Source organism: Silurus meridionalis, chromosome 6, assembly GCF_014805685.1.
Source record: "Silurus meridionalis isolate SWU-2019-XX chromosome 6, ASM1480568v1, whole genome shotgun sequence".
Classification (NCBI taxonomy): Eukaryota; Metazoa; Chordata; class Actinopteri; order Siluriformes; family Siluridae; genus Silurus; species Silurus meridionalis.
The window spans coordinates 32,729,193-32,801,281 of record NC_060889.1 but is presented as its reverse complement, the minus strand read 5'-3'; the positions used below and the strand labels follow the sequence as shown (position 1 = coordinate 32,801,281).

At 42.6% G+C, this 72,089-nt stretch overlaps 2 protein-coding genes and 1 long non-coding RNA gene across 4 annotated transcripts in view; all 3 read left to right on the top strand.

Annotated features, from left to right (window-relative positions):
- The window catches only part of LOC124387159, a 13,586-nt gene extending 6,162 nt beyond the window's left edge, over window positions 1–7,424 (top strand). For both annotated transcript variants that reach the window (XM_046851318.1, XM_046851319.1), the window contains 2 exons: window positions 2,249–2,346; window positions 7,185–7,424. In XM_046851318.1, coding sequence (XP_046707274.1) covers window positions 2,249–2,328 — 80 coding nt within the window. In that variant the 3' untranslated portion in view covers window positions 2,329–2,346; window positions 7,185–7,424. The remainder of the gene's footprint in view (window positions 1–2,248; window positions 2,347–7,184) is intronic.
- Window positions 7,425–26,387: 18,963 nt separating this feature from the next.
- Window positions 26,388–63,689, top strand: LOC124387572. The gene is made up of 6 exons (XM_046851980.1): window positions 26,388–26,677; window positions 31,834–31,951; window positions 33,040–33,139; window positions 60,384–60,677; window positions 60,782–61,069; window positions 62,639–63,689. The coding sequence occupies exons 1-6, from the start codon at window positions 26,388–26,390 to the stop codon at window positions 62,716–62,718; spliced, it is 1,170 nt and encodes a 389-aa protein (XP_046707936.1). The 3' UTR covers window positions 62,719–63,689.
- LOC124387173 lies at window positions 55,535–56,821 on the top strand. The gene is made up of 3 exons (XR_006926107.1): window positions 55,535–55,754; window positions 56,557–56,656; window positions 56,766–56,821. It is a non-coding gene; the product is annotated as an uncharacterized LOC124387173 (long non-coding RNA).
- Window positions 63,690–72,089: the final 8,400 nt, after the last annotated feature.

Genomic DNA, 72,089 nt, shown 5'->3' with positions numbered 1-72,089 from the left:
GTCCAGGTCTATCTGTAGCTCCCTTTTTAACATCTTATCAATTCACCAGCCAAGATAGCTGCCACGACCTCCATATGTGGAATTGTCACCTGCTTCAATGGTGCAACTCTGGCTTTGGCCATCAAAAAGGCTACATGGACAATATGTTGTCAGGAGATGAGAAACACAGCGGATCATGAATGGAACTTACTATTGACAAGATGTTTCTTCTGGTGTGGGGTCTATCCTTAAAAGAGATGTTAAGCTTAAACATATTACTCTCTACATACCATAGCAGTCCTAGTGCTCTCTCTATGGGGAGTTTATCCCTTTCCAAATTCAGCTCATTTATCTACCTTAATCCACCCTTGTGGCAAACACCAGTATGGTCCTTCACCATGTTCACTGCTTCTTGCTCTGTTTCAAAAGACTTTAAGCAGTCATCATCATAAAAGTTAGCTTCAATAGTGTTTAACACTTCTGGACTAAAACAGTTCTGATTTTCAGTGACAGTTTGTTTAGAGCAAAGTTTGCACAGTTTAGAGAGGATACTGCTTCAAAAAGATAAACAGTCATGCAGTACTCAACCTGAGGCTTAGACACTTTAGGCCACCACAAGAACCTTAAAAAGTCAACATGAGACTTGGAAACTCTGGCCTTATGGAACATTGACTTTATGTCTGCCATCAAAGCCTTAAGTGCCACATGCAGCGGATGTGACACTTTGTCAAGGATACTGAGAAGTTTCCTCAGCATTATCCTCTCAGACACCTAAACCAGAGACTCCAGCTCCGTTCTTATGACAGAGTCTGCTTTCCTAATAAGCTTGTTGAGTCTGTTGGCCTCGGCTGCCTTCACCCTGCTACCCTGGCACACCACAGCGTAGAAGATGGTGCTGGCTACCACCGAGTGGTAAAACATCTGCAGCATGGTTTTGCAGACATTAACGGACCTGAGGCTCCTTTTATACAGTGCTCAGTGTTTTTGGTCCATTCCAGCTTGTTGTCTATGTGGACACGCAGTGTTGCCTGTCTCCTCAAGGTGGTGTAAACTCTGTTTAGCAGGAAGATGATAATGTCCTCTACTCCAGTACGCAACTGATAAGTGAACTGCAAAGGGTTCAGAGATGGTTCAAATGTTGTTCTTAGTTGCTTCAGCACTATTGACTTTATGACATGTGATGTTGGAGCCACTGACCCGTAGTCACCATGTTTCCTTGGATGTTTGTTTTTGGGAACAGGAAACAGGAATGACCAGGCAGTACAGTCAATATGCTTAGGCTCAGGTTGAATATGTGCTAAAACACTGCATGAAGCTTGATTCCAGTGTGACATGGTTAAAAACCCCAGAAATAGCTATGAAGTGGTGCAGTGTCTGAAATCTCAATGTTGTGTTGATGATGTCAGCAGTCCACGCCGCCTCATCAGCAGGGGGAATGTAAACACTGATGATAATGGCTTGGGAAAACTTTCTAAACAAAAAATATGGATGGACACTTTCCGCTAACAGTTGGATGTCAGAGCTGCACAATCTTTCCTTCACTGTAATGTGTCCAGGATTGTACCATTTATTGTTTATGTAAATTAAGACTCCCCCTCCCTTCGTTTTACTGCTAACAGTGAAATTCTTATCCGCCTGTCCTAACTGAAAGCCAGCTAAACTTACAGTCTGTTATGAAATCATACAGCCATGTTTCCATGAAACACATAACAAAGGCTTCGCAAAAAACACTGTCGCTGTGATGTTAACTTGTCCATCTTGTTAGACAGGGATCTTACGTTTCCCATGATGATAGAATGAAGATATGATCTGTATCTCCTCTTTCTTATTCGTCGTTTTTTTCCCACTCTGCAGCACAGGTATTTCCTCCTTAACTCTCTGGGATTTCCGGTGTTTGACTAAGTGTGTTGCTGTGTTCGAGGTTTATCAGCTGTTTCCTGGTGTAAACAATCCAACATGATAAAAGTGCACCAAAAGTGACAAAAGCAAAAACGAATGTGCAGAAGAGCTGCATTTTTGCACCATGCTGTTCTGTTTATGGAAAACTATGTAAAAGATTGCAATTAATAAAAAGTATAAACTATGAACTTTATTAATAAAGTCTTCCATTTCAGCTTTATTTTTATTTCATCTTCTATTTTAGATCTTTTACTATTTTAGCTGAATTTATTTCACTTTAATGAAATTTTTAATCCTACAGTGTAACCTGGAACTAACATGGACATTACTCTGTGTGTGTGTGTGTGTGTGTGTGTGTGTGTGTGTACAGATCTCGACTCAGGTGCTAAGAGGGCTTCCACAATGTGGATGATTGTCCTGCTGCTGCTGCTAGTGGTTGGTGCAGTGTAAACAAATTTAAGGAACCCTGTAAGTATCAGAACCATGCAGCACTGTGACATCAGAGATCACATGACTGTACTGTAATCAATCGATCAATCATCTTTATTTATAAAGCATCTAAACATCTATTCATTTCAATTCAATTCATTTTTATTTGTATAGCGCTTTTAACAATGAACATTGTCTCAAAGCAGCTTTACACAGATAATGTGGTGATTAAATGTAAATATGTTCTTTGTAAGTATGTTTGTCCCTGATGAGCAACTGTGGCAAGGAAAAACTCCCCGGGATGGCATAAGGAAGAAACCTTGAGAGGAACCAGACTCAAGAGGGAACCCATCCTCATCTGGGTTGCACCGAATGTCCATTTGAAGCAGATATACAATGTTGCGGGGTACAGTGATGATGATCAGAAGCAAACTGACTCCCGAGTCAGTGCAGCAGACCGCCAAAACCAACTACAGTCCAATCCGTCCTCAAAAGCACCCGTTCTACTCTGGAATTATATGGAACCACCCAAGGTGTTGATGAGATACTGTCCCAAGCTGCACAGAAGTGTGAAGATCCACGGAGGGGAGAGGGGCAGGAACAGTGGTCACTGGAGCCTCAGGAGCATGTTTAACTCGACCGAGAGAGAGAGAGAGAGAGAGAGAGAGAGAGAGAGAGAGAGGGTGACGGGAAGAGAAGGATATGGATTATTAAGTGTAACTATTGGTGTATGAAAGTTAATGTCACTGTGCAGTTTGGACTCCGGCAAGACTCGCTATGGCAGCATAACTAAAAGGGAGAACCAGAAGGTAACACAGACATGAGGGATCTCTGGGATAAGAGACGACCCACCACACCACCATCAACAAACCTGAGTGAACGTGTGAATGTGAGGGGACGACAGCATACAAATATACCAGTTCACCAAACACTCCATATCCATGATCCCTCCAGATCTGTGCCTTTACCTAAGAGAAATCTACTGATAAAAGGCTTGACTAAATAAATAAGTTTTCAACCTCGACTTGAACACTGAGACTGTGTCTGAGTCCCGAACACTGATTGGAAGGCTGTTCCATAACTGTGGGGTTTATAAGAGAAAGATCTGCCCCCTGCTGTAGTCTTCATTATTTGAGGAACCAACAGATAGCCAGCACCTTTTGATCTAAGTAGGCGTGGAGGATCATACTGGTACAGAAGTTCACTCAGATACAGCGGTGTGAAACCGTTAAGTGCTTTATACGTCAGTAGTAGTATTTTATAATCAATGCGAGATTTGATTGGGAGCCAGTGTAGACTGATTAAAACAGGGGTGATGTGGTCATATTTCCTAGATCTAGTGAGGACCCTTGCTGCTGCATTCTGGACTAACTGAAGCTTATTTATGCACTTACTCCAACACCCAGACAGTAAAGCGTTACAGTAGTCTAATCTAGATGTTAAAAAAGCATGAACTAGTTTTTCTGCATCCTGTAACGACATCATATTTCTAATTTTAGCAATATTTCTAAGGTGAAAGAAGGCGATTCTGGTGATATTATTCACGTGAGACTCAAAGGAAAGACTCGGGTCAATAATCACACCAAGGTCTTTGACAGCCGTACATGCTGAAACAGAAACACCATCCAGAGATGCTACGTAATCGGAAAGTTTATTTCTAGCTGCATGTGGTTATAGTAAAAGTACTTCCGTCTTATCTGAGTTGAGCAGAAGAAAGTTATTAAGCATCCACTGTCTAATGTCCTTTACACACTTCTCAACATTGTTAAGCTGATCTCTCTCATCTGGCTTTGCTGAAATATACAGCTGTGTGTCATCAGCATAGCAATGGAAGCGAATCCCATGTTTATGAATGATTTCACCAAGAGGCAGCATATATAAAGAGAAAAGCAGTGGGCCTAAGACAGATCCTTGAGGAACACCAAACTTTACCTCATAGAGTGTGGAGAACTCACCATTTACATCAACAAACTGATAGCGATCAGTCAAATAAGACCTGAGCCAAGAGAGAGCTGTTCCTTTATTCCTACAACGTTCTCAAGTCTAGCAAGCAGTATAGTGTGATCAATGGTGTCAAAAGCTGCACTAAGGTCGAGCAAAACAAGTAAGGAGACAAAACCCTGATCAGAGGCCAATAACAGGTCATTTACCACCTTAACTAGCGCCGTCTCTGTGCTATGATGAGGCCGAAATCCTGACTGATACATTTCAAAATGTTATTCATAAGCAGATGTGAGCATAACTGCTGTGCTACAACCTTTTCTAAAATTTTGGATATAAAGGGGAGATTTGATATCGGTCTGTAGTTGGACAACTGACATGGGTCAAGGTCAGGTTTCTTAATAAGGGGGTGGATAACTGCCAGTTTGAAGGATTTAGGTACATAACCAGTGCTAATGGAAGAGTTAATTATTTTTAAAACAGGTTTGATTACCTCTGGAGCTATCTGTTTAAAGAAACTTGTAGGCAAGGGATCGAGAATGCAGGTTGATGATTTTGATGAGGAGATTAATGAAATTAAGTCATTCTCATGAATAGGAGTGAAGCTTTGTAGTTGATTGTCTGCTATAATGACACTGCTGTCTACAGGGTTACTTGTAAAATAATTTGGATTTATATTAACCGCCTGGATTTCTTGCCTGATGTTTTCAATTTTATTATTAAAAAGTTCATGAAATCATTACTACCTATTGATGGTGTGCATGTTAGTGCAGTGCTTTTATTCCTGTTAATTTTGCTACCGTGCTGAATAAAAATCTAGGATTATGCTTGTTATTTTCTATGAGGGTGGAGAAATATGCTGATCAGCAGCACTAAGAGATTTTCTATAATTTAGAGGCTCTCCTTCCATGCTATTTGAAATACTGTTAATTTTGTTTGACGCAATTTACGTTCTAGTTTTCGAGTGGTCTGTTTTAAGGTGCGTGTATGATCATTATACCACTGTGCTAATTTTTTCTCCCTGATCATTTTGGTCTTAAGGGGAGCTACATCATCTAGAGTGTAACGTAACGTTGTTTCTAGATGTTCAGTGGCAGAGTCGAGCTCTGCGGGGTCTGACGGAGATCTATCTAATATCGTAATTTCGGAAGATTATTAATAAACGCGCTGCTGTAGCTGACGTGAAAGTACGCTTAACACGGTAACGTGGTGAGGTAGAAATGCAATGACTTAGGCAGATTTTAAACGAGATTAGATAATGGTCTGAAATAGCTTCAGACTGTGGAATTATGACTAAGTTTTTTATTTTTAATCCAAATGTTAACAACAAGTCGAGAGTGTGTCCACCACTATGAGTGGGTCCTGTAACATTCTGATTAATTCCGACTGAATCTAGAATGGACACAACTGCTGCTCTTAAGGAGTCTTCCTGATTATCAAAATGAATATTAAAGTCTCCAACAATTAATGCTTTGTCTAAAGAAGTAGCTACATTTGTAATGAAATCTGCAAATTCTATCAGAAAATCAGAGTCGGGCCCCTGGGGGTCTATAAATAATAATTAGTGGAATTAACTGGACCTGCTTTCGGACACTGAATATTTTATGTTGGTGTAAAGAACTTCAAATGTTTTACATTTTTGTTCAGTCTTTTGTGTGACGTTTAGATTATTATTATAAATAGCTGCTACTCCACCTCCTCTGCCATATACTACAAGAAATGAGAGCAGCACCTTCCCGGGTGGGATGGATACCGTCCCGCCCTAACAGGCCAGCCTTGCCCTCAAAAATGCTCCAATTACCAGCATCTACGAGGTAGAAGCTAGGTGCTGAACAAAGTGCAAGAGGCAATGTCCAAAATAGTAATAAAACTTGAACAAACATATACAATATCATAAAAGAAGTAAATTGTAAGAACTTAAAACAGTAGAAAATAAAATAAGCATTAAAACACAACAAATAAAATAAACATAAAGAAGCAGGAGACTGCACACCCTCTACTACACAACACAGGCTTCGGTGAATAAGTGGGTCTTTAGTTTAGCTTTAAAGTAGAGAATTCCCTTTCAGAGGTGAGATCAGGAGGGAGGGAATTCCAAAGTTAGGAGTCGCTACTGAGAGCGTGATCACCCCACGAGTTATATCTTGTTCTAGGTGCTTTGAGCAGTACGTGGTTAGAGGACCTGAGAGTTCGGTCCTGGGTGCGCAGATGGAGAAATTGATTTAAACATTAAAAAACAAATAATAGGATTTTATACTCCTGTACTGTACTGGAAGCCAGTGGAGAGAGGAAAGGACCAGGTTGATGTGTACACGCTGCAGTGTTCTGAACCAGCTGTAGATAGAGACAGGACTGAGTAATGCCTAAATAAAGAGCATTGCAGTAATCTAATCTAGAACTAATAATATCTTTTATTGAAACGAAAGGCTTCACCTTTGATAGTAAACGGAGTTGAAAGGAGTTTGTTTACAGCAGAGGTTTTTTGCTGCGCAACATTCAAATTGCTGTTAAATATGATGCCTAGGTTGCAAAACTCGTTTTTAAATGCTGGTGCGAGACCCCTAAGGGTAAAATTAGGCTGCTCCTGCGTACTAAATAGTATACACTCACACATATTTCCACATGTTCTTCAGTGATGTCTCTGAGATGCTCTACTACTGATCACTGAGAGAGAAAACCATCAGATTAGTCCTGCTCCTACATGTTCATGTGAACACTCAGTATTCCATACCGTACTCTTTACACCTCAATTCCTGAGACGAGGAGTGATATGACACACACACACATACACACACACACACACACACACACACACACACACACACACACACACACACACACACTTTATTCATCCCAATGGAGGAAATGTACAAAATCTGTTTGGTGGCTAATAAAGTACAATCTTACTGACTGTGGACGTCTGTATTCTCTCACAGGCATCAGCAGATTTATATAGAGAAACATCTGAGAAGTTAAAAGAGGTGAAAGGTGAGCAGGAGAAGAACAAATCATCATCTGAAATATTCCACAGCATCGACTGGAAGAGACTGATAGACCTTAAACAGTATGAGCTGGGAGTGATCAGTGTGCATAATGTAATTGCTGTATATGTGTGTCATGGCAGATTTTGGTGCTGATTTGAGACATAAATAAAACAAATTAATTGATTAACAAAATGTTTTTGCGATGGAGTTTATATATATATATATATATATATATATATATCCGAGTAAAGAAAGGACTTTGTGAATAAACGTGTGTTGTTTTAATTTAGCCTTTTTATATTTATTGATTTAGATTTTTAATATAAATATATTTGGGTGAAACAGAAATGCATGATGCATTAATCACACATTAATACGATTTGTGCCATTAAAATGAATTTATGTTAACGCATTATTAATGGGTTAATTTTGACAACCATAATTAATATATTAATACAAAAATAATATAAAATGTTGTTCTCTAATGAATGTATGCAGACTGAAGATCCACCATGTAGAACACAAGCAAAGAAGCAAGCAAGAAAAGATGATGATGATCAGGAATGTGTCTGTTCTCATCACTGACTCCCTCTGTCTCATCCACGTTAACCCCAGACTTCTTACTGCCTTCTGCCTGCTCACTGTGAGCTTCAAAATCTAGTCTACATCTGTGGTGTGAGAGAGACAGGAGATGATCCACCAGTGGATTCAAAAAGCAGCACAATGATAAGAAACAGGTTGATGTGTGAAAAACGGCACAGTGAGAATAAAAAATATTGATGATGTCACCAAACAGATTAAAACTAAAGTAACAAGTCTGATTTGAAAATGTAAAGAATAGAAAGTACAGAATGTTATGAGTAAAAGTAAAAAGTTGTCAAAAAAATAGTGAAGTAAAAAACTGCTACCAGAAAAATCTACTTAAATACAGAAACAAAGTATTTGTACTTCATTAATTCCCACCTCTGCACCACTCCACTCTCATTTCTTGGATCTTTAGGGGATAGTAGCTCTTCTCCTGCTCACTCTCTAAAATAACTTTTTCCATTTTTATTATTATTATTATTATTATTATTATTATTATTATTATTATTATATCAAAATGTAATCAACATTGTGATTGTTTGGGGTAAAGGTTCTCCAGCGTCCATTTCATCCATTTCAGAATAAAGCTGTAACATAACAAAATGTGGAAGAAGTTAAGAGCACTATAAATGGTTAAAATGACAATAAAGCCTACTTCACTTGACCTGACATGAATCCCTGTTTTGCCATTTCTCCATTACTGAATTTAACAATCATCCACTCGTTCTGGGAAGAGCTAAGAAATCCACATAAATGTTATATCTTTTCCTTCTACATGTAAAAATGATAATGGGCATATTTTTGTATGCCTCAGCATTATATTTCGAAGCTATAACAGTGACCTCTCCCTCAAACTGTATGAGAATCTTGAAGAGCTTTTAACACTATTGCACCATGGTGAGCTGTTGCTTCTCTCTGCTGAGTGCACTTTATCTTACTGCATTGCAGAAGTTTCTCAGTGTGCCTGGATTGCTATTCCATGAGTTCCAGTTATCCAGTGTACCAGGTGATGCATGTATTCTTCACAATGGCTGCTATTTCAGGTTTCAGGCTATTCATAGAGCTGTTTCTCAAATGAGCTTCATATGTGCCACCTTGGCGGTTTGTTTAAATACACCTCTGCACATCGTGATTTATTTTCTGCAGCGTGAGAGCGTTAAGTGTTTTATACGTCAGTAGTAGTATTTTATAATCAGTGTGAGATGTAATCGGGAGCAGTGTAGATGATTAAAACAGGGCTGATGTGCTCATATTTTCTAGATCTAGTGAGGACTCTTACTGCTGCATTCTGAACTAACTGAAGCTTATTTCTGCACTTACTCCAACACCCAGACAGTAAAGCGTTACAGTAGTCTAATCTAGATGTTACAAAAACATCTACTAGTTTTTCTGCATCCTGTAACGACATCATATTTCTAATTTTAGCAATATTTCTAAGGTGAAAGAAGGAGATCCTGGTGATATTATTCATGTGAGACTCAAGGGAAAGACTCGGGTCAATTATTTTGACTGCTTTAAAATCAATAATAAAGTCACCATTAATTAATGCTTTGTGTAAAGAAGTAGCTAAATTTGTGATGAAATCTGCAAATTCTATCTGTCAGAATTCTATTCTGTCACACCGCTCAACAGCGCCGCCATAGCCACCTTCATCACCTTTACTTAAAAATCAATAAAACAAATCTTTAAATTCTGCAGAAAGTGGGCTTCCCAGTCCTCTCAGAACATGAGCAGACAGAAGATGCTCTGGTTACAGCTTCATACTTTGTAGAAAAATTTTACATACTGATTGACTTATTCAAGTATTCTTCACCGTAAAACAAACCTATATGGTTTTTGTGTCACTTTGCTGCACATTTGGATCCCACTTTATGTAGAGTTTGGACATTGAACCTCTTTGAATGTTAAAAGTCTCTGGTATGGAGGAGTTGAATCTTTGATGATCTTAGATGATGAGATATTTTATGAGTTGCTCTCAAGCTCCTGGTACTTGGTCCGACCAAGATGGCAGCGTGCACAAAGTGAGGCTCAGGTACTCTCCAGATTTGCAATTCAGTAGTAATTTCTCCACTACCTGCAAGTTTATTCAAGTCAAGTCAAGTCAAGTTTATTTGTATAGCGCTTTTCACAACAGACATTGTCTCAAAGCAGCTTTACAGAAATCAACAGTGATGGTGAATGGTGTGTGTTTATCTCTGATGAGCAGCCGTGGAGACTGTGGCAAGGAAAAACTCCCTTAGATGTTATGAGGAAGAAACCTTGAGAGGAACCAGACTCAAAAGGGGAACCCATCCTCATTTGGGTGACATCAAGAGTTTGATCATAAATCTTTCAACAATACAGAACACTGGAGAGTGAGAACTAACATGAGTACTGGAGTATAAGATTATAAGTAAATGTTCTTTTTACAGTCTTTGGTATAAAATTAGGAGCTACTGAACTCAACATTTGTTTGACTATTATACCAAGGTGCAGGTGCTTGTTCTCTAACCTTTTTTAACCGGATGGTGGCAACAGTGTCTAATGTGCTAGTGAGGATAAGGTCTATGTTGTTAACCATTTCATCAAGATTATTAGCAGTTATGGGTTTAGTGTGAAATTGAGATAAATCAGGCAGGTTATTTATGAATCTGTCCTTAGTGGTTGGAACAATAGTCCTACCAGGTCGATAGCGTGGTGCAACACGGCTAATCTGCTCTACCGGTAGTGTGTACAGTATGAGGTAATGGTCTGTGATGTCATCACTCTGAGGTAAAATATCTATATCAGTGACGTCTGCTCCGTGGGATATTATTAAGTCTAGTGTGTGGTTAAAGCGGTGAGTTGGTCTGGTGACGTTTTGTTTAACCCCAAAAGAGTTTAATAAGTCAACAAATGATAATCCTAGAGCATCGTTTACATCATCTACATGAATATTAAAATCTCCTACAAGCAGCACTTTATCAAAATTGATCAAGAGGTCTGATAGAAAACAAGCAAACTCTTGAAGAAAATCAGCGTAGGGTCCTGGGGGTCTGTACACGGTGACCAGAGCGAGTTTTCTATGTATGTCTGAAAGTACAAATTTAAGAACGAGCACTTCAAATGATTTAAAACTGAATCCTAATCTCTGACTAACATTAAGAGGGGCACTATAAATGGTAGCTACCCCCCGACCAGGCTCATGCTTATAAACATATCCTGACGGTGTCGACTCGTTTAGACCCATATAATCACCTGGTTTAATCCAGGTCTCAGTGAGACAGAGTGCATCGTGATTATTATCTGTGATCATCTCATTTATAATCAGCGCTTTGGGTGCAAGTGATCTAATGTTTAAAAGACCAAACTTTAGAACTTTGTTGTGTTTGTTTATCTGGCATTTTTCAGTTTGAACTGTAATGAGATTATTTCTGGATCTTGTGTATTTAATCCTTGGTTTTACTACACAGGGATTAAATACGGTTTCTATAAACTGGGCTGTGTGTGAACTTGTAACTATTTGGTCTGTTGTATGCGTGTTCTTATAGTTAAAGATTTCCTGATGTCTTACCTGTTTATTCATTTAGGGGGATGTGAGGCAGCATTAGGGGCTAGGCTAAGGCTAAACCCGCATCTACCCTATCTTCCAAGCATCTTCCTTGCTACCGTACGGTCTCTTGTGAAGAAAATGGATAAATATGGATGAATATGAATAGATAACAGCACACATGTGGATTAAGGAATGTAATGTCATGTTTTTTACAGAATCATGGTTTAATGACAAGGTCTGTGCATTTATGTTAACAAATCATGGTGCACAGACTCTATTGTTACTAGAAGTCATTGCTCTGTTCATTTAGAGTATTTGATGATTAAGTGCAAGTGATGATTAACTGCAGTGTACATTCCACCAGACACTAACGCTAAACTAGCTTTGGAGGAACTGCACGCAGCTATCAGCAAACAACAGTCTGCACATCCCGAAGGAGCTATCATCGTTGCTGGAGACTTCAACCACACAAACCTAAGATCTGTTTTACCAAAGTTCCACCACTAAATCCCTGCTCTACCAGAGGGGACAACAGAAACATACCTGGGGTATACATTTCCATTCCCCTCCCCATCTGGGTCAGTCTGATCACCTCTCTTTGCTCCTGCTACCCAAATACACACCAGTGATCAAACGGGTGAAACCAGCTGTGAAGACAGTAAAAGTATGACCAGAGGGATCATTTCTTCTCTACAGCAACAGTTTCAGGATACTGACTGGAGCATGTTTGCCTCACAGGCAACACTGGACTCTCAGTGGACCATATAAACACGTGCATCAAAAATGCTACCTTCAAAAACCAATGAAATGCTTTCCTAATCAAAAGCCATGGATGGACTCAATCACTTTTTTTGCTCGTTTCGATCAAGGCATAGGACATGCTCACATCTACTGAGGAACAACATTTATCAAATGTATCAGTCAGGATTTCAGCCTCATCATAGCACAGAGACGGTGCTAGTTAAGGTGGTAAGTGACTGTTATTGGCCTCTGATCAGGGTTTTGTCTCTTTACTTGTTTTGCTCGACCTCAGTACAGCTTTTTTACACCATTGATCATCATCTCCTGCTTGCTGGACTGGAGAACGTTGTTGGAATAAAGGGAACAGCTCTCTCCTGGCTCAGGTCCCGTACCATCTACGGACGTACCAGTGCCTATTGGATCCCACTACATGTGTGGAATTTTGACATTGGACCTCCTGGAGTGTTTAAATGCTCTGGTGTTGGATCTGTGATGATCTCAGATGTTGAGCTATTTTATGAGTTGCTCAGTAGCTTCTAGTTTTATAACCATAAAGACTGTATAATACTCTAGAAAGAACATTACTTATAATCTTATACTCCAGTGCTCATGTTAGTTCTCACTCTCCAGTGTTGTGTATTGTTGAAAGATTTATGATCAAACTCTTGATGTCACCCAAATGAGTATGGGTTCCCCTTTTGAGTCTGGTTCCTCTCAAGGTTTCTTCCTCATAACATCTAAGTAAGTTTTTCCTTGCCACAGTCGCCACGGCTGCTCATCAGGGATAAACACACACCATTCACCTTAACTGTTGATTTCTGTAAAGCTGCTTTGAGACAATGTCTGCTGTGAAAAGCGCAATAGAAATAAACTTGACTTGACTTGGCTCAGGTCTTATCTGACTGATTGCTATCAGTTTGTTGATGTAAATGGTGAGTTCTCCACACTCTATGAGGTAAAGTTTCATGTTCCACAAGGATCTGTCTTAGGCCCACTGCTTTTCTCTTTAATAATAATAATAATAATAATTTAATAATTTAACCTTTATTCGTCCCACAGTGGGGAAATTTCTAGTTTTTTCACATATCCCAACTCATCTGGAAGCTGGGGTCAGAGAGCAGGGTCAGCCATGGTACGGCGCCCCTGGAGCTGATGGGGTTAAGTGCCTTGCTCAAGGGCTCAACAGTGGTAGCTTGGCTGTGCTGGGGTTCGAACCGCTGACCTTGTGATCAGTAACCCAGAGCCTTAACCACTGGACTACCACTGCCCCAATATATCGTTTATATCTGCTGCCTCTGGGTAAAATTATACATAAACATGGGATTCGCTTCCATTGCTATGCTGATGATACACAGCTGTATATTTCAGCAAAGCCAGATGAGAGAGATCAGCTTAACAATGTTGAGAAGTGTGTAAAGGACATTAGACAGTGGATGCTTGATAACTTTCTTCTGCTCAACTCAGATAAGACGGAAGTACTTTTACTAGGACCACATACAGCTAGAAGTAAACTTTCTGATTCCGTAGCATCTCTGGATGGTGTTTCTGTTTCAGCGAGTACAGCAGTCAAAGACCTTGGTGTGATTATTGACCCGAGTCTTTCCTTTGAGTCTCACATGAATAATATTACCAGGATCTCCTTCTTTCACCTTAGAAATATTGCTAAAATTAGAAATATGATGTCATTACAGGATGCAGAAAAACTAGTTGATGCTTTCGTAACATCTAGATTAGACTACTGTAAGTCAAGTCAAGTCAAGTTTATTTCTATTGCGCTTTTCACAACAGACATTGTCTCTAAGCAGCTTTACAGAAATCAACAGTCAAGGTGAATGGTGTGCATTTATCCCTGATGAGCAACTGTGGCAAGGAAAAACTCCCCTAGATGTTATGAGGAAGAAACCTTGAGAGGAACCAGACTCAAAAGGGAACCCATCCTCATTTGGGTGACATCAAGAGTGTGATCATAAATCTTCCAACGGTACAGAACACTGGAGAGTGAGAACTAACATGAATACTGGAGTATAAGATTAAAAGTGATGTTCTTTCTGCAGCCTTATACAGTCTATATGGTTAGTAGCTCCTAGTTTTAGGAGCTCAGCATTTGTAATCATCACAGATCCAGCATCAGCTTCTCCATGCCAGAGCCTTTAAACACTCCAGGAGGTCCAATGTCAAAACTCCACACATGTAGTGGGATCCAAATGGCACTGGTACGTCTCAAGATGGTTCGGGATGTTTGCGAGTTCGGCATCTACTTCTTCAAAGGTCCGTAATCATCACGAGGGGGAAGGTGAATGGAGCTGGAGGAACCTCAGGGTGTCTCGGGATGGGGAGAGAAAGAGAAGCAGTGGAGAGGAATTAGCGTAGCTGCTGTTCATGATATTAACAGCACAAGTTGATAATGTGCATGTGATCAGATGTTCTGGAGCACAAGGTTATCATGTGAGACATGTTATGTGTAGGCTTTGCTAAAAAGATATGTTTTTAATCTGCACTTAAACTGGGAGAGTGTGTCTGAGCCCCGAACACTGTCAGGAAGACTATTCCAGAGTTTAGGCGCTAAATGTGAAAATGCTCTACCGCATTAAGTGGACTTTGCTATTCTAGGAACTACTAGAAGTCCATAGTTTTGAGATCCCAGGGAGCGTGGCGGATTGTAGTGTGTTAAAAGACTAGATAGGTACGTGGGAGCCGAACCATTAAGTGCTTTATAAGTAAGAAGTAGTAGTTTGTAGTCTATTCGAAACTTAACAGGAGGCCAGTGTAGGGATGAGAAGATTGGGGTATGTGATCATATTTTCTTGACCTAGTAAGAACTCTTTCTGCTCCATTCTGAACTAACTGTAGCTTGTTTATTAATGACGCAGGACATCCACCTAGTAATGCATCACGGGTTGGATCCATCTGAACATTCCCTGCCGACAAGATGAAGCCCAGAAAAGAAGTGCTGGACACATGGAATTCACATTTCCCGGCCTTCACATACAACTGGCTCCGAAGTAGACGGGTGAGCACAGTGCGTACATCATGGTACTCCGCAGGGACAGAGCTGAGGTCGGAGGGGGATTCCCCACCAGAACGATTAGGAATCTGGGGAAGCGAGGAGAGACAGCTGGCATGACACGAAATCCCCCATTCCAACACCCGGCCACTGGTCCAGTCCAGGCGAGGGTTGTGCCTCTGCAACCACGGAAAACTGAACATGGCAGGCGCTCGCGGTGATGGGATGATGAGGAACGATAACCATTCACGATGTTGTTCAGCGATGGAAACGAGGAGAGGCTTGGTGCGGTGAGTGACCCGATGGAGAATATGGCCGTCAAAAGCGCGGACCAGGAGCGGTACAGGAGGAGGGTCGGACTCAACGGCCAGTTGACGAGCGTGCTCTTCGTCCAAAAACTCAGCGTCCGCCCCGGAGTCAACAAACACCGCTAATTCACGACTGTGGCCCTGGACATCGACCCGAACCTTGAGCAACGGCCTAGAGGGGGCTGGGAGTCCTTGGCCCGCCGCTGGCCCCACGTTCAACGCCGAGCCCTCTCTTTTGCTGGACAGGTGGCAGCCATGTGTCCCACCTTGCCACAATACAAGCAGAGTCCCTGATAGCGACACCTCTCCTTTTCACTAGTGGAGAGGTGGCGGTGGCCAATCTCCATGGGCTGCGGAGGCAGACTAGACGAGGTACTGAAGTGAGATGGGTCGGAAGATGGGACGGGCTGCCAGGATCTATGGAACCCCCCGTCCGAGCGGAACTCCCTCATCCGTTGGTCGATTCGGGTGGCCGCGAGCTCATTCTTGATCTCCACATTGAGCCCCCGAAGAAAAACGTCATAGAGCGCCGTGGAATCCCACTCACTCTTGGCCGTGGCGGTGCGGAAATTCGTGGCGTATTCAGCAACAGATCGCCCGTCTTGAGTGGTCTGGAACAATGACCGGGCGGCGTCCTGCCGGGGGGTGGCTAAGTCGAAGATCTTGCGTAACTCCTCAGAGAATGCACGATAGGAGGCAAAGACTGAGGAATGGCGTTCCCACTCCGCCGTGGCACACCGTTTGGCCTTACCCAAAAGCAGGGAGATCACATAGGCCACCTTGGTGAGTTCATCCGGAAAAGAAGAAGGCTGAAGCTGAAAAGTTATTTCGCAGTTCAACAGGAACGGACGGCACTCCCCTGGTTGTCCTGCGAAGTGCTCAGGAGTCGGCAGATGAACCCCACACCTAGGTGCTGGTGGCGGGACGGGCGCCGGAGCGGCTGACGCGGCGGCATGAGCAGTGGGGTTCTCCGAAACAGACGCCTGGGCTACAGGGGCTTGGTTGCGCTGGAGAGCCAGTTCACGAATCACGCTTGCCAGTTCCTGTATCTGCTGGTGATGGGAGGTGGTGAGCTGCACCAAAAAGGAGCGCTAAGACTGCAGATAGTCCGCTGGGTCCATGTCTGGCCAGATTGTACTGTCAGTAATGCAAAAAGTAGGACCCAAATGCAGGACGCAGCAATAAAGCAAAACAGAAGTCTTTAATACAAAATAATCAAGGAACCACAAAAAACACAGTGTCCAAAAACGTATGGTCCCCAGGGTAAGGTAATCCACACAAAAAAAAACACAAGAGCAAAGTGTCCGAAAACTTATGGTCCCCTGGGTAAAGTAATTCACAAAAACACAGTGCCAAAAAAAAACTCACAGCTCTGAGGAAGAAATAATCCACAAAACAGGGTCCCAAAACTTACAGTCCACCAGGTGAAATAATCCACAGAAAAACACACATAAACAGAGTGTACAAAAAAAACCACATGACCGCTAAGCGAGCAAAACCCTGAGAGAAAGGAAGAGCGGGGTTTGTGAATAAAATAAAATGAAAACAAAGCAAAGCCACGACGGGCGGCACGGCGCGATACCGAGGAAAACAAAAATGAAACAGAAATACAGGAAAACAAAACCGAGTGACAGGGATGTCTCAAAAAAAAAAACACGGAAGCCAACGAGACAATCTGGCAGCGAGCGTGAGAAAACCGTGTCTATTTATGTGATGGCAAGATGGCGGCCGGGACGGTTGTGAGTTCGCACTACCCCGGAAGTGGAAGCGCCGGAAGTGCACGCGCCACTGGCTGACATTGCATCACTTATCTGCAGGATTGTGTCATAGACGTTACTAAATAAGCCTAGGAATAATTCCAGACACCATTGTCGCTAAACGCAATCAGCCGTGCCTTCTGCAGTTGACAACTAAAGTTCTAAAAAGGAAGCCATATGTGAAAATGGTCTAAAAAGGATCATTTCAAATTGGCTGTTTTAAAGTGGAAAAGTGTTCTATGGTCAGACGAGTCCAAATTTGACATTCTTGTTGGAAATCACACACACTGTGCCCTCTGGACTAAAGAGGAGGGGACCTTAATTTTTATTTCAATAGGGCTTTTAACAATGGACATTGTCTTAAAGCCACTTTACACAGATAATGTAGTAATAAAGAAAGAACATAACATTGAAAACAGTGAAGGGGATTTGAATACTGTTCTGAATGCACTGTAATTGCCAAACAACATGTAGAACAAGGATATATGTCTGCACTACAAACCTTTGACAGATAATTTCAAGTTCAGAGTATCAGAACTCACACCAGCAATACTCATTGTGAAAATAAATCAATAAAAAAAGAATATATATATATGAAATGGCAAAAGCACTGAAACAAAGAACAACAATAAAGACACCTTTTTCTTCTTTCGGCTTCTCCCATTAGGGGGCGCCACAGCGGATCATCCATCTCCATACCCCACCGGTCCTGTACATCTGCCTCTTTCACCCCAACCACCTGCATGTCTTCTCTTACCACATCCATAAACCTCCTCCTTAGTCTTCCTCTTTTCTTCCCTCCTGGTGGCTCCATCCTCAGCATTCTCTTTTACCCCATGTCCCTACTCTGCACATGTCCAAACCAACTGCCTCACCTTATTCAGTCATGGAGAAGATGGGCCACATATGCAATTACAAAAGACCTCTAACGGGTTTTTGCAGCATCGCCGTAAACTTGCAGAATCATGTTAAATGTCTCTGTGGCAGATTTGCCCTGTTTCACACAGAATGTTTGCACTTTTTTCTGACTTGCTGTGCTTGATGAAATCGCAGACGTGGTAATGCAATCGTGAGAATAGCACCAGTTGCACAGATCCAGATTTACACAGGACAATATCTTTTGGCACACTGACATATGAAGGTCGGTGCTCCCAGTGACATGCCTTGTGCTGCCATCTGTTGGTGTATTACAAAAGTACTATTGAATTTTTTTTTTTACCACAAAAAAAGGACGTCAACCTAAAGGTAAATTACAAAATTACAGTTTCACAATATGCATAGTCCCTTAAATAGTGGAGCAGGTACACAGCAAAAAAATGCAGTTTGGCATCTACCAGACATGCAAATAGTAGCAATTGTGCAAATAGTGCAGATAAATATGGAGCATGCAGGGAATGAATATAAAGGCTATAGCAGTGTAGGGATGTGTGGACATTGTTGAGAAGTACAGGTAAATGGTCCTAAGGCTATGGCATTTAAATAAAATGTGCAGAAGTAGAAGGTTATAAGGTTTTGCCATTTAAAAAATGTGCAAGCTGAATAAACAATTCACCTATATATTATATATATATATATATATATATATATATATATATATATATATATATATATATATATATTATATATGAGAAAGTGCATCCGCGTTCCCATGACATTGTCCATCTTTTGTACAATGACCCAATTCAAAGTGTCAAGCTCCAGGATCCATCTACCCCGTCTGCCTGTTGGATCGTCATCAATGGACCTACGTCGAAACACTAAGAGCGGACGGTGGTCTGTGATAATGGTAAATGCAGTAAGTCCAATGTAATGCTTAAACTCCCGTATTGCCCACACAACAGCCCACAACTCACGATCAAAGGTGGACCAACGCGGCTGGCATATGCGACCACATGTTCCAGTCCATCTCTGTCCTGGGCAAGAAATGCACCAACTGCTAAGTTGGACGCATCAGTGTAAATTTAAAAAGGTACACTGAAGTCAGGCAATATCACTACAGGGCCAGATGACAACACACTTTTTAAAAGGTTAAATGATGTCTCACATTCAGAACACCACACAAAGGGGGCATTCTTTCCAACAAGTTGGTTCAGCGAGGCAGCAAGTTTAGAAAAGCCCTTAACAAAGTGTCTGTAATAGAAACAAAGTCCCACAAAGGCTCTCACCTCAGAAGGAGAATGGGGAACTGGCTAGTTCAAGACTTTCTCAGTGTTCTTAGGATCAGACTAGAGAAACTTTCGAGAGACTAATGGCCCAGAAAAACCACATGCTCCCTGGCAAGGTGGCATTTGCCTGGATTTAGTCTAAACCCAGCAGACTGGATTCTTAAAAACATGTCCTTAAGGCTCAACAGATGTTCTACAAATGTTTTGGTATAAATCAAAATGTCATCGAAATATACCATGCAGATGTGCCACGGGAGCCCTCTGAGAACTAGCTCCATCAAAAGTTGAAATGTGGGAGGAGTGTTGCAAAGGCCCATTGGCATGGACCACCACTGACAGCCCTTGTCCTGTAGTAAAGGCCGTCTTCTCTTGATCCTCCTCTGCGAATTCCACCTGCCAGTATCCATTAGAGAAATCTAGGTGCTAAACCACACCGCGCCTGCTAACATGTCACACGAGGCAGGGGATGCGAGTCTTTAATAGTCACACTGTTTAAGCGTTTATAGTCCACCCAAAAAATGCCAGGCACCACACTTCTTCATCACTAAAATGATCGGTGACGTTTAGGGGCTACAGGTCTCCTCAATAATGCCATCTGCTAGCAGGCCAGACACTTGTTTCTCTATCTCAACACGTTTTCCTGGAGCTGCATGGTATGTCCGCTGTTTAATAGGCACTTGCTCACCTGTTCTGATGTGATGTTTCACAAGTTTACATTTACTGCCATCCTGTCTGGACAAGCTGAAGATGTCGTTGTACCTTAACAGTAATGACAAAAGTAAAGTTTTCTTAGACTTAGAAATAGGTGACTCATCCAGTGACACAGGAGGGATATCACTGGAAAAGGACACTGTTGCTATATCCACTGGAGCATGGAATGGCTGAACATCGGAGTCATCAGCTGGGTAAAATTCACCCAGGTGCATGTCTTCTTTCAAGAAAATGTCCTGCCCGGTAGGGTTTAAGATCTGAGCTTTAGTAAGTCCATTGTGAACTGTGCCTACTGTGTAAACAACAACTAGGCTGGAAGAATTCGCCACATTGGGGTCCAGATATCCAACAAAGTCACTAGTTTAGCGAGCTGTATTAGGCAAGCATACTTTAACAGGAACCACAGACTCACTGAGTGGAGGTAAGGTCATAGAAGTGGCCAGCGAAACATTGCAGCACCTGGGAATAAAGTCTTTGCTGGTAAGGAGAGGAACTGAGATGTCCCACAGTTGTAGCTTAGCACAGCTGAGGTCCAATAAAGCATGATTCCTCAATAGAAAGTCCCAGCCTAGCAATACAGTTTGTGTGGGCTTTCTCAGCACATGAAATACATGCTGCCATGACTCAGTGCCCAGTTGAAAAATTATTGTGATAGTACCTAATGTATCTAGCATTTGTCCATTCACAGCACGAGCCGACACATAGTCCCTTTTCAGTGGCCGATTACAAAGTGTTGGAATTGACATACGAAAGTCGGCACTCATGAGAGAAACACTGGAACCAGAGTCCACTAACATTTGTACTTCCACACCTTCAATAACTCCTCTTACATATGACACTAGCAGCTCCTGACCAGCATTGAAAATAACATTCACGTCTTCAGGGACTGAGTAGCCATCATTAACACTGTCCTTCTGAGGGCCCCCAGGTAGTACAGCTGGTGTTTCGAAAGCAACATCAGCTACTGTCTGTTTCCCGGCACACTGAGACGTTCTGCTCTGCCAGGAGACATGAATCGCACGCCTCCTTTCCTTTAATCATCCTCATGACTGTTCCATCTACGAGTGGGGCTGGGGCTGCATCTAGCAGGGAAGCAAACAGCATATGAGTTATTATAATCACAAACATCCATACATGATGTATGTTTATCACTGCGTTGGAACATTTTATTCTCAGTCTCAGGTGAACGGCCCCCGCAGACACACTGGCACATACCATTAGACCAAGAGCGGTCCCCACTCCACTCATGCATTGCTCTCAAACTCGCACCGGTTTTCGATCTTTGTTGTTCCTCACCTAAACCCCTTAGCTCCATCCTCATATCTCTCATTTCTCCTGTTAGCTGATCCACTGCTCTATAAAGTCCTCCATTATCAGTCACAGAGTGAACAGCAGAAACTTCATCCATATTGCCATAGGCATTATTAACAGGCATGCAATCAGTTTTTATTGTGTCCCTAGCCATTTCACACCAGCTGGCAATTATCACAGCTCACCGGAGAACGGCGGTGGTAACTCAATTCTCACGTGCTTGTTGATCCTTTCGCCGTCCCGTCTCGGGTAGAAATCATCCTCGTCTTCAGACCAAATGATGGGACACGCCCACGCTGAACCTGCGCATGCTAACTCAACTAAGCACTTTTCAACTTATAAACTAACAGACGAGCCCTCCAGAGGGTGGTGCGTTCAGCTGAACGTACCATCCACACCGAGCTCCCTGACCTGCAGGACATCTACAGCTCGCAGTGCAGGACCAGAGCCAGAAAGATTGTGAAGGACCTCAGCCATCCCAACAATGGACTCTTTTCTTTGTTGCGTTCAGGGAAACGCTTCCGCTCCTTGAAAGCGAACACAGAGAGAATGAGGAGGAGCTTCTTCCCACAGGCCATTCGGTGTTTAAACCAGGAAACACCCGGGATCTAAAAGCTGGTCCACTCTCTCCATCATCACACTTCTTCTCTGTACATACCTCACCTCTCGCACTACGTCACTTTAAACTCTGGACTTGCACAGCAAAGTGCACTTTATATTATTTATTTTATACCACACCATTCTGCACACGGACACTTTATGGACACTCTATACCGCACACGGACACTTATGGACCCTTACACCACACCACACTGCACACGGACACTTTATGGACAACCCATCACTAAAATTGTCTATTGTTTACACTTTAGTACACACTATTTACTGTTTCACCGTCTACTGCCATAAGGATTTTCTCTGTATATACATTTTTCTCTCTTTTGTTTACATACCTATTTTTATATATCCTTATACCTTATATTCTATTTTATATAGTTTTTATACTTTATTTATCTGTTTTTTTTTTTTTTTCCCCCTCCCTATTCCCCTCTTGCCGGACCGTCGTATAAAGCATTTCACTGCATGTTGTACCCTGTATGTATGTGTATGTGATGAATAAATTTGATTTGATTTGATTTGATTTGGATCGAAACGGAGCTCTCCTGGAAGCCTAGGAGCGGAGAACAGCTCTCCTGAAAGCCTAGGAGTGGAGAAGAGTTCTCCTGGAAGTCTAGGAGCGGAGAGAAGCTCTCCTGGAAGCCTAGGAGCGGGGAGGAGCTCTCCTGAAAGCTTTGAAGAAGAGAGGAGCTCTCCTGGAAGCCTAGGAGCGGAACTGAGCTCGCCTGGAGACCCTGGAGCAGAACTGAGCCTTCCTCGAAGCCATGGAGCGAAGCTGAGCCTCCCTCGAAGCCCTGGAGTGAAGCTGAGCTCTCCTCGAAGTCCTGGAGCAAAGCTGAGCTCTCCTCGAAGCCCTGGAGTGAAGCTGAGCTCTCCTGGAAACTCTGGAGCGGAACCGTGCTCTCGGGAATGGGGAAGAGATTGTGGAGATCCGCTGTCACCCTCCCGAGTTCCCTAGTGAGAAACTGGATAAAACGGACGCACGAGTAGAAGTCGCCTCCAGTCGCGTCCCACAACTCACTAGCTAGAGAGAGGAATTCCCTAGACAGCAGAGAGATGTGGAGCGCGATCTTTGATCTCTCCGTTGGGTAGAGGGCTGAAATTGACTCCATGTGTCCGCCACGCTCCGTAAAAATCCGCCCCAGTCTGCCGCTTTGCCGGAGAAGCGAGCCAGGAAATCCGTGACGTCATCATGGGGGCGTGTCGCTGCCAAGCACGACCGAGAAAAGGCTGCAAGTTTCCGGGTTTTCCCAGAGGCAGAGCTGGGCCGCCACTTGATCGCGGCTGAGCGTATCCTACCTCAAAGGTTCAGTTCACGCCCAGACCACGGCAGTAATCCGAACATGTTCCCTCTTTTTTTTTTTTTTTTCTCCTGTTTTTTTTTTTTTTTTTTTTTTGTACTTATATTCCTTTGCAGGGGTTCGTTATTCTGTCATGCGGAAGCCGGAGTAACAGCAAAACAAAGTTTATTCAAACAAAAAGGTGAAGCCGAGAGCTCCGAGAGTGCGGCCCACAATGTCCCGAACTGATGAGAGGTAGTCCGTAAATAGTAATCCACTAGTCCAGGATGAGCTCCGGAAGCCGTGGCAAGAGCAAGGAGTCTGAGACGAACGGTAAGTAGCGGGAAAAAGCACACGAGAAAACACAGTCTGACATCAACCTGCACACACCAACGGGAACAAACAGGAACATACATGAACGCGCAATAACAGGCCCGGAGTGTGGGTGAATGTGGGGTTTATATTGGAGCTGGGGATGAGTGAGTGAACAAGCCTCAGTTGTTCTCACTGAAGCCCGATTGTGAGCAGCTCCGTAGCACCGAGGTTTGACAGCCGCTGAAGGGGGTGTGGCAGGGGGATTCCTGACAATAACCCTCAGCCAGAAGTCACCCACACTATAGCACGCCTATCTATGGCAAGCCCCGAGGGGAAAAATGGATTACACACATACAATGAGCACCAGTTGATCCAGAAATAGTACAGCATAACAGAATTAATTAAAGTCTGTTTATATATATATATATATATATATATATATATATATATATATATATACACGATGGTGATTAAAATTAGAGAACAATTTATATACAATTGAACAATTCTGAAATAATGTCATCTTCACTGCTCAACAGTTGGAGTTTTTATCCTGTCTATACCATGCTACCAGAACACCTTTTCCACAAAATAACTAAGGCATTTAAAAAAAACATTATTTTGCAGAAAACACACTTATCAATATTAGATAACACTTTTAATTATCCCCCAGTTATTGGTGTTAATCTGGTACCTGGTGCTAATTTCCTTGATTATCTGTCAACCCCTATTTAACTGGCAGCCTAACTTCCAGTTTCACTGACTCTGCAAGATGGTGGGCCGTTCAACATTATGTTCAGCAACAAACTGGAGAAAGACTGAACCCAAAGTGTGTAAAGAAGTCAGTGAAAAGTGGAGGAGGAAGTGTCATGGTTTGGGGCATGTTTTCTGCAGCAGGAGTTGGGCCTCTTATACAGCTACATGGCAGAGTGAATGCAAATGTTTATCAGAACCTTCTTCAACAACATATGGTTCCTTCCCTGCGTTCATCACCCAATCAGCCCGCAGTGTTCATGCAGGACAACGCTCCATGTCACACAGCAAAACGGGTAAAGCAGTTCCTTCAAACTGAAAACATTGAAATAATGACATGGCCCGCCCAGAGTCCTGATCTCAACCCAATAGAGAACCTCTGGAAAATCCTTGGTGACAAAGTTATGGCCAAGAAACCCACTACAGTCACTGAACTGTGGAGGAGACTGGAAGAAGAGTGGACCAAAATCACACCAGAGCAGTGTGAGAGACTCGTGCTGTCCTGTGGCTGCAGATGTGCTGAAGTCATTCAGAGCAGAGGCCTGTACACTTCCTACTAATTGCTGACTGTTGTAACCTTCAGAACATTTTGTTGTAATCTTTTTCCATGCTACAGTCATTGTTGTTCTCTAATTTTGATCAGTGTGTTTATTGCAAAATAATGTATTTTTTTTAACTCCTTATTTATTTTGTGGAAAAGGTGTTCTGGTAGCATGGTATAGACACGACAAAAACTCCTTCAACTGCTGAGCAGTGAAGATGACATTATTTCAGAATTGTTAAATTGTTTATAAATTGTTCTCTAATTTTAATCACCAGTGTATACATTTTATTTAACCTTTATTTTTCCAGGAAGGTCCCATTGAGATTAACAGCAATCTCTTCTTCCATTGAGTCCTGGCCAAGGTGGCCGTATAAAAGTTTCACAAACACATAACATACAAAACAAATTCTAAACAAACATATATAAAATAATATTAATTAATTAATTAAAACAGTAACATACTTCACTCGTTTTACATTGCAATATATTTTTAAACACATTTAAAGAAGGAATTATTTCTAGTGGAGTAATAGCTTGAAATTCATTCCACAGCCAAGGAGCACAGTAAGAGAAAGCAGATTTTCCGTGTTCCGAGTGAACTTTAGGTATGTCTAATGTAATATCAGTTGACGATCTGGTGCTGTATTTTTTTAACGCAAACATAAAAACCTAGTAATGTAATTTGGAAGCATACCAAGCAGTGCCTTTACAGTATATACTAATATGTGATTTCCTTCTTTGATATAAGGAGGTCCAACCTACACAGTTATATAGCAAACAATGACAAGTACGTGAACAAGCCACCCTTTGGTAGCTCTCTATGCCTCCGCTCTCCCTAGCGCTCCAGGTTTAATCACGCACACCTGGAGCTCATCATCACTCATGCCTCCACTCTCTCTGGAGCTCCAGGCATAATCACGCTCACTTGGGGTTCATCATCTACATAAGCTCCTCATTCACTCCCAATCCCCATTCGTTATTGTGTGTTGGACTTTACGTGCTGCATGCTTTTGTGTTCGGGTTTAACACAGGACTCTATGCATCCGTCCTGTTCGGACTTCACAATCCCGTACCGGCTGCGCTTCTCCTCTGCGCGCATCTCGGATCAGCTACGCTTCTCCTCAAACGCACCTCGGACTTACTCAACCGAAGGACTGCCGTGTGCGTGTGTGAATGTGTGTGTGTGCAGTGTGTATGTTGAAGCGACGACCGAGCTCCGCCTCTGGAAACCCCCGGAAGCACGCTGCTGATTTATCTTTGCTGGCTCGGATGAATGCATGCGCGGCGGCGCCACGCCTGGGTATGAGGGTATGATGGAATTCCCGGCTCGTTTTTCGGGCAAGATGGCTGAGTGGGGCGGATTTATACGGAGCATCGGTGAATACATGGACTTTGATTCATCCTCTTACCCCACTGAAGCAGACAAGATCGCTGAAGCAGATCTCCACTGTCTGGAGAATCTCTCTCTCTGGCCAGTGAGTTGTGGAGCGCGTCTGGTGGCGAATTCAGCTCGTGCGCCCGGTTTATCCAGCTTCTCACCAGGGAACTAGGGATGGTCACCGCAGATCTCCACTATCTCTCTCCTGCTACTGAGAGCACGGATCCGCTCCAGTGTTTCCCGAAAAGCTCCATCCCGCACCAGAGTTTTACGGAGAGCTCCGCTCTGCCCCAGGACCTCCGGGGGATTTCCACCCTACTCCAGACCCTGCACCAGGCCATCCAAGATGGTTCCGCTTCGCCCCAGGACCTCCAGGAGATCTCCGCCCTGCTCCAGGACCTTCAGGATGGCTCCACTCCGCCCCAGGGCCCCAGGGCCGCCCCAGGACCTCAGCTCCGCTGCAGGTCTCCACAGAAAGCTCCTCTCCATCCCAGAGATTTATAATATTAAGACTTCCTAGATATTTTTTCATTTGATCATTTACTATAGATTCAAAAACTTTTGCTAAGATCGGTAGTTTAGAAATAGGTCGCTAATTTTTCAAATCACAGGGATCTCCTCCTTTTAATAATGGCATACCCATAGCTGATTTTCAAGAAGTTGTAATTACATTAGTGTATGGACTCAAATAAAAAATGTATGCAATAGGTTCAGCAATAATATCTGTAGACAATAAAAAAAAACTGGTTCAATTTTATCAGATCCACCTGATTTCTTACAGTCTAAATTTGAGAGTAGTTTATAAACTTGGCTGGGCAATATAGAGGTAAAGGAAAATAAATCTGAGTCATTATAATTTGTCGGCTCTTCAATTTCCTGTTCACCAGTGACCAACGAATTACTGGTATCTGTTATCAAACTAGCTGAAATAAAATGATTATTAAACATATTAACAATATCAGCCTTGTCTGTAATTAATCTTTGGTCTACTTTTAGAAGATCAGTGGATTTATTTGACCCTACAAGAGATTTTGTTAATTTCCTAAATTTAGAAGGATCGTTCATGTTATTGTTAATTAGATTAAGATAATACTGTCTTTTGGAATTTTTTTATCAATTTTGTACATTTATTTCGTAATAATTTATCATGTGACCAGTCCTCATCTCTATTTGTTTTCTTTGCTTTGGACCAGGCCACATTTCTTTGTTTAATAAGATTAGAAACAGATTTATTAAACCGATTGTGGCATTTGGGTGCAGTGCAACTCGTTTCCGACACTCGAGAAATGTAGGACATGAAAGATTTGAACAATTTAATGTAACTAGATTTAAGAATGTTACTAGTAGAAACTGACTACACCACCCCGGGGGCTCAGTTACCGGGGATAACCCTTTATAAAGAAATGCACAAGGCACTCAGGTTCGTCTACAGCTGAGTCAGGACATGGGACAGAGGTATAATAAACAGTTTATTAAGATCACTTAAAATTACATCACACCATACATATTATACCATGCAAAAATGCTTGGACTCTAGGGCTGGGGACCTTAATCTAATGATCTCCTATCCACAGCAAACACACGTGCACTCATACGACACCACAACCCCACCTGTCGATGACTGCACACCAAAGGATACCACCACCAAGCAGAGAGGAACTTGTCCCTCACACCAGAACAGAAGCAAACCACAGTATGGTCAAATCGATACACACACTAGACACAATCACAAAAAGACAATAACACAAAAGAAAGTACAACAGGAATAAAAACAGTCAATTCCATTCAGTACACCTCATAAAATAAACACATGACCTCTTAACATTCCACTAGCTGTTGGGTAGCATCCAGATCTTCAAACTCCTCAGATAAACAGATATATGTATAGCAGCAGTTTCTCAGCAGACCCTCACAGTGTGAAGCACTGAAACGAACACACTAACACATACATGTATATAAATAAAGCACACAGTCCACAAATGCGCTAGCATTTAGCTCCTTGGCTAATCCAGTAAGCCGTTAGCTATAGCACATTATGGCAAGGACATGCGTCCCACGCTGATGCTCCGCACATAGATAGCATGCACGCCGATGCAATAGGTCACTCCGTCTGCGCTTTAGTGACCCGCAGACCACAAGACAGCCAGGCAGCAAAGCAAACAAACAGCTAGAAAGCCAAGCAAAGCAACCAAAAAGCTAGCCTAGCAAGAAGACAGCCTGATAAAAAGACAGCCTTGGTAAGACCCATGAAGAAGACACACGAAGAAGACACATGAAGACAGCCCACTACAACGGCTCTTGGTTCCTCACTTCCTAATTACAGAGAAATAAGCACAAAATTCCACATTCCACGGGTAAAAAATAAAGGCAGGAAGGTCTCAAGAGCGCGGAGCCGAACGAGACAATCTGGCAGCGAGCGCAGGCAGCCGGTGGCTATTTATACAGATACAAGATGGCGGGCATGCCGGTGTTGCCGGCTGAAAGATGACGCTGAACCGTAAACAGAAGTTGTGATCGTGGAAATGTTCTGGCGGCTGGCTGACATGGCATCTGTAATAGATTTTTTAAACTAAGTCTCTGTGGGAATTATGATGTCAGCATCGGTCGAATCTGCCCAGATTCGAACTGAGTCCACCTTAATTACCAAACTTCTCACATTAAGATGAAAAAATCGTATACCATTACTTAATTTAAGTTCCTCTGGTGTTTAAAGCTGAGCCAACTCTGGGCCTGAGTTGGGATAAATGTTACCTGAAAGCAGTAGCAGAAGCACAAACCACTTTCTCTTTGCCATGCCGCAGCTCGGACTGTTATCGCTGCAAATAGATGTAGCATAATGGGTCAGTTTTCCATTTCCTCTGAACAAGAGGCAGAACAACCTTTGTGGTGAATCACGCATCCAAACGGGCCACCAAGAGGAAAGTTCAAAGCCTCTCAGCATCACAGCCAAATCACCGGTCCGTTCTGCAGTGGTCTCAGCACATAAAACGTATAGACACAGCACAGATCAACCAGTGTTTCTAATCTTCACACTTTGGTGTGTTCATGATTTATATTATACACACATTACAGCACACTTTCACCTGTAACTCACATCACTTTATCTCTTCATCCCAAGCTGCACTTTTTATCTCCTTACTATGAAGAGTTTCTGTACAAAACCCGACAGGAAACAGTTCTGTAAAAGTTCTATAAGAGTTCTTTAAGAGAATTGTAAGAGGTCTATAAGAATTCTGTAAGAGATCTATTTTTCTATTGTCTTGTCAGATGGAATCATCTCCAGTTAGTTAATAAAAAGTAAAATAATAAAAAGTGGTATAAACACACCACCAACAATTTTAGCAAATGTAAGACTTAAAAGACTTAAAAGACTGACTGACAAACTAACACACTAACCCACACAGACAAGAGTCCTCACTAGATCTAGAAAATATGATCACATCAGCCCTGTTTTAATCATCTACACTGCTCCCAATTCCATCTCACACTGATTATAAAATACTACTACTGACGTATAAAGCACTTAATGCTCTCACGCCGCAGTATCTGAGTGAACTTCTGTACCAGGATGATCCTCCACGCCTACTTAGATCAAAAGTTGCAGGCTATTTGTTGGTTCCTCAAATAATGAAGACTCCAGCAGGGGGCAGATGTTTCTCTCAAAAACCCCACAGTTATGGAACAACCTTCCAATCAGTGTTCGGGACTCAGACACAGTCTCAGTGTTCAAGTCGAGGCTGAACACATATTTATTTAGTGGAGTCTTTAGTCAGTAGGTGTTTGTGAGGTAAAGGAGCAGATCTGGAGGGATCATGGATATGGAGTGTTTGGTGAACTGGGATATTTGTATGCTGTCGTCTCCTCACTCTCACACGTTCACTCAGGTTTGTTGATGGTGGTGTGGTGGGTCGTCTCTTATCCCAGAGATCCTCATGTCTGTGTTTCCTTCTGCTTCTCCATTTTAGTTATGCTGCCATAGCGAGTCTTGCTGAAGTCCAAACTGCACAGTGACATTAACTTTCATACACCAATCAGGAGACTTAATAATCCATATCCTTCTCTTCCTGTCACCCTCTTCTCTCTCTCTCTCTCTCTCTCTCTCTCTCTCTCTCTCTCTCTCTCTCTCTCTCTGTCAAATTAAACATGCTCCTGAGGCTCCAGTGACCACTGTTCCTGGGAAGATCCAGGGAGGGGAAAGGAGCCCCTCCCTGGATCTTCCCACTTCCTCCAGGTTTGCCTCTGGATAGTGTTCTCTTCGACTGGAGGCGACTCTGTGCAGCTTGGGACGGTTTCTCATCAACACCTTGGGTGGTTCCATTAAATTGAATGGATTGGACTGTAGTTAATATCAACAGTCTCCTACACTGACTCAGGACTACTTTTCCCTTCTGATCATCATCACTGTACCCCGCAACTTTGTATATATGCTTCAAATGGACATTCGGTGCAACCCAGATGAGGATGGGTTCCCTCTTGAGTCTGGTTCCTCTCAAGGTTTCTTCCTTATTCCATCTCGGGGAGTTTTTCATTGCCACAGTCGCCACCGGCTTCTTCATCAGGGACAAACTTACTTATAAAGAACATTCACTTTTAATCACCACATTATCTGTGTAAAGCTGCTTTGAGACAATGTTCATTGTTAAAAACGCTATACAAATAAAAATGAATTGAATTGAATTAAAAAGTTTGTGACTGGGATGTGAAGAGTCCTTGATGATGTTGTGAGCTCTACACAGAGATCTGCTGTGGTGTAGGTGTTCAGTGGCAGGTAGTTGTGTGCCATTGATGCGTTGAATGATTTTGCCCAGCCTTTGCAGGGCTTTACGTACACACACAGTGGAGCCTCCGTACCATACAGTGATGGAGTTGGTTAGAATGCTCTCGATGATGCAGCTGTAGAAACTCATTAAAATCCCTGGGGACAGATGAGCTTTCTTAAGACTTCTCAAGAAGTACAGGCATTGTTGTGCCTTTCTAACCAGAGCTCAACCAAATCCTCAGAGATGTGAACTCCCAGGAACTTAAAGCTGGAGACTCGCTCTACATCAGTTCCATTGATGTCGACTGGGAGATGTCTCCTGCTGTTGGATTTCAGAAAGTCCACAATCAGCTTTTTAGTCTTCGTGGCATTGATGGTCAGGTTGTTGGTGGCACACCACTCTGTCAGGCTTCAAATCTTTTTCCTGTAGGACTATTCATCGTTGTTGCTGATCTGGCCGACCACGGTGGTGTCATCTGCATACTTGATGAAGATGTTGGAGTTATGCAGAGGAGCACAGTCATGGGTGAGCAGGGAGTAGACTAGTGAGCCCTGTGGGATGCCATTGTTCAGAATGAGGGTTGAGGATACCTGATTGCCCAACCTAACAGACTGAGGTCTGTTAGTGAGAAAGTCCAGAATCCATCTGGAAGTGGAGGTGCGGATACCCAGTTCACTGAGCTCAGTGATCAGTACAGTGGAAAAGACTGTATTGAACACAGAGCTAAAGTCAATGAACAGCATTCTGAAGAAGGTGTGGTTTTTATCCAGGTGGGTAAATCTAATATCTAAATATTATATCTAAATATTAAATCTAATATCCTGTCTTTTTTAACCTGAATCTACCAATTGGGAAAAAAGGAAGCTAAAGGAAAAGGAGAAGTCCAGTAGAAAGAAAAAGAGAAGAGGGAGAACTAGACAGTTGGATGTTAAAGGTTATGGAGAGGAGAAGATCAAGCAGAGTAATCTTCACACTTTGGTGAGTTCATGATTTATATTATACACACTTTACAGCACATTTTCACCTGTACCTCACATCACTTTATCTCTTCATACCGAGCTGCACTTTTCATCTCCTCACCATGAAGAGTTTCTGTACAAAACCCCACAGGAAAAAGTTCTGGAAGAGTTCTATAAGAGATCTGGAAGAGAATTGTAAGAGGTCTATAAGAATTCTGTAAGAGATCTATTTTTCTCTTTTTCTTTATTTGTACAGAAATACAGTTTCTTCTTTTATTACTATTTACAGTTTTATTGGTTTTAGGAAGAAATCACACACACTGAAAACCCCCTAACTGCTCGTCACATGCTTTTACTTCCTCTTTCCTTCTTCTTCTGTTGTGGAGGAAAAAATGTTTTATGTATTATTATATATTATTATCAGTAACAGTAGTGTCAGTGTGTGTAGTACAAATTCTTTGTTCACTAAAGTTTGATCAAATGAAATGTTGCTGCAGATAAATAAAATAAGTGTAAAATAATAAATAATAAATTAAAAATTATTGATTCACTCTTAATAATTGCTAACCTTCAGCTTAGAGCTGTGTGGGCTGGGGTGGGTGTTTGTGTGTGTGAGTACAGTATGTCTTTATATGTGTGTGTCTGTTTGTGTAAGTATGTTTGAGTGTGTATGTGTTTGTTTGTGTGTCTGTGTGGGTGTGTGTTCTGTCTAAATGTTGGTGTTGGGTTCCCTGTGTTTATGGAGGTGGGTAATTAAGGTTTTGTGTGTGTGTGTGTGTGTGTGTGTGTGTGTGTGTGTGTGTGTGTGTGTGTGTGTGTGTGTGCGTTCTGTCTTTAGTCTAAATGCTGGTGTTGGTTCTGAAGTTCCTGTGTTTCTGGATGTGGTTAATTAGGGCTCTGTCTGTGTGTGTGTGTGTGTGTGTGTGTGTGTGTGTGTGTGTGTGTGTGTGTGTGTGTGTGTGTGTGTGTTGGTTCTGAAGTTCCTGTGTTCCTGGATGTGGTTAATTAGGGCTGTGTGTGTGTGTGTGTGTGTGTGTGTGTGTGTGTGTGTGTGTTGGTGTGAGAGATATTGTGTTGTTAATGACTCCCCTGTTCTCACCTGTGCAGTGCTGCTGGTGCTGTTGTGTCTCAGACATGGAGTCCTGCAGGGTTCCTCACCATGTCCTGCTTTCATTCACCCTCATCTTCATCTTCATCTCTATACCAGGTGAGTGTGATTTCAGTCTCACACGGAGCTCAGCTCGTTCCTCTTACAGTCTCCAAACCTCCATTCAACCTGTTTCAGGATTCATTTCATTTACTTTCTCAGGATTTACTCCAGAGTTCAGGAGCTCAAAGTGTGAACATTCTTACTGCAGTGCATCTGATACGTTTAATGTCACTTCATGCTACAGTCCCTAAATGGAGATCTGACCCTCACCATCACTGCAGCTGAATACAGTAAGAGGAACATCTACACGTGTGTGATGGTGTGGACATTGATGATGTTCATCTCAGAACTAAGAGTAAGTGTCTTTACTTTATCTGCTCTATAGCTTATAAACTCTCACTGATTCAGCTTTAATGTGTTATAACACTTTTACAATCTTGTGTTTCTCCTCAGCCATGACATCATTAGTTCACCTAAACCCGGTGAAGATCTGCAGCTGGAGTTACACGTATCAGATAGAGTGGAGGTGACCTATAAGAGTAAAGATTCAGTAGATGGTGAACAGATCTGCAGTGTGGAGAGAAGATCACTGACCTGTACAGATAAATACACATGGAGAACATCACTCACTAACACACTTCTTACTCTGAGAGGAATAATAGTATCTGATGGAGGAGTTTACAGCATCCAGGACTCAGTGAATAAAGAAGATCTTCATGTTTACTCAGTATCAGTGAGAGGTACGTATTCAGAGTGATTTGTGTAGAAACTTCTGGGAAACATTGAGAACAGTTTTGTGTGTGAAAGTGTGATCACTGCAAACAGTCTGATTCTGGCATCTGATTATGACTTGAATGAAATCAGGTCACATGACCATTTATCATTAAGTTCTAATCAGAAACTGTGTGAAATAACAATCCAATAGAAACAGAACTCCATAGAAATGTGAGTGAAATGTCTTCCTCTTTATCACTCATGATCACTAAGACCTACAGGACTGTAGCAGATGATCTGTGTTCAGCTCTGAGACAGATGGAGGTGCTTTCAGATATTTGGGGTTGTTTATGTTGCAGTATCAGAGGCTTCTAGAAGATCAGCAGCAGTGTTCTTTGTTCTACACAGTTTGCTGTTTTGGATGAAACCCTGTGAGATGCAGAAGTGTTTGTGAAGGTGGATGTGATCATGTGATTAGACTTCATAGGAATCTTGTGCACTTGATTTTTCCTACTTGTGATGTTTAAATGATCAAATCACACTTTAATCCTCCAGAACTGATCATCTAAAACTGACAGGAACATTTCCACCTTCATATAAGATAAGACCTTTATTGGAAGAACTTTATTAATCCTGAAAGAAATTCTTCTGCTTCTTTGAGCATTTTTAATATTGGTACTATGACTGGTTAAGGGAGAGAGGGAGCTGATATGATGGAGAGGAGAAAGGTAGATATGTTGTGTGTTCAGGAGACCAAGTGGAAAGGGAGTAAGAGCAGGAACATTGGAGGTGTTTAAACTGTTCTATCATGGTGTGGATGGAAAGAGAAATGGTGTAGGGGGATTCTGAAGGAAGAGTACAGTAAGAGTGTAGTGGAGGTGAAGAGAGTTTCTGATAGGGTGATGATCGTGAAGGTGGAAGTTGAAGGGATGATGATAAATGTCATCAGTGTTTATGCTCCAGAAGTGGGTTGTGAGATGGAGGAGAAGGAAAGATTCTGGAGTGAATTAGATGAAGTGGTAGAAGGTGAACCTAGGAATGAAAGATTGGTGATTGGGGCAGACTTTAATGGGCATGTAGGTGAAGGGAACAGAGGTGATGAGGAGGTGATGGGTAGGTATGGTTTTAAGGAGAGGAATGTGGAAGGGCAGATGGTGGTAGATTTTGCTAAAAGGATGGAAATGGCAGTGGTGAACACTTATTTTAAGAAGAAGGAGGATCACAGGGTGACGTATAAGAGTGGAGGAAGGTGCACACAGGTGGACTATGTTCTATGTAGGAGATGCAACCTAAAGGAGATTGGAGACTGTAAGGTGTTGGCAGGGGACAGTGTAGCTAGACAGCATCGGATGGTGGTCTGTAGGATGGTTTTGGAGGTGAAGAAGAAGAGGAGGAGAGCGAGGACTGAAAGAAGAAGATGGTGGAAACTGAAGGAGGAAGACTGTAGTGTGAGGTTCAGGGAAGAGGTCAGACAGGAGCTTGGTAATGGTGAAGAGGTGCAGGATGATTGCCATCTACTGCAGAAGTGATGAGGGAGACAGATAGAAAAGTACTAGGTGTGACATCTGGAAATAGAAAGGAAGACAAAGAGACGTGGTGATGGTGCAGGAGAGCATAAGGAGAAAGAGGTTGGAGAAACAAAATTGGGATCGACAGAGTGATGAGAAAAGTAGGCAGGAGTACAAGGAGATGCAGCAGCAGGTAAAGAGGGATGTGGTGAAAGCCAAGGAAAAGGCATATGAGGAGCTGTAGGAGAAGTTGGACACTAAGGAAGGAGAAAATGATTTGTAGTGATTGACCAGGCAGAGGACCGAGCTGGGAAGGATGTGCTGCATGTTAGAGCAATAAAGGATAGAGATGGAAATGTGTTGACTAGTGAGGAGAGTGTGTTGAGAAGATGGAGGGAGTATTTTGAGCAGCTGATGAATAAGGAAAATGCGAGAGAGAGAGAATGTTGGATGGTGTGGAGATGTGAAGCAGGAAGTGGATAGGATTAGTAAGGAGGTAGTGAGAGCAGCATTTAAGAGGATGAAGAGTGGAAAGCAGGTGGATCAGATGACATTCCGGTAGAAGCATGGAAATGTTTAGGAGAGATGCAGTGGAGTTTTAACAAGATTGTTTAACAGGATTTTGGAAGTTGAAAAGATGCCTGAGGAATGGAGAAGGATTGTGCTGGTACAGATCTTTAAGAATAAGGGAGATGTGCAGACCTGCAGTAACTACAGGAATTAAGTTGATCAGTCACACTATGAAGTTCTGGGAAAGAGTAGTGGAAGCCAGGCTGAGAGAAGAGGTGACCATCTGTGAGCAGCAGTATGGTTTCATGCCGAGGAAGAGCACCACAGATGCATTATTTGTTTGAGAATGTTAATGGAGAAGTATAGAGAAGGACAGAAGCAGTTGCATTGTGTGTTTGTGGATTTGGAGAAAGCGAATGACAGGGTGACAGTCTGAGCCCTTTCCTATTTGCAGTGGTGATGGACAGGTTGAAGGACGAGGTCAGACAGGAGTCTCCATGGACTATGATGTTTGCAGATAATATTGTGATTTGTGGTGAGAGTAGTGAGCAGGTGGAGAAGATCCTGGAGAGGTGGAGGTACACGCTGGAGAGAAGGGAATGAAAGCCAGTAGGAGTAAGACAGAGTACATGTGTGTGAATGAGAGGGAGGGCAGTGGAGGGTGCGGTTGCAGGAAAAGAGGTGAAGAAGGTGGAGGAGTTCAGGTACCTAGGGTCAACAGTGCAAAGTAATGGAGAGTGTGTTAGAGAAGTGAAGAAAAGAGTGCAGGCAGGGTGGAGTGGGTGGAGAAGAGTGATAGCAGGAGTGATTTGTGATAGAAGAGTATCTGTGAGAGTGAAAGGGAAAGTTTATAGGACTGTGGTGAGACCTGAGATGTTGTATGGTTTAGAGACAGTGGCATTAAATAAAAGACAGGAAGTGGAGCTGGAGGTAGCAGAGCTGAAGATGTTGAGATTTTCATTAAAAGTGATGACGATGGACAGGATTAGAGACAAATTTATTAGAGGGACAGCACATGTTGCGTGGACGAAGTGAGGCTTGATTGAGATGGCTTGGACATGTGCAGAGGTGGCACATGGGGTATATTGGTTGGAGAATGCTAAGGATGGAGCCACCAGGAAGGAGGCAAAGAGGAAGAGGTTTGTGGATGTGATGAGCGAAGACAGTAGGGCACCAACCAGTTTTTAGTGTTGGAATTGTTTGATGGTTTGACAGAGGGAGGAAATTATCAAAATTAGTCAAAAATTACACGCGGGCCGTGACAGTGTGAAGTAACGACCAGGAAGTATAAAACACACATGAAGTGAAGCAGTGTGGCATAGAGATGCAATGTCTCCTTCCCTTAGGGTACAAGGTACAAGGAACCCTGACCGGCGTGCAAGATAGGAGGTGGTGGGTTGAGGTTGGTCTGCTGGTTGGAGTGTGTAGTGATGGTCTTGGAGATGGTCACATTATCAATGCTCTTCCTGATGTAGCTGGCCACTGATGATATGTACTCCTCCAAGTTGATTAAATCGCCGTTGGTTGCAGCGCAGTCAGTGCACTCAAAACAGTTCTAAAGTGCAGAGGTGGCTCCTGCTGGCCAGGTTTTCACCTGTTTCAGAATCAGTCTTTATGCTGGAATTAGTATAACAGAGATGTGGTCTAAGTAGCAGAGATTGGGGCCATGCTCCACACGATATGTGCTGGGGATGTTTACACAAAAACCAAATGTAATTCAATTTATTGTCCAGGGAGCAGACGTTTGAAAGTTGAATGGACAGGGAGAGCCGGCTGCCTAAAGTTAGCCTTTAGCCTAGCACAGACACCCGCCCACTTTCTACGCTTTTGCTTCTTCCAGCAGCACTTTCAACGTCCCACTCTTCCGGCCACCGGCATCAGGCGACACCGAGGGCTGGGGGCCAGGTCTTAGTGGCCAAAGTTGCAGCAAGCCAGGGTCATGAAGGTTATTGATCAAATAAAATCAAATTTTATTTGCCACATAAACATACATACAGGGTACGACATGCAGTGAAATACTTTTTCGACTGTCTGGCATGAGGGGATAAAATGGGGTGAAAAAAATAAAACAAAGAAAAAGAAGGCAGATAAATAAGAATAAAAACTATATAAAAATAAGAATATATAAAAAATGCTTATGGCAGTGAGCAGTTAAACAGTAAACAACAGTAAACAATTTAAGCATGGTTTTTGATTGTCCATAAAGTGTCCGTGTGTGGTATGGTGCGGTGTAAAGTGTCCATAAGTGTCCGTGTGCGGAATGGTGTGGTATAAAAATATAGAATGTAAAGTGCACTGTGCTGTGCGAGTCCAGTGTCTAAAGTGTCCGAAAAGTGAGATGTGCAGGGAAAAAAAGTCTGATGATGCAGAGAGTGGGAGAGTTTTTTTAGATCCTGGGCGTCTCCTGGTTTAAACTCCGAATGGCCTGCGGGAAGAAGCTCCTCCTCATTCTCTCTGTGTTTGCTTTCAGGGAGCGGAAGCATTTCCCTGAATGCAACAAAGAAAAGAGTCCATTGTTGGGATGGCTGAGGTCCTTCACAATCTTCCTGGCTCTGGTCCGGCACCATGTGCTGTAGATGTCCTGCAGGTTAGGGAGCTCGGTGTGGATGATACGTTCAGATGAACGCACCACCCTCTGGAGGGCTCGTCTGTCCTGCATGGTGCTGTTCCCGAACCAGGAAGTGATGCTATCCGTCAGAACGCTCTCAATGGTGCAGGTGTAGAAAATCTTTAGCATCTCGGATGGTACAGACGCTGCCAGGTTTCTTCACCAGGGTGTTGATGTGACAGGACCAAGACAGGTCCTGTGTGATGTGAACACCTAGGTACTGGAAACTGTCCACTCTCTCCACTGGGGTCCTGCTGATGTTTAGCAGTTGGTATGACCGCCCCTGCTTCGTGCTGAAGTCCACGATCAACTCCTTAGTCTTGCTGACGTTCAGGAGAAGGTTGTTCTCCTGGCACCATCTCTCCAGGTTTTTTACCTCCTGTAGGTAGGCCATCTCATCATTGTTGGAGATCAGGCCCACCACAACAGTGTCGTCAGAAAACTTGATGGTGGTGGAGTTGGAAGTGGCCACACAGTCATATGTGTACAGTGAGTACAGCAGAGGGCTCAGAACACAACCCTGGGGAGCTCCAGTGCTGAGAGTGAAGGTGGATGAAGTGTGAGATGTTGGGAAGTTAGAGATCCATTGGCACAGCAGCAGGCTGAGTCCCAGGACCTCCAACTTAGAGGTGAGTGTTGAGGGAATTATAGTGTTAAATGCTGAACTGTAGTCCACAAACAGCATCTTTGTATAATTCCCATTTCTTTGGTCCAGGTGGCTCGTTGTAGTGTGGAGGAGATGTGAAATGGCGTCCTCAATGGAACGGTTCTGACGGTACGCGAACTGTAGTGGGTCCAGTGTGTCTGGTAGTGATGCAGTGATGAAGTCTCTGACCAGTATTTCAAAGCACTTTATCACTACTGAGGTCAAGACTACAGGGCGGTAGTCGTTAAGGCAGGCGGGCTGGGGTTTCTTCGGGACAGGAACAATAGTGGACTGTTTGAAACATGAGGGGACCACAGACTGTTCCAGTGAGAGTTTGAATATCTCAGTGAACACCTGTGCTAGCTGGTCAGCCCAGGCTTTCAGAACCTGACCTGTGATGCCATCTGGTCCTGCTGACCTGATATTTACTCTCTTTTGAATGCCCTCCTGAATGTCATGCTCTGAGATGGTCAACGTGTTTACCATTCTGGCTCTCTCAGCGTGCATGGTTGTGCCGCTAGCGCTGCTAGCGTGGTTAGCTGCAGCCTCGAAACGAGCAGTAAAGGTGTTTAGCTCGTCAGCCAGAGAAGCGTCCGCATTCACCATTCTAGAAGATGGTATTCTATAGTCCGTTATTGTTCTTAGTCCCTGCTATAGGCTCCTAGAACCACCTTGTTGGAACTTTGACTCTAGTTTCCTCCCGTAGCGCCGCTTTGCATCCTTCACCGCTCTGCGAACACTATAAGACGCAGCCTTGTATTCATCCATGTCCCTGGTGACAAACCCCATGTTGTAGGCAATGGAGCGGGATCTCAGAGCATCGCGAATGGTTTTATCCACCCACGGCTTCTGGTTGGGAAACGTTCTAATGGTGTTTTTTTGCACCGTATCATCCGCTAGTTTCCCGATGAATCCCAAAACCGCTTCCGTAAACATGTTGACACCATCAGAGCTGCGCCTGAACATGTCCCAGTCTGCGTCATCCAAAGCGTCCTGCAGAGCAGCCACCGATTGGTCAGTCCAGCACGCGACCTCCCTCTGAACCGGAGCTTCCTGTTTCAGCCTTTGTTTGTAAACAGGCATGAGGAAGATGGCGGCATGGTCCGATTTCCAAATGGTGGATGTGATTGTGCCTTGTAGCTGTTCTTGAATGGTGTGTAGCAGTGGTCCAGTGTCCTTTCACCCCTGGTGGGGCAGGTGATGTGCTAATAGAAGTTTGGTAGTGCGTGCTTGAGGTTGCCACTGTTGAAATCTCCTACCACAATGAGCGCAGTGTCCCATTGCTGTGTTTGGTGAAGAGTTAGTATCTTGTGCAAATCCCATACTGCAGTGTCCGTGTCCGCTTGAGGTGGTATATAAACGGCACTGACTATAACCGAGCTGAATCCCTGATGCATGATTTATTATCATGGTCAGAGCTACCTGCCGTACCCTTTTGTTCAGTTTATTGTGGTAATGAACCTTGCTTCCCTCAGGTGTTCCACCAGGCATCGGTCCATAGCTATTGAAATCCGAGACCTGGCGAAGCTTTCGCAAATCATTACACAGTCTGAGGCTAACATCTGGCTCTGGTCCCACCATGATGACTGGATCAGGGGCTGGAAGACTACTCACTGATTTTTTTACTGCAGCATTTTGCTGGAATTTGGTGCTCTTGACAATCTCCACGGAGGATTCGTCGATGATTAGTGCAGAATGGTTGCTCTGTGCTCTCCTAAAGTCAACAACTATCTCTTTCATTTTGTCGACGTTCAGAGGCAGGTTGTTTGCTCCACCCCAGGCTGTTATCTGTTGCACCTCCTCTTTGTATGCTGACTCACCGTTCTTGCTTATGAGACCCACCACAGTCGTGTCATCTGGGAACTTGATGTGATTTGAGCTGTGCATTGCTACACAGTCGTAAGTCAGCAGAGTGAACAGCAGTGGACTGAGCACACAGACCTGAGGTGCACCAGTGCTCAGTGTGGTGCTGCCAGAGATGCTGGGATTTGCCAGTAGGAGAGATGTGGAGCTGCCCAGCTCGGGCTAGATTTTAGCCTAGCACTAGCCCCTGCTCGCTTTCTCTGTGCTCCACTTCCTCACGCAGCGCTTTTGATTCCTCCTCCTCCGCCGATGTCTGGAGGCCTGGTTTTTAAAGCACGCCGAGGTCCCGTAGCTTCTGCTGCAGATCATTGTATATTGTCTTATTGGGGGTATTTCTGAGTTCCTGGAGTGTTCGGCGGTGGTACACAGTGACACCGGTTGCTCCGATGTCCATATATTGCGTAAGACGGCTACAAACTAAAAACTATTTCGGGTCCGGAGCGGCCGCTGCAAGCTACTGCCGCACCACGATCCCAGCACCACCACCATCCTAGCTCCTGGCTTCCAGGCTGGAACTCCTTTGGAGGTGCTGAGTGGTTTTAAGTACATTGTTGAGCAGCCTGTGCCTCCTCCATTTGTTGCAGGATAAGGGGTCCTACACAGTCTATGCAATTCTGCATCTCCAAAACATACAGTAATCAATTAGGAACCTGAACAGGCATGGTTGTTCGCTTGTAGTGTTTCTTTTGCTGCACAAAGGACATATGGGAGGAGGAGATTCCAGTTTCTTTCCTAATCGTCCACAACCCATTGCAGCATTAGAGATCTAGTCACTTGGGCGGTACCTATATGAGTATGCTCCACCCAATTGGCAGCCTGTTGCAGCAGCTCCCTTTAAGTTTGTACTCATTTAATTTATTTTATAGTGTTCCAGCACTTTTTTCTTTTCTTTTTGAGTGTATGTGTAATCGTAAACTGCACAATAGACATCAACAAATTCACAGAGTTTGCTCTACTTTTACTGCTCTTTTGGACTTTGTTCACAGTCGCGTCTGGAAACTCTGTTCACAGCCACAGTCCTATTGTTTACACCATGGATCAGCTGTTAGCATTCCACAACACGGTGATGCTACTACAGGAAAAAACAGATATTCTTCTTTTCTTATCTTATTTTATCTTATCTTATCTTATCTTATCTTATCTTATCTTATCTTATCTTATCTTATCTTAACGGTGTTGCATTATCTGTCAGCAGATTCTTGATGATCCTCACATGACTGGAAAGGAACATCAGTTTCCATGCAGTGCTCTTTGACCTGGCCTTCAGGAGGGGAACTGCTGGGGTACCGTGTGGCGTAGTCCACAATAACGAGTATATGGACATGTCTCCGTGCAGATTTTGGGACCGGCCCCACCACATCCATGCCGATACTTGGGATGTGATCGTTAGTGGTATGACGGGGGCAGATTTGTTGAGGAACATTTGTTGGCACTGGGGGCATCACTGGTAAAAGATCCTATCTTCTGATTCCATGCCTGGCCAGTGAAATCTATCCCTTACCGCGAGTGAGTGCATGTGGGCCAGGTGAATTTACAGTTATATTTTTGATTATGTGACCACCAAAAGATCACAGGTTTGGCCTCATTGGTCTGTGTGGAAATACATGGACTCTGGCCATAAGAAACTCCTGTATGTCTCCATGTATGCACATTACTGGGCCATTTTGCCATTTTGGTGCCATGTGCCATAGCTGACAGCTTGGGGCTGGAGGTTTCCATATACAAGACAAGACATAGACAAGAGTCTAGGTGGCATGTGAAGCAGATGAGTGGTCTTTCTAGACAGGCACACTCTAGAGCCTCTACCATCTCCTAAGAGCTCTTTGGATCTTGCATACCCACTGTTCTTCTTCCCTAACAGGGTAGTGCTCTCAAGAATTTTTTAATCACCACCCTCTTGGTGAATTCTGTGGCCTTTTTCTCAGCTGGAGCCACCTTTCAGTGGTCCACAGCAGGTCTTCCATTAGAGCTCTCAGCATGCTTTCCTCCTTTAGGATGTTGAAATACGTTGCATCTTCAGGCTTCAGAGCAGGCTGTAATATGCTACCTGGGCTTCCCTCACAAGGAAGAAGCGTTTCATTAAAATGTGAAAGAACGCTTCTGTGTTATCACTCATCATTATTTTGGCATGGAGCCCTCTTGCAATCTCCCAGGTAATCGCATGTCGCTGGAGGTTGGTCTCCAGGAGATGTTTTAAGACCTGATCCATGGTGTGGGTTAGGGAGAGAATTTTTCCTGCATGTGTTCCTAAAGCATGCTTCTCCACCAGTGTAGCATCTCAATTCAAGTCAAGTCAAGAAGCTTTTATTGTCATTTCAACCATATATATGTGACACAGTACACAGTGAAATGAAACAACGTTCCTCCAGGACCCTGGTGCTACAATAAACAATATAAAGCTACATCACAGAAAACACAGAGTTAAGGACAAGTAAGTGTCCTCACCAAAAAAAGTGCATCATGTGCAACCTGGTGCAAACGGTGCAGACAGACAGTGCAAAGACAATATAAGACCGTGCAAGACAACACAAGACAGTGTAGGACAAATACACAAAACACAAAATAGTGCCACCAGTAAAACTGTTGTATATTACACAGTACGGTGTGTAAAAGAGAACATGTAATTAAACAAAATGTAAACAAAATGTTGTGCAAAAAAACAACAGCGGCAGTCAAACAGATGTGCAAAACCAGCATGTAAACAGTTTGTAGTAATGAAGTGATATAATATGGGTGGTACTGAAGACATGGATGTGTGCAGTACGTACAAGTGTGTGTTTGAGTCCGGGTTGTACTCATCAGTCACAGTTTTGTGTGTGTGTGTGTGTGTGTGTGTGTGTGTGTGTGTGTGTGAGTTTCAGTTCAGTTCTGTGTTAAGAAGCCTGATGGCTTGAGGAAGAATCTGTTACACAGTCTAGATGTGACCACCAGAATGCTTTGAAACCGCTTCCCTGATGGCAGGAGGGTGAAGTGTGTGTGTGAGGGGTGTGTGTGGTCGTCCACAATGCTGTTGGCTTTGCGGATGCAGCGTGTGGTGTAAATGTCCATGATGGAGGGGAGAAAGACTCCAATGATCTTCTGAGCTGTCCTCACTATCCTCTGTAGGGTCTTGCAATACAAGACGGTGCAGTTCCCAAACCAGGCAGTGATGCAGCTGTTCAAGAAGCTCTCAATTGTCTCTCTGTAGAACGTCATTGTAGAAACATTCTTGCTGATGAGACCACCATGATTGTGTCATTGGCGGACTTGAGAGTGTGATTTGAGCTGTACATAGCTACACAGTCATAAGTCAGCAGAGTGAACAGCAGTGGACTGGGTACACAGCCCTGAGGTGCCCCAGTGCTCAGTGTGGTGGTGCTGGAGATGCTGTTTCCGATCCCGGACTGACTGAGGTCTCCCAGCCAGGAAGTCCAGGATCCAGTTACAGAGAGAGGTGTTCAGGCCCAGCAGGCTCAGCTTCTAAATCAGGTGCTGAGGGATGATTGTTTTGAATGCTGAGCTGAAGTCTATAAACAGCATTCGTACATATAAATCCTTGTTGTCCAGGTCAGGGCCAGATGAAGGGTCGTGGAGATGCATCGTCCATTGAGCAATATGGACGATACGTGAACAGCATGGGGTCCAGTGAAAGTGGTAGCTGGGTCTTGATGTGACTTATGTCGAGCCTCTCGAAGCACATTATCATGCTGGGTGTGAGCGCAAGCGAATGATAGTCATTGAGGCAGGAGACAGTAGACTTCTTCGGCACGGGAACGATGGCCGTCGTCTTGAGGAAGGTAGGAACAATGGTGCTGCTCAGGGAGATGTTAAAGATGTTGGTGAACAACAAATATGTTGTCTATATCCGATGCAGAGAAGCTCGTCCATGCGTTCATGACCTCCAGAATAGACTACTGTAATGCATTACTAGGTGGATGTCCTGCGTCAATAATTAACAAGCTTCAGTTAGTTTAGAATGCAGCAGCAAGAGTTCTTACTAGGTCAAGAAAATATAACCATATAACCTCAATCTTATCGTCTCTACACTGGCTTCCTGTTAAGTTTCGAATAGACAACAAACTACTGCTACTCACTTATAAAGCACTAAATGGTTTACCTCCATGTATCTCTCCAGTCTTTTAACATGCTACAAACCGTCACGCTCCCTGAGATCTCAAAACTCCGGACTTCTAGTAGTTCCTAAAATAGCAAAGTCCACTAAAGGTGGTAGAGCATTCTCACATTTAGCTCCTAAACTCTGGAATAGTCTTCCTGACAGTGTTCGGGGCTCAGACACACACTCCCAGTTTAAGTGCAAATTAAAGACGTATCTTTTTAGCGAGTTCTACACATAACAAACGTCTCACATCATAACCTTGTGCTCCAGAACATCTGATCACATGCACATTATCAACTTGTGCTGTTAATATTATGAACAGCAGCTACGCTAATTGCTCTCCACTGCTTTTCTTTCTCTCCCCATCCCGAGGCTTCCTGAGGTTTGGCCAGCTCCAGTCACCTCCCACCTCATGAAGATTATGGACTTTAAAGAAGTAGATGCCAAACTCGCAAACATCCTGAACCCTCTAGAGACGTACCAGTGCCAGTTGGATCCCACTACATGTGTGAAGCTGTTGCTGGATCTGTGATGATCACAAATGTTGAGCTCAGTAGCTCCTACTTTTATACCAAAGACTGTAGAAAGAACATTTACTTATAATCTTATACTCCAGTACTCATGTTAGTTCTCACTCTCCAGTGTTCTGTATTGTTGAAAGATTTATGATCAAACTCTTGATGTCACCCAAATGAGGATGGGTTCCCCTTTTGAGTCTGGTTCCTCTCAAGGTTTCTTTCTCATAACATCTAAGGGAGTGTAGGGGCTAAACCTTTACTTGAAGCCCGCGGTGATTGCTAGACTGGGCACTTTATTGACGCGCATTTGTTGTCCATACATATGAAGAGAAATTCGGATTTATTCACGATTGATTCTTTATTCTCACCATATTGTTGCAATAATCCATAAAGGTACACATATATCCACAAATAAGGTACAAAACACACAATAGTTGCCGAGGTTACCCAATGTAACACACGTTCAGTGATCTCTTCAAAGTGTTCAAAAAGTGATGTGTGCTCCCCCTCCGTCAAGCAACACCTGATACCCACATGAGCGTTCCTACCTATATTACGTGAACCTAGGTAGGTTAGAGTGACACCTATTGTCCCAATTAAAACAAACAATAAAAACATGAAACCAGATGGCTCCCACAGGGAGTTTTTCCTTGCCACAGTCGCCATGGCTGCTCATCAGGGATAAATGCACATCATTCACCTTGACTGTTGTTTTCTGTAAAGCTGCTTTGAGACAATGTCTGTTGTGAAAAGCGCTATAGAAATAAACTTGACTTGTCTCGACTTGACTTGATCTTTGGTATATACCGGGATTGCGGCTTGTGCTTTTGTTGGTGTTCTCTCCTTTTCAGCATTAAATATTCCATTTGCACTTCCAGGTTTGTCCTCTCTCTGCATGAGAATCTGCCTGTGGCAGATCGCTAGAGAGCTGGCCTCTCACTCTGATGACCCTGGTTTGAGCCCCGGTCACAACGACTGGAACCAAACTCCTTGTGTGTGTCAACATACTTGGCCAATAAACCTGATTCTGATAAGAGATGATCTAAAACATCAATGTAGTAATGAAACATGGTTTGGTTAATATTAATCATGGTGTTAATAATACAATGGAAGACCTGAAGCAAATCAGAGAATTCTTTATAGATGGAATGGTAAAGAAGCCAGATGTTATTTGTATTCAGGAGACCTGGTTTAGATCTAACCAAGATTTTGTGATAAAGGGATATGTGGCTGTTGGGATAGAAGTGAAGATGATGGGGAGGAGTGCTACATTTATTAAGCAGGAGATTTCATATAGTATTGCAGGCAATCACTGAGGTAGATTGATGTTATACTAATTGAGTCTGTTAGAGGTGAAGAGTGTATCGCATATACAGACAGAAAAACTACAGTGAATAAATTGGAAGTCATACAAACCCAAGCCCTTAGAATATGTAGTGGGGATTTTCAGACTTCATCTCTAGTAATGTTGCAAGTAGAGATGAATAAGATACCATTACATTTAAGGAACAACTATTGGCAACCAAATATTGGGTAATATTAAGTGCTTTATACGTCAGTAGTAATATTTTATAATCAGTGTGAGATAGAATTGGGAGCAGTGTAGATGATTAAAACAGGAGTGATGTGGTCATATTTTCTAGATCTAGTGAGGACTCTTGCTGCTGCATTCTGAACTAATAAGGCTTATTTCTGCACTTACTCCAACACCCAGACAGTAAAGCGTTACAGTAGTCTAATCTAGATGTTACAAAAACATCTACTAGTTTTTCTGCATCCTGTAACGACATCATATTTCTAATTTTAGCAATATTTCTAAGGTGAAAGAAGGAGATCCTGGTGATATTATTCACGTGAGACTAAAAGAAAAGACTCGGGTCAATAATCACACCAAGGTCTTTGACAGCCGTACATGCTGAAACAGAAACACCATCCAGAGATGCTACGTAATCGGAAAGTTTACTTCTAGCTGCATGTGGTCCTAGTAAAAGTACTTCTGTCTTATCTGAGTTGAGCAGAAGAAAGTTATTAAGCATCCACTGTCTAATGTCCTTTACACACTCCTCAACATTGTTAAGCTGATCTCTCTCATCTGGCTTTGCTGAAATATACAGCTGTGTGTCATCAGCATAGCAATGGAAGCGAATCCCATGTTTATGTATAATTTCACCCAGAGGCAGCATATATAAAGAGAAAAGCAGTGGGCCTAAGACAGATCCTTGAGGAACACCAAACTTTACCTCATAGAGTGTGGAGAACTCACCATTTACATCCACAAACTGATAGCGATCAGTCAAATAAGACCTGAGCCAAGAGAGCTGTTCCTTTATTCCAACAACGTTCTCAAGTCCAGCAAGCAGGAGATTATGATCAATGGTGTCAAAAGCTGCACTAAGGTCGAGCAAAACCAACAGCGAGATGAAGCCTTGGTCTGAAGCTAAAAACAGGTCATTAGTTATTTTAACTAGAGCAGTTTCTGTGCTATGATGGGGCCTAAAACCTGACTGAAATTCTTCAAAGATATTGTTCTCTTGCAGGTAGGAACATAACTGTGCAGCGACAATCTTTTCTAAAATCTTAGACATAAATGGGAGATTTGAAATTGGTCTGTAATTTGATAACGTGTTTGGATCCAGATTAGGTTTTTAATGAGGGGCTTAATAACTGCTAACTTGAGGGATTTAGGGACGTGACCTAAAGATAGTGAGGAGTTAATAATATTTAGAAGAGGCTCACCAGTTGTATATAACACTTCCTTCAGTAATTTAGTAGGAATTGGATCTAACTGACATGTTGTCGATTTAGCTTTGGCAATAACATTATACAGCTCTTCCTGTCCTATACATGTAAAACAGTGGAGTTGTGGAGTTGAAGGTAACACTGTCTCAGGAGATGCTGTAAGAGGTTGAACTGCCACAATTGTTTTTCTAATGTTATCTATTTTTCAGTGAAGAAAATCATAAAGTCCTCACTACTAAACTGTGATGGAACACAATTTTCAGAGCCCTGATTTGTAGTTAGTTTAGCTACTGTACTGAAAAGGAACCTGGGATTGTTTTGTTGTTTTCTATAAGTTTGCTCAGGTGTTCAGCTCTAGCAGCTTTTAGCGCCTGTCTGTAGCTGAGCATACTGTCTTTATCTGTGATTCTAAATACCTCCAATTTAGTTTTCCTCCATTTTCTCTCCAGATTACGTGCTGTTCTCTTGAGGGCATGTGTATGACTATTATACCAAGATGCAGGTGCTTGGTCTCTAACCTTTTTTAACCGGATGGGGCAACGGTGTCTAATGTGCTAGTGAGGATAAGGTCTATGTTCTTAGTTATCTCATCAAGATTAATAGTAGTTATGGGTTTAGTGAGAAATTGAGATAAATCAGGCAGGTTATTTATGAATCTGTCCTTAGTGGTTGGAACAATAGTCCTACCAGGTCGATAACGTGGTGCAACACGGCTAATCTGCTCTACCGGTAGTGTGTACAGTATGAGGTAATGGTCTGTGATGTCATCACTCTGAGGTAAAATATCTATATCAGTGACGTCTGCTCCGTGGGATATTATTAAGTCTAGTGTGTGGTTAAAGCGATGAGTTGGTCTGGTGACGTTTTGTTTAACCCCAAAAGAGTTTAATAAGTCAACAAATGATAATCCTAGAGCATCGTTTACATCATCTACATGAATATTAAAATCTCCTACAAGCAGCACTTTATCAAAATTGATCAAGAGATCTGATAGAAAACAAGCAAACTCTTGAAGAAAATCAGCGTAGGGTCCTGGGGGTCTGTACACGGTGACCAGAGCGAGTTTACTATGTATGTCTGAAAGTACAACTTTAAGAACGAGCACTTCAAATGATTTAAAGCTGAATCCTAACATCTGACTAACATTAAGAGAAGCAGTATAAATGGTTCCTACACCCCCACGACCAGTCTGACGGGCTCATGCTTATAAACATATCCTGACGGTGTCGACTCGTTTAGACCCATATAATCACCTGGTTTAATCCAGGTCTCAGTGAGACAGAGTGCATCGAGATTATTCTCTGTGATCATCTCATTTATAATCAGTGCTTTGGGTGCAAGTGATCTAATGTTTAAAAGACCAAACTTTAAAACTTTTTGGTGTTTGTTTATCTGGCATTTTCAGTTTTAACTTCAATGAGATTGTTTCTGGATCTTGTGTATTTACTTCTTGGTTTTGCTACACGAGGAATAGATACGGTTTCTATAAACTGGGCTGTGTGTGAACTTGTAACTATTTGGTCTGTTGTATGCGTGTTCTCATTGTCGAAGATTTCCTGATGTCTTACCAGTCAGATGGTGTGAAGTATCCTAGAGATGTTATCTGATAGCACTGCTGCTCCAACTCTGCTGGGGTGCAGGCCATCAGGGCGGAAGAACCTAGGACGCTCCCAGAAACAGTTCCAGTTATTAACAAAGAGAAGTTTATGTTCTCGACACCATGACTGTAACCATTCATTTAGAGCTAAAGTCTACTAAACTTCTCAGCCCCTCGCTGGTAAGTGGGAAGAGGTCCTGACACTATGATCCTCGTTGTGGGTGATGTGCTGCGTACCGTCTCCACCAGGATCCTGAAATCCTCTTTAATACCTCCGTTTGTCTCAGCCTGGTGTCGTTCGTTCCGGCATGAAGAACAACCGCTCCGAAGTTCTCCTTCAGGACCGCGGGTACCTGCGCAGCGACATCAAGAACACGAGCACCAGGAAAACAGCGAGTGTGCACCTTACCTTTAGCTCCGGTAGCGCGGACATGCCGGACGATGGAATCTCCGAGAATCACAGTGTCGCGTTCCGTCTCGCGGAGAGGCGGCGGTTCTCGGTCGAGATCTCGAAGGCCTGTAGTGGTGGCGGGGAGACGTCCTCGACCGGGCTTTGCTTGTCTCTTCCGCTGCTGCCGCATCCAGGGTCCATGTTGCACCTTTGCCGGAGTTGTAGGTGCGCTTGGTCTGGGCAGAGAAACACGCGGAGTTGAGGTGCTGGGAGCGTTAGGTTCCACCCGGAATTTACCTGGGACGGCGCGTCCGCCGGGATGTTTCCAGCGCCGCTTTCCGCTCTCGCAGCCGGGCATGCTTTTCATGCAGCTCGCGAATCTGTTTCTCCAAAACCTCCATCTCCAACGCCACCGTTTGCAAATCGAACGAGTCCTCACCTGTGCTCAAAGTCAGACACACAGCCGGCATAGTGCTTATAATCACGAACAGATTTCGGATACACAAATAAGATAAAGTGAGAGAAGATATAGTGGTAGTCGAGTTTAACTGACTACAGGCACAAGTCAGGAAGACAAACAATTTAGGATTATTAAAAGAGAAAAACACAAACAAATGAATATAAACACGAATACAAACACGGAACTCGCGGCAAACAAGTCAAACACAGGAAGCCATATATAGCTATAGACATAAAGCGAAAAGTAGTGGGCCTAAGGCAGATCCTTGAGGAACACCAAACTTTACCTCAGAGAGTGTGGTAAACTCATCAACACACATTTACATCAACAAACTGATAGCGATCAGTCAAATAAGACCTGAGCCAAGAGAGCTGTTCCCTTTATTCCAACAACGTTCTCAAGTCCAGCAAGCAGGAGATTATGATCAATGGTGTGAAAAGCTGCACTGAGGTCGAGCAAAACAAGTAAAGAGACAAAACCCTGATCAGAGGCCAATAACAGTCATTTACCACCTTAACTAGCGCCGTCTCTGTGCTATGATGAGGCCAAAATCCTGACTGATACATTTCATAAACGTTGTTCCTCAGTAGATGTGAGCAGAACTGCTGTGCTACAACCTTTTCTAGAATCTTGGAGATAAAGAGGAGGTTTGATCTTGGACTGTAGTTGGACAGCTGTCAGGTTTCTTAATTAGAGGGTTGATAACTGCAGTTGAAAACCGCAAGGATTTAGGTACAAAACCAGTGCTAATGGAAGAGTTTATTATTTTAAAACAGGTTTAATTCCCTCTGGAATGATCTGTTTGAGAAAACTTATAGGCGAGGGATTGAAAATTACATTATCCGTCTGGATTTCTTGCCTGATGTTTTAAACTTTATCAAAAAGTTGATGAAATCATTACTACCTATTGATGGTGTGCATGTGAGTGCAGTGCTTTTATTCCCTGTAAATTTTGCTACCGTGCTGAATAAAAATCTAGGAATCTTCTAATCTTTTTTATGAGGGTGAAGAAATATGCTGATCAGCAGCACCAAGAGATTTTCTAGAACTCAGGAAATTCTCCTTCCATGCTATTTGAAATACTGTTCATTTTGTTTGACGCCATTTACGTTCTAATTTTCGAGTGGTCTGTTTTAAGGTGCGTGTATGATCATTATACCACTGTGCTAATTTTTCTCCTGATCATTTTGGTCTTAAGGGGAGCTACATCATCTAGAGTATAATGTAACGTTGATTCTAGGTATTCAGTGGCCCAGTCGAGCTCTGCGTGGTCTGACGGAGATCTATTTTATACCGTAATTTTTTGAAGATTATTAATAAAACGCGCTGCTGTAGCTGACGTGAAAGTACGCTTAACACGATAACGTGGTGAGGTAGAAATGCAATGACTGAGGCAAATTTTAAACGAGATGAGATAATGGTCTGAAATAGCTTCAGACTGTGGAATTATGACTAAGTATTTTTTTTTTTTTATTCAAATGTTAACAACAAATCGAGAGTGTGTCCACCACTATGAGTGGGTCCTATAACATTCTGATTAATTCCAACTGAATCTAGAATGGACACAACTGCTGCTCTTAAGGAGTCTTCCTGATTATCAAAATGAATATTAAAGTCACCAACAATTAATGCTTTGTCTAAAGAAGTAGCTAGATTTGTGATGAAATCTGCAAGTTCTATGAGAAAATCAGAGTAGGGCCCTGGGGGTCTATAAATAATAATTAGTGGAATTGACTGACTGGATCTGCTTTCGGACACTGAATATTTTATGTTGGTGTAAAGAACTTCAAATGTTTTACATTTGTGTTTAGTCTTTTGTGTGACGCTCAGATTATTATTATAAATAGCTGTGACTCCGCCTCCTCTGCCATTTAGACGGGGTTGGTGTATGTAACTATACCCAGGAAGACTCGCTTCATTTAATGCTACATATTCATTCGGTTTAATCCACGGTTCTGTCAAACACATTATATTAAACTCCTGGTCGGTAATAATTTCATTTATAGTCAGCGCTTTTGGCGTGAGAGATCAAATATTCAGCATTTCGATCTTTAGATCAGAGGTGCTGCTGTGCGTTCAGTCCTATTTAATTTAATGTTAATCAGGTTACTTAAACAGACTTTCTGATAATTCCTATATTTTGGTTTTGCTCGGGGGACAGACACAGTCTCAATATGGTTGATCCTGAGTGACGACTCTGTGCAGCTAGCAGACGGTTGGTTTAGCCTGTCTGTCTGCTCCCTGGCCTTGGCTCTGGACAGTCACTTGTTAACTAGTACTGTTCTGAGACTATGACCTATACTACAAGAAATGAGAGCAGCACCTTCCCGGGTGGGATGGATACCGTCCCACCCTAACAGACCAGCCTTGCCCTCAAAATTGCTCCAATTATTTATAAAGCCCACATTATTTTTGGAGCACCACTCGGACATCCAGCAGTTCAGCAACCATAATCTGCTGTAGTCTACATCGCCACATCGCATTGGGATGGGGCCAGAGCATGTTACTGCATCTGACATTGCCTTTGCTAATTTACACACCTCTATAATATTACTCTTAGTAACCTCTGACTGTCGAAGGCGTATATCATTAGCTCCTGTGTGAAAAACTTAGAGAACCTGTGCTTTCCTAAGAATCTAAGCTGACCTGCTATGTCCAGCGCCCTGGCTCCCGGTATACACATAACCTGTGCTGCTGGTGCCCCTAAAGGTCTAGCTAATTTCACGTGCCTCACAATGGAGTCTCCTAAAACCAGAGCTCTTTCAAAGAGCAAACTAGCTTACACTTCTCACTAACAACGGAGATTATCGCTAACAACGGAGAAAGACTGACTAAACATGTCACACTTCACACACTGAATGAACTGGATGTTTGCCATAGCAGAGAAATTACATACCTTAATGTGATTACTGTAGTTTGTGTTCGTAGTTCTGGTGGGAATGTCCTCCACTCACTGCTTTCCAACCCTCAAGCAGGGAATAAAGTGCACCTCCGAAAGCAAAAAGAGACGAAACGGAGCCAACGGAAAGTAAAGGAGGCAGAAAATCAAAACGATATTTTGATATTTTAAAGCAATGAGAGAGAGAAAAAACTAACTGTAAAAATTTTAACGCAGATCAGAACAAAAACAACAACAGGAAACATGGGATTGGAGGGGAAAGGAATTAAGTTTAACATTTATGTTGCCAGGCAGACCACTTTGGCAGCCTAGTTTGGACCCAAGATATAAAATAGCCTATTTAAAAAATAGAGAGGATGGGCTTATGTGAAGTATTTTGTGCTCATTTGATTTAGGACTATAATGGGTATGTGGAGATCTACACAGATGGGTCTAAGGATCTTCAGTATGGGCAAACTGCAGCTGTATTATTAGTACCAAAGATCTGAATCAATGTACAGAGTAGACTGTCTGATCACGTATCTGTATTTAGAGTGGAGCCTATGGGTATCTGGGTGGCATTACAGCAGGTAGAAAAAATAGAGCAGATGAAGTCCTAAAGAGTCTGTAAACGTTTAAATCATAATCAATGATAAGTCAGAGAGGTAAAATGTACATAGGTGCAGCACATGTAGGACTTAAAGAAAATGAAATAGTGGATGGTTTTGGTAAAACAATCATTAAAAAAGATGTTAAAATATCAATCCTCAAAAAATAAAGCAGAAGCTAAAACAAAGGAATGTTGGGAGAGGGAGGACCACTGGAAGGAATTGAAGAGAACAAATAATTTTTCACTAGATTAAAGATTAAACACTGTGCATTAAATAAGTACTTACATATTATAGTTAAAGGAACTGCTAGGAAATACACCAAATAAAACGAGTACACATTTATTTAGCTTCCTAAAGGACACTGGTCTAGCAAACAAGAGAGTTTAGATTTTTGGAAATAATTAATATGATAAGGGGAGGAGGGAGGAGGAGAGTCTCCCTTCCATATAGATAGAGATTTTAATTTTCTCCTGCTCCCGTGAAAATATTTATTATTCCCCCCCGAGCAAAAGCCTGCATTTAAAATGTAAAATAGTTTCATTTTCAATGCACTAACTGCTTCTTCCTGCTACTCTGCTTTTTTTTTCCACCTGCTTCCCTTTTAAATTAACAAACGTTTCATTTTATTTCAGTTTGCTTTTTTGTGTAAATGATGAACATGGACATGAACAAGGAACTTTTAGAACACCAACTGAAACTATTTCTTCTAAAAACAGGCCAAAGTTTTGTTGTGTTGTTTGTTCCTTTCTTTAATAACGCAGTGATATCTGGAGCACTCAGTGATTCTCCTGTCCTGCGCTACAGACGTTGTGTCTCGCTGTGATCTAATAGTTACCGAACCACACGAGAGTTCACTTCAGACCTTCTGCCTGTACATTCTTTTAGTTTAGTTCAGTTGCTATAGTTGCTTTACATAATAGTTACATTACTAGATACATAAGTTTATTGACTTTCAGTAATTTATTCTTTTTTTTATATTTTAAAGTCCATTTAAGAAGAAAGAGAAGAAGGAAAGAAAGAAGAAGAAATAGAAGGAGAAGAAAAAGAGGAAGAGGAAGAAAGATAAGGAGAATTGGAAGAAGAAGAAAAATGAAAAGGAGAAGAAGAAGAGGAAGAAGAAGAATGGGAAGGAGAAGAAGAAGAGGAAGAGAAAGAATGATAAGGAGAAGTGGAAGAAGAAGAAAAATGAAAAGGAGAAGAAAAGAGGAAGAAGAAGAATGGGAAGGAGAAGAAGAAGAGGAAGAGAAAGAATGATAAGGAGAAGTGGAAGAAGAAGAAAAATGAAAAGGAGAAGTGGAAGAAGAAGGAGAATGGGATGGAGAAGAGGAACAAGAAGGGAAAATATGAAGAAAGAGAAGGAGAAGAAGAATGGGAAGGAGAAGAAGAAGAGGAAGAAGAAGGAGAAGAAAAACCGGAAACAGAATAATATGACTCAGCCGGAAGTCGGCTCTTGTTCGGCACAAAGAATCGGCTCTTAGATCCGGCTCGTTGGTGAACGACACATCACTAGAACATTAAAAGCTCGTCGATTTGGTGAGTTTCTGATCCACATTATAACCCACACACATCTTCCACACTCTTACACTTTCACCTGTACCTCACATCACTTTATCTCTTCATCCCGAGCTGCACTTTTCATCTCCTCACCATGAAGAGTTTCTGTACAAAACCCCATAGGAAAAAGTTCTGAAATTCATTATACACAAATACAGCGTTCTGCTTTATTACTATTTACTACACACACACACACACACACACACACACACACACACACACACACAGATGTGATTATTATTCATGTAGTGAACTGTATCAGGTTAAAGAACATAACTGTTCCTGACAACTTTCACTTTCAGTTTAATGCGTTTTTCCGCTGTGATAAAAAAAAAAAAGAGTTAAATTATTTATTTAATTTGATGGTTATTCTTATTATCAGTAACAGTAGTAAGTTTGGTAGTTATTTTCTTTTGATGAAAGTTTTATACATTTATATTTGGCAAATAAATACATGTTAATCACTCATAATAATAAACATTAATAATAATAATTGTATTTGTATGTGTGTGTATGTGTTTCTGGATGTGGCTAATTAGGGGTGTGTGTGTGTGTGTGTGTGTGTGTGTGTGTGTGTGTGTGTGTGTGTGTGTGTTGGGGGTTCTGTCTCTAGTCTAAATGCTGGTGTTGGTTCTGAAGTTCCTGTTTTTCTGGATGTGGTTAAATAGGGCTGTGTGTGAGTGTGTGAGTGTGTGAGTGTGTGAGTGTGTGTGTGTGTGTGTGTGTTGGTTGGTGTGAGAGATATTGTGTTGTTAATGACTCCCTGTTCTCACCTGTGCAGTGCTGCTGGTGCTGTTGTGTCTCAGACATGGAGTCCTGCAGGGTTCCTCACCATGTCCTGCTTTCATTCACCCTCATCTTCATCTTCATCTCTATCCCAGGTGAGTGTGATTTCAGTCTCCCTGCTCACACGGAGCTCAGCTCGTTCCTCTTACAGTCTCCAAACCTCCATTCAACCTGTTTCAGGATTCATTTCATTTACTTTCTCAGGATTTACTCCAGAGTTCAGGAGCTCAAAGTGTGAACATTCTTACTGCAGTGCATCTGATACGTTTAATGTTCCTCCATGCTGCAGGTCACATGTGCATCAGTTTTAGTTTAGAAACACAAAGATGTCTAGAGGAAGGATTTGGCCACTGAAGCACTTGGACCACCCTTTATCAGGTCATCCTGTAGGAGTCCTGTGGTCACACAGGGTTTGTGTTGTTGTCCTGAGTAAGTTGGTACGGGGTTTGGGTTAAAGTTCAGGCTACATTCCATGGCCAGGCAGGTTTTCAGCTGTTCTATAAGTTTTAAACTTCCTTATAATGTCCTCAGTGATTTCTCTTGGAATGTTACTTCTTTTTTTTAAATCTTCCTATACCCTAGACTACTCAATCTACATTTTAACAAAAAATCTAATTGAGCTTTATAGCTTTGTTTAAATAAACACTGGTTTACAATAGAAAGATTTTTGTTATCAGAGTTTGACATGATTACCAAAAACACTTCCTATTTTTCTCATTTTATTGATAATGAAAAGTGTTTTTAATTGATAACTATATTAGAAACCACATCACATATTAATCAGTCTTAGTCTCAGTGCACCACTTTGCTGTTTACCACAAAATAAATCACACTTATTTAAATCATATTTGAGGGCATATGCAGAATCTTCTTCTCCCATTAGGAGTCTCCACAGTGGATCATCGGTCTCCACACCCCTGTCCTCTACATCTGCCTCTTTCACACCAACGACCTGCATGTCTTCCCTCACCACATCCATAAACTTCCTCCTTGGTCTTCCTCTTTTCCTCCTACCTGGTGGCTCCATCCTCAGCATTCTCCTACTGATATACCCCATGTCCCTCCTCTGCACATGTCCAAACCATGTCTCCAAAACATCCTACATGCGCTGTTCCTCTAATAAACTCATTTCTAATCCTGTCCATCGTTGTCACTCCCAACGAACATCTCAACATCTTCAGCTCTGCTACCTCCAGCTCCACCTCCTGTCTTTTACTCAATGCCACTGTCTCTAATCCATACAACATCTCAGGTCTCACCACAGTCCTATAAACTTTCCCTTTCACTCTCACAGATACTCTTCTATCACAAATCACTCCTGCTATCACTCTTCTCCACCCACTCCACCCTGCCTGCATTCTTTTCTTCACTTCTCTAACACACTCTCCATTACTTTACACTGTTGAGCCCAGGTACCTGAACTCCTCCACCTTCTCCACCTCTTCTCCCTGTAACCCCACCCCTCCACTGCTCTCCCTCTTATTCACACACATGTACTCTGTCTTACTCCTACTCACTTTCATTCCTCTTCTCTCCAGCGTGTACCTCCACCTCTCCAGGCTCTTCTCAACCTGCCTCTACTCTCACCACTAATCACAATATCATCCACAAACATCATAGTCCATGGAGACTCCTGTCTGATCTCATCCATCAACCTGTCCATCACCACTGCAAACAGGAAAGGGCTCAGAGCCGATCCTTGATGCAGTTCCACCTTCACCCTGAACCAGTCTGTCATTTCTACTGCACACTGCTGTCACACTGTCCTCATACATGTCCTGCACCACCCTCACATACTTCTCTGACACTCCTGACTTCCTCATACAATTCCACAACTCCTCTCTTCACCCTGTCATCCTCATAATTGCTGCTCTCACTTCCTCCTTACTAATCCTATCCACTTCCTGCTTCAGCATCTCCACACCATCCAACCTTCTCTTTCTCTCATTTTCCTCATTCATCAGCTGCTCAAAATACTCCCTCCATCTTCTCAACACACTCTCCTCACTAGTCAACACATTTTCCTCTCCATCCTTTATTGCTCTAACTTGCAGCACATCCTTACCAGCTCGGTCCCTCTGCCTGGACAATCACTACAAATCATTTTCTCCTTCCTTAGTGTCCAACTTCTCCTACAGCTCCTCATATGCCTTTTCCTTGGCTTTCACCACATCCCTCTTTACCTGCTGCTGCATCTCCTTGTACTCCTGCCTACTTTTCTCATCACTCTGTCGATCCCAATTCTGTTTCTCCAACCTCTTTCTCCTTATGCTCTCCTGCACTTCCTCATTCCACCACCACGTCTCTTTGTCTTCCTTTCTATTTCCAGATGTTACACCAAGTACCTTTCTAGCTGTTTCCCTCATCACTTCTGCAGTAGTTCCACAATCATCCAGCACCTCTTCACCACCACCGAGCTCCTGTCTGACCTCTTCCTGAACCTCACACTACAGTCTTCCTCCTTCAGTTTTCACCATCTTATTCTTCTTTCAGTCCTCACTCTCCTCCTCTTCTTCTTCGCCTCCAAAACCATCCTACAGACCACCATCCGATGCTGTCTAGCTACACTGTCCCCTGCCAACACCTTACAGTCTCCAATCTCCTTCAGGTTGCATCTCCTGCATAGAACATAGTCCACCTGTGTGCACCTTCCTCCACTCTTATCGTCACCCTATGATCCTCCTTCTTCTTAAAATACGTGTTCACCACTGCCATTTCCATCCTTTTAGCAAAATCTACCACCATCTGCCCTTCCACATTCCTCTCCTTAAAACCATACCTACCATCACCTCCTCATCACCTCTGTTCCCTTCACCTACATGCCCATTAAAGTCTGCCCCAATCACCAATTGTTCTTTTCTAGGTTCACCATCTACCACTTCATCTAATTCACTCCAGAATATTTCCTTCTCCTCATTTTACAACCCACTTGTGGAGCATAGGCACTGATGACATTTATCATCATTCCTTCAACTTCCAGCTTCACGATCATCACCCTATCAGAAACTCTCTTCACCTCCACTACACTCTTACTGTACTCTTCCTTCAGAATCCCCCCTACACCATTTCTCTTTCCATCCACACCATGATAGAACAGTTTAAACACCTCCAATGTTCCTGCTCTTACTCCCTTTCCACTTGGTCTCCTGAACACACAACATCTCTACCTTTCTCCTCTCCATCATATCAGCTCCCTCTCTCCCTTTAACCGTCATAGTACCAACATTTAAAGTACCAACCTGAACCTCCACTCTCCTCCACTTCTCCTTTCCCTGCCGTCTCTGTAGACATGTTCCTCCTCTCCTTACAGAAGTCCCAAGAGGCCTTATTTTTTCCTGCTTTTTTTCTCGTGATCACAGCTTAATTTTCTTGTGATCCCAATGTAATTGTACCGAAAAAAATCTTGTATATCAGAGTGTGGGTTGGCATCATGATGGTGCTGCTTGTATTATGCCAAATACACAGAAAAGTGAATTACTGATCACAAAGAAATGGAGTAGTGATCACAAGAACACAACACAAGAAACACAAAATTAATATGCATGGCCTTTTTTATGACTTCAGATGAGTCCATCTGAGAGGAAAAAAATTTGGCATGCACGCAATAAGCCATCTAAGCAGTGCACTGCCCACACACTGCCCCTATTGTCAAAAACTCAGAACTACAGCTGGCACTCTTAATGTACTTTTACTAATAAAACGAGGAATTGTATTTTTTTTTTATAATTAGGGCATCACAATACCTTTCTAATACCAGTATTTTGTGCAACATTATCATGTATAGATTTATATTTTATTTTGTTTCTTTGATTCTCTCTTCAGTACCTGGATCAGCTGATAATACTGTACTGGTGAAGTTAAATCAGCCTGCAGTTCTGCCTTGTGTACGGAGATGTTCTGGTGAAGCCAAATGGAGTCTGTTTAGTAATAAAGATGTAGTGGCTCGGTGTGATCAGACGTCCTGCAACTCATCAGATGGATATAAAATGTCTCATGATCAGTACCTGAAAGGAGATCTGACCCTCACCATCACTGCAGCTGATTACAGTAAGAGGAACATCTACATGTGTGTGTGTGATGGTGATGACATTGATGATTTTCGTCTCAGAATTAAGAGTAAGTATCTTTACTTTATCTCCTCTATAGCTTATAAACTCTCACTGATTCAGCTTTAATGTGTTATAACACTATTTAATGTGTTATCTTGTGTGTCTCCTCAGTCATAACATCTTCACTTGAAATAAAAACTGGTGAAGATCTGCAGCTGGAGTTACACGTATCAGATAGAGTGGAGGTGACCTATAGGAGTAAAGATTCAGTAGATGGTGAACAGATCTGCAGTGTGGAGAGAAGATCACTGACCTGTACAGATAAATACACACCGAGAACATCACTCACTAACACACTTCTTACTCTGAGAGGAATAAATGTAGCTGATGGAGGAGATTACAGCGTCCAGGACTCAGTGAATAAAGAAGATCTTCATATTTACTCAGTATCAGTGAGAGGTACGTATTCAGAGTGATTTGTGTAGAAACTTCTGGGAAACATTGAGAACAGTTTTGTGTGTGAAAGTGTGATCACTGCAAACAGTCTGATTCTGGCATCTGATAATGACTTGAATGAAATCAGGTCACATGACCATTTATCATTCAGTTCTAATCAGAAACTGTGTGAAATAGGGTTAGGGTATTTGGGGTTGTTTATGGTACAGTATCAGAGGCTTCTAGAAGATCAGCAGCAGTGTTCTTTGTTCTACACAGTGTTTATATACACATGTATTTTATATATAAATGTGTTGCATATGTTATTATATCAACGTACATTGTAATTATTGTGAGATTGTGATAATATCTCTAAAGGTACAGTGATGCTGTCAGTGTTCAGTGTGTCAGCTCTGCTCCCTACTGAAAGGGACGAGTTATAGAGTTTGATAGACACTGCTAGGATGCTAGGAAAGATCTCCTGTGGCGTTTTGTGATTGTCTTTGATGATCTCTGTCTACGGCTGAATGTGCTGCAGTAGGACTCCAGTGTCACATGTAGGGGTGTGACACGTTATCAAGGATACTGAGAAGTTTCCTCAGCATTCTCCTCTCAGACACCTCAACCAGCCACTCCAACTCCGTTCTTATGACAGGGTCTGCTTTCCTAATAAGCTTGTTGAGTCTGTTGGCATCGGCTGTCTTCACCATGCTACCCCAGCACACTACAGCGTAGAAGATGGTGCTGGCTACCACCGAGTGTTAGAACATCTGCAGCATGGTTCTGCAGAAATTAACGGATCTGAGGCTGCTTTTATACAGTGCTCACTGTTTTTGGTCCATTCCAGCTTGTTGTCTATGTGGACACCCAGGTTCTTATAGTTGTCCACAATGTCCACCTCAGTGCCCATGATGTTGATTGCTCTTAAGGTCATCCTCGGCTTCCTAAATCCACCACTAGCTCTTTTGTCTTTGAGACACTGAGGTTCAGGTGATTTCATTCACACCACTCTACAAAGCTGTCCACCATACTGCAGGTCTCCTGCCCTCTCCTAATACAGCCTTCAACAGAAGAGTCTTCAAAGAACTTCTGCAGATAGCAGGACTGTGAGCAGTGTCTCAAGTCTGATGTGTAGAGTGTAAACAGTAAGGGAGACAGGACTGTCCCCTGAGGTGCCCCGTTGCTGCTCACTATAATTTTTGAGATGGTGTTCTGCAGCTGCACCTACTGTGGACATGTGAGGTAGGTGATAATGCAGGTCACCAGAGGAGCATCCACTCTCATGTTCAGTAGCTTATCACTGAGCAGTGCTGTGTTTCCTTGGATGTTTGTTTTTTGATAACATGAACCAGGAATTTGGTTTTGCACAGAATAAAAAAAAATATTTTAATTTTTTATTTCAGCTTTATTTTTATTTCATCTTTCTAACACTATTTTAGATCTTTTACTATTTTAGCTGAATGTATTTGGTGAAGAGAAACACACCCTGAATTTATTCCACTTTAATAAACTTTATAATCCTACAGTCTAACCTGGAACTAACATGGACATTACTGTGTGTGTGTGTGTGTGTGTGTGTGTGTGTGTGTACAGGTCACAGCTCAGGTGTTATGAGGGCTTCCACAGTGTGGATGATTGTCCTGCTGCTGCTGCTTGTGGTTGGTGCAGTGTAAAAGAATTCAGTTCCTCTAAAGGAACCCTGTAAGTATCAGAACCATGCAGCACTGTGACATCAGACATCACATGACTGTTCTGTAATCAGAATCAAATCCACAGCACATCCTCCTGATTAGACTCCACTCAGACACTGCATGGACACTTCCACCAGAGAAACATCATCATCTATAAATAACAGAATATTTCCACATGTTCTTCAGTGATGTCTCTGAGATGCTGTACTACTGATCACCGAGACGAGGAAATGTACAAAATCTGTTTGGTGTCTAATAATGTACAATCTTACTGGCACCTTCACTATCACTCAATGCATGTGTATTAGGAGTCTTTCATCTTTCTGAAATGTGGTGTATGTTTCATGAACTATGTAGTGTTCTATCTCTTGTCCTGTATGTTTCTGTGTCTGTGTTTGTCTCTGTTATTAACTCATACAGCTGCATGTGATCCTTCATCCTGGGCAAATGTCTGATGAATATGTTTATGTTCATTATATTTCATCTGTCTTGATATATTGCAATATTGTACCTTGTACAGCGTCCTTGAGCTTGGGAAAGGCGCTATATAAATTAAACTTATTATTATTATTATTATTATTATTATTAAGAACAAATCATCATCTGAAAATCACCACAGCATCAGGACAACACTCGAGTGTCTTACTTGTTCCGTCCTAAACGAGAAGTGAAATCCAGATGTTGATCAGACCCCATGCAGTCCACAGATACAATCAAAGTGTACATGTCCATACATGAAGTTCTGTGTAATAGACATGTTTGGTTTGATTTATCTGCATCTGTGGACTGCATGAGCTGTTAAAAACATCTGGTAAAATGATTGTCAGTAGCACATTTAGAAATATCATTACTGTTGAATCCTTACAGGCTGTTCCCCGCTGTGTGTCTGTCGATGGGTCACTTATCAGTGACATTTACAGATACATGTCAAATAAATGATCATTTTAAACCCATGATGAGTTTTTATAAGAGATACAGTATTATACTATATTAGTTTCTGTTTAGCATCGTTTATAAACACACTCTACATCATTCACAACTAAAAGTAGCCTGTAAGGAGATCTTTCATATTTCACCCAGTTTTTACTCTGCAGTTTTAAATATGTAGATTTTTGTGTAGAGCTGAGCAACATTTACAATCATGAAGATGAAAAGTCTTACTGGTCAGGAAGGAGATCCTCTGCTGGAGGAGTCTCGCTCTTCCTCTGAGGAGAAGGGAAACTTATCCTCACTCTCCATCATCCTTCAGATCCCCTGCAGTGCTTCTTCTCCTGTGTTGCTGCCATCATTCAAACACAAGCTAAAGTCCATTCTAGGATCAAACCTGACCTTTTGTGTCATTATTCAGGGGTGTGTACATGATTACCTGCTTCACCTCAGATCATTTCCATATGAACAGCACAGTGCTCAGTGTGAGGCGCGATCACATGAGTGAGAATGAGCTGAGACCAGAGAAACTGTACCTCTTCTAACTTTCATACGGATCACAGAATCACAGAATATTCAATGTTTAAAACACAATCAGTAAACACACATATTTATCAGTATCATATATTATCATGTGATGCAAATATTCACTGAGATTCAGGTTGTTATATTGATGTGTCTGTGAAGAGAGATGAGTGAGACAGCAGAGAGCGCCCCCTGTCTGTTTTCTTTATTTTACAAAAGCATTTTGTTATGAATGTATACATATAAAAGTAGAACCTGAACAGATTTGAATGATGAATGTATTACTTTTATCTGTACCATCTGTGTGTGTGTGTGTGTGTGTGTGTGTGTGTGTGTGTGTGTGGTTTTATTATTTTTTTATTTTTTTAAATTTAATTTATTATTCAAATTCAATATATTTTTGTTTGCTTTTTAAAAATGTTTTATGCATATTTTATTAAATTAAAAGTAAAAAAAAAGAACATGTTTTTGCTGATTTTTTTTATGAAAAATGTTTTTCTGTAGTGTAAAAATTCTCACTGTGCTGGGAATCTCAGCTAAATGACACTCAGAGTGAACAGAGACGACGTGGTGTTAAGAACAAAGTCTCCACTCCACACTCTTTACTGGGATCTTAAGGGAATAGTAGCTCTTCACCTGCTTCATGGAGGTCCACCAAATTGAAAAAAACGATTATTATAGTTCTGTTTTGAGCATTTAGCACACACCCTAAAAATACATTATTCACATCTTTTTATTTCAGTTCCTAAAAATGTTCCCAATATATTATGATATTAAAAGTTTGTTTAATGTTAATGTAAAGTTTCTTAATCACTTCTGCAAACCTCAAATCTTCAGACCGCATTTCCTCATATGGTGAGTGTTTTGAGCAAAAGTTCTTTAGCGTCTATCAGTGTGACATGAAGGAGAATAAAATAATCTCTTCTGGGTCCCGGCACTTATCACATGTCACCCACAGCATGAGCTGGAAATCCCCCGTGTGTCCTGGATAATAAAAGAGGAGGAGGAAAGTGATCGTGGAAAATAGGAGAAGAATGGAGCAGAGTCTGAACCCATTCATTCTAACCCTCTCCATTAATCTGGGCTTGGGACCGGCACTAAGAGTGCACTGACTTGTGCAACACTCACTTGCCTCAGTTAAGATCAGTGTTCATGACTCCACCTTAAGAAAGAGACTGAGCAAAAATGGTCTTCATGTCAGAGGTCCAAGACTAAAACCACTGCTGAGCAAAAAGAACATACAAGTTTGTCTCAGTTTTGCCAGAAAACATCTGGATGATCCCCAAGACTTTTGGGGAAAATACTCTGTGGACTGAAGGGGTGTGTCTCATTACGTCTTGTGTAAATGTAACACTGCATTTCAGAAAAAGATAATCATAGCAACAGTGAAATATGGTGGTGGTAGCGTGAAGGTCTGGGGCTGTTTTGCTGCTTCAGGACATGGAAGACTTGCTGTAATAAATAGAACCATGAATTCTGCTGTTTATAAAAAAATCCTGAAGGAGAATGTCCAGCCATCTGTTCATGATCTCAAGCTAAAGCGAACTTGGGTTCGGATCTGAATGGCTGAAGAGAAACAGAATGAAGACTTTGGAGTGGCCTAGTCAAAGTCCTGACCTGAATCCTATTGAGATGCTGTGGCATGACCTTAAAAAGAGGGTTCATGCTGGAAAAACCTCCAATGTGGCTGAATTACAACAATTCAGCAGAGATGAGTGGAGTAAAATTCCTCCACAGTGCAGAAACAGACTCAGTGTAAGTTATCACACACGCTTGATTGCAGTTGTTGCTGCTGAGGTCGGCCCAAGCAGTTATTAGGTTTGGGGGGCAAACACTTTCTCACACAGCTGTAGTTTTGCATTTTGTTTTCCCTGAATAATAAAAACCTTCATTTAAAAACTGCATGTTGTTCACTTGTGTTTATCTTTTACTAATATTTCAATTAGTTTGTTGATCTGAAACATTAAAGTGTGAAAACATGCAAACAAATAAGAAATCAGGAAGGGGGCAAAGACTTTTTCACACCACTGTATATATAAGACCATATATCAGATTTCTGTATAGGAAGATCTTAATGACATTGGTTGTATGTTTGAGGTCGTTGTCCTGCTGCAGAATAAATTTGGTGCCAGTGAAACACCTTCCTGATGGTCCTGCATGATGGAGAAGTAGCTGCCTATATTCCTCAGCACTTCACTGTTTATTATCGTAACACTTTCCAGACCTTCAGCAAACCTCCTGCAAACGTCTCACCTCCTGTTACAGCACATTCAGGCTTTTAGTTCACAGTTCTGCCATGAAGACACTTCTGTTCAGACTTCTCCAGACAGTAGATGGTGTACCAGGGGCCTACTGGTTTCCTCCAGGTCTTTGTTGTTGGCACTGCTGGACATCTGGTGTTAATGGGAAGTGAGCATGATGTGTCCTTCATCCTCTACATCAGGTTTCCAAAAGTTTACAAAGTTCACTTGGATACAAAGTGTGTAAACGTGTTACAGCAAACATTAATGTGATTCAGATTCTCTTCTGTTCAGTTACCTTCCATTTAGTTCATTAATGAAAAAAATTGCCTATAACTTTTACACACACACACACACACACACACACACACACACACACACTTCAATAAAGTACAGATAGTAAAAAAAAACGAAATAACATTTACTGCCCACTAGTGGCAGAGAAACAGGAAGTCTGAGGTTTGCGGGTTAAAGTGGACGTGTTTGATGAGAAACTTTGGTTTTGTTGGACTTCCTGTTTTAGAGGAAACTCCACATCACTGATGGACACGGTGCAGAATACAATCTGATCAGTGACGCTGACCTCTGACCCCCTGCTTCCTTCCTTCCAGGCTGGTGAATGTGATGTTCAGTACAATTCAGTTTATTTCTTTAGTTTATACAGGAATAGCCCCGCCCACACACTACACACACACACACACACACACACACACTACAGTACACACAACCACTACATACACACACTACTCACACAAATAGTACACACTACACACACACACACACACACACACACACACACACACAGTACACACAACCACTACATACACACTACACTACACACATGCACAAACACCACCCACACACTCACACAGAAACACACTACACAAAATACACACAGACAAACACACACTACAACACACACACACACACTACTCTACACACATAGTACACACTACACACACACACACTACACAACACAAACATGCACACACAGACTACCCCCACACACACTCAAATACACAGAAACACACACTACACACATAGTACACCCTACACTACACACACACACACACACACACACACTACTCCACACACATAGTACACACTACACTACACACACACACACACACACACACACACACACACACACACTACTCCACACATAGTACACACTACACACACACACACACACACACACACACTACTCTACACACACTACACCACACACACTACAAAACACAAACATGCACACACACAGACTACCCCACACACACACTCAAATACACAGAAACAAACTACACACTAGAATCCTGGACTTCAAATATCGACCTCCCAGGTACACAGTAAACCTGATCAGAATCAATAACTTCCTTCAGAACGCTTCCCAGTCTGGTGGCTAAAACCTTAGAGAGCAGTTTGTAGTCGCTGCACAATAGGGACACAGGCCTCCAGTTTTGTATGTACGTTAAGTCTCCTTTTTTCGGGAGTAGCGTGAGGACTGCCCTCCTGCAACAGCAAGTCCTCCCCCACAAAGGCCCAGAAGCACTTGTAGAACTCTGCTGGAAGCCCATCAATACCTGGTGCCCTTCCACTCTCTTTAGCATGTAAGGCCTTAAGAAGCTCCTCTGAAGTTATCGCCCCACTGAGTGCTGTATCGAGGTGTTCAGGGACTCTGGGCAGCCCTCCCAGGAAGACCTCCCCTGTGACCTGGTCCACTACGAGCTCACTGGTGTAAAGCTGTTCATAAAAACTAACTGTTCTCCTGCGTACTTCGGTGGGACTTGATAGAACGTCCCCAGTTTCGGAACGCAGGTTGTGGATAAAACGTTTTTGGCTGTATTTTTTCTCAAGGTTAAAAGAACGTAGACGGTGCATCCATCTGGTCGGCGTTCTGGAAGCGTGATCTTATCAGCACACCTTGTACTTTCAACCCTAGGAGGTCAGAAAGCTTCTTCTTCTTAGCTGAAAGGGTCTGAACACGGTCCTGATCTCCTGCAGGCTGTAAAAGGGAGTGGAGTTCTAAAATTTCATGTTCTAATTGCTGTATTGACTGAGCCAACTCTCTTGTGACATTTGCAGTGTACTGTTGACATAACTGTTTGGTGTGAACTTTGCCCAGGTCCCACCACTGCTGCAAGGAGGTAAAGTGTTTCTTATCCTCTCTAAAAAAAGTTAAAAATATCTGTAAAATGATTATCGTGTAAAAGAGCCGTATTAAAATGCCAGTATGCACTTCTTGGTTTAATAGAATTTAAAACTGCTACGCAGGAAACCAAGCTGTGGTCTGAGAGACCAACAGGGCTGATAACACAGCTCTTTAAAATGTTTAAATGATGCTTAAAAACGTAAAACCTGTCCAACCTCGCCAGCGACATAGAATTGTTGCGGGCATGAGCCCATGTGTACTGCCTCTGAGAGCCATGAAATGACCACCATGTGTCGCATAAACCATATTTCTGGATTATCTGAGTGAGACGAGTACGGGAAGGCATGTGGGGTTCTGTATGGTTGCGGTCACTGTTGTCTACTGTACAGTTAAAATCTCCACCCACAAATAAAAATTCTCCATCATCACACGCCCCAATGGCTGTACATAAAACATCCAAAAAGTTTCTCTACAGGTGAGGTCAGAGCATACACGCAGATAAAAATAAAAACGTGTTTCTCGAACTGGGCCCTGACTTTCAACAGTCTGCCCTTCACCATCTCCTCTGTTGTGGCTCAGGCAGGAAAGACCAGGCCATTCCTGTGTCCAGTCAGGGAGATTTACACTGTCACTGTGGGTCTCTTGTAAAAAACACACATCTATCTTCTTCTGCCTCGCTACTTCAAATATCTCCGCTCTCTTCCTGCTATCTCTCGCCCCATTAACGTTTAGAGATGAGATGTGTACGTCCTCCATGACAAACCAGAAGAGGGTTAATAACAGCGGAGTGCAGCCACTGAGGACTGAGAAGACTAAACCGTTTCACCTCCATCATCACACAAGTTAGTGAGTTTCATCAGTATCTTCTTCAGCCCATAAAGTTCCTTATCCTCAAACAACCTTCACTCATGAAGCGTTTAATAGCTTCATATAAGCGCTTTAAATCAGGGAAGTGATCACTGATGTTCACCAGACGCACGTTTTTAGTGACTTTAAGGAAGTGTTAAATGTCCGTGACAGTATATTGTTAATAAGAGTATTACTCACAGCAGGGTTGAAACACTGGACTCAGGCACAACCACATCCCTCTCTGTGTCACTTTCACTTTCTATGGCTTCCTGGTCCGCCTTTTTCACCTACTCTTCACCTACTCTCTCCCCCTATTTTTTCTCTTTCCGGGGGTTTTGAAGGCGACATGTTCGGTTTCCATCATTACAGAGTCAGTAATCTCATCCATCATCACGTTTCCTACACCGACAGTGATCTCCTGTGTGTGCATCATCACATCATCAGTGTCGAGCTCAGTGTTACTGTCCTGAGCACTGATCTCAGTCTGCCCAGTGCTCTCAGTGCACCCAGTGTTAATCACCTCCACACCGGACACTGGGGTAGTTTCAGTGCTCGACACTTCAGATAACTTTTCCACAGGAATATCAGTGTTAGACATCACAGCCGCCGCGCTGCCTGACTCCGATCTGCTCGCATCCGGGAAAACCGCACCGCTCGAGACACGAGCCCGCTGTACCATCTTTCCCCCTGCTGCCTGAAACAGAGAGAGAGAGAGAGAGAGAGAGAGAGAGAGAGAGAGAGAGAGAGAGACTTTTTTTGACTTTTTACACTCCTTTATTTAACACAAGTCACGTAATATCCTGGATGGTATCAGGTACTAGGACATAGAAGTTAAATAAAAGATAAATAGTCAAACATAATAAATATAATAAATAAATAAATAAATATATATAAACTTTAAACAGACATTAATAAAACAAGACAATGACAGGTTCTAAAAAAAATGGGGGTGGGTGTAAACGTTTAGCCGAGCTCTGGTGCAAAGTTCAATTCCCTTTCTTTCAAAAAGCAAAGAGCTGCTCCACAACACCACACAGTCTCAAACATCTCCAGATCCCCCATACTCTTGTAAAAGTTAAAATCAACAAAAATCCTGGATTTTGTCAGTCTGGAGAAGATTCGAATGGCATCACAGTCAGTGTTTTGAACCATTTTGTTCTTTCTGCTCAGGTATATTGCCATTTTAGCTTGACCAAAAATAAAATTAATCAACTGACACATAAACCTGTTTCTCCTGCTGTACTTAAAACCCAGAATAAAACACTGTAGTAAAAGTCACATTCAAGGAACTAAAAATACATTTTAAAAACTCAAAAAAAGAATGCAACCTGGAGCAGTGAGTAAAAACATAAAAAACAGTTTCTCTCTGTGAACAGAATGGACAGTCTTGTAAAACATTGGGGTTTAAAACAGAAATAAAAGAGTTCACAGAGATAATGCAGTGTAAAATCCTCCACTGGAGGTCGGCAGCTTTTTTAGGTAATGGTGGTTTGTACAGTGTCTCCACTCTGGTTTAATATCATTGTTAAGACCAAAAAAATTCCTCCACTGGGTGTCCACCCTCCCACTCTGTTTCTTCTTGTTTAAAACTTTAACACAGGCCCTGTAGAGCAGCTTCCCCATCATTGTCCCAAAGTTCATCTCCCCTTCAGCCCTGTTCTCCAGGAGGGGGCCACCACATCCATCGAGGTCCGGAGCGATGTGGGAAAGGGTTCCTCCTCTGCAGGACCGCTCTTGCAGATTATATAGTCCTTCAGCTGAACACGCTCCTCTGCTGTTAGTGTAGACCTCCATCTCAGCAGGAGCTGGTTAGCTATGCGCAGGGATCGTAGTCCTATATGTGCAGCCAGGTCTTCCCCTCGTGACAGATCTGTCCCTGCGATGTTCACCAGCTCCTGGAGTGTGACGATCCCCGAGGCGATCATGGCCCTGGACAGTGTGGGGGTGGTCGCACCGGAGATGTCCAGCCAACTCCCATTGACTAGGGGCTCCTCCAGCAGCCAGTGTAGTGTTCCGCAGCCCTTTATCCTTTTCTTAAAAAAAGTCCATATTTTTAAAAGTCCGCGGTAAAAGACTGGTAACCCAGTAACATTCAGCGTGCCCGTGTCCGTTAAAAACAAAGTGCTGTCCAGCCCCAGTTCTCCTGCCATGTGCAAAAGTCCACTGGCTGCTGTCCTCCATACCAGTTTCCTGGGCCCGGCTAAGAGTCTCTGGATAAACTGGAGGCGAAAGGCCGCTGTCCTGCTGGCGAGATGGACCAGCCCTTGTCCCCCTTCCTCCTTGGGCAGATGGAGGATGCTCTGCGGAATCCAGTGCAGACCATCCCAGAAGAAGTCAACAAGCAGGGCCTGGATGTTTGCTAGCAGGTTTGGTGGTGGATCCACACACGCCAGCTTGTGCCACAGAGACGACGCTGCCAGGTTGTTTATCACCAGCATCCGCCCCCTGAAGGACATCTTTGGAACCAGCCACTTCCACCTGCTTAGTCTGCCCTTGATGTGCTCTACAGTGCCTTCCCAGTTTTTGTTTAAAAACTCCTCACTTCCCAGGTAGACACCCAGGTACTTAAAACCTCCTTTTTTCCACACCAAACCTCCAGGGAGTGTCGGCTCCCCACCTCCCCAACTAAAACTGCTTCACTTTTTCCCCAGTTTACTTTTGCTGAT

Bases quoted from the DNA above. Each gene is read 5' to 3' on its own strand.
- LOC124387572 (XM_046851980.1), top strand. From the start codon at position 26,388: ATGGTCACCGCAGATCTCCACTATCTCTCTCCTGCTACTGAGAGCACG. The intron at 26,678-31,833 runs GTCTCCACAGAA...TTGGGAAAAAAG, and splicing joins GGACCTCAGCTCCGCTGCAG to GAAGCTAAAGGAAAAGGAGA. The intron at 31,952-33,039 runs GTGAGTTCATGA...TCACCTGTGCAG, and splicing joins AGAGTAATCTTCACACTTTG to TGCTGCTGGTGCTGTTGTGT.